Source organism: Myotis nattereri (assembly GCF_964212035.1).
Source record: "Myotis nattereri genome assembly, chromosome: 9".
Classification (NCBI taxonomy): domain Eukaryota; kingdom Metazoa; phylum Chordata; class Mammalia; order Chiroptera; family Vespertilionidae; genus Myotis; species Myotis nattereri.
In genome coordinates, this window is record NC_138084.1 from 39,991,122 (window position 1) to 40,063,210 (window position 72,089).

General features: G+C 37.8%; 6 protein-coding genes across 6 annotated transcripts; 2 read left to right on the plus strand and 4 right to left on the minus strand.

Moving 5' to 3' along the window:
• Positions 1-6,872: 6,872 nt before the first annotated feature.
• Positions 6,873-7,814, plus strand: LOC308524110 (olfactory receptor 52E8-like; the record flags this gene model as incomplete). The annotated part of the gene is made up of 1 exon (XM_081098261.1): positions 6,873-7,814. One exon carries the CDS (start codon positions 6,873-6,875, stop codon positions 7,812-7,814), a length of 942 nt encoding a protein of 313 aa, XP_080954387.1.
• Positions 7,815-16,628: 8,814 nt separating this feature from the next.
• On the minus strand, positions 16,629-17,675 carry LOC308524058 (olfactory receptor 52E4-like; the record flags this gene model as incomplete). Its single annotated transcript, XM_081098211.1, has 1 exon — positions 16,629-17,675. One exon carries the CDS (start codon positions 17,673-17,675, stop codon positions 16,707-16,709), a length of 969 nt encoding a protein of 322 aa, XP_080954337.1. The 3' UTR covers positions 16,629-16,706.
• Positions 17,676-25,000: 7,325 nt separating this feature from the next.
• OR52N2 (olfactory receptor family 52 subfamily N member 2) lies at positions 25,001-25,966 on the minus strand (the record flags this gene model as incomplete). Its single annotated transcript, XM_081098213.1, has 1 exon — positions 25,001-25,966. One exon carries the CDS (start codon positions 25,964-25,966, stop codon positions 25,001-25,003), a length of 966 nt encoding a protein of 321 aa, XP_080954339.1.
• Positions 25,967-34,596: 8,630 nt separating this feature from the next.
• On the minus strand, positions 34,597-35,559 carry LOC308524064 (olfactory receptor 52N2-like; the record flags this gene model as incomplete). The annotated part of the gene is made up of 1 exon (XM_081098217.1): positions 34,597-35,559. One exon carries the CDS (start codon positions 35,557-35,559, stop codon positions 34,597-34,599), a length of 963 nt encoding a protein of 320 aa, XP_080954343.1.
• A 14,461-nt stretch (positions 35,560-50,020) lies between these two features.
• On the plus strand, positions 50,021-50,986 carry LOC308525451 (olfactory receptor 52N5; the record flags this gene model as incomplete). Its single annotated transcript, XM_081100271.1, has 1 exon — positions 50,021-50,986. One exon carries the CDS (start codon positions 50,021-50,023, stop codon positions 50,984-50,986), a length of 966 nt encoding a protein of 321 aa, XP_080956397.1.
• Positions 50,987-57,022: 6,036 nt separating this feature from the next.
• On the minus strand, positions 57,023-58,326 carry LOC308524062 (olfactory receptor 56B2-like). Its single transcript, XM_081098215.1, has one exon. The coding sequence runs from the start codon at positions 58,249-58,251 to the stop codon at positions 57,286-57,288; it is 966 nt and encodes a 321-aa protein (XP_080954341.1). The 5' UTR covers positions 58,252-58,326; the 3' UTR covers positions 57,023-57,285.
• Between the last annotated feature and the right edge of the window lie 13,763 nt (positions 58,327-72,089).

A 72,089-nucleotide genomic window follows, 5' to 3' on the forward strand; every position in this document is an offset into this window, starting at 1 on the left:
AAATAAAGAATTTGTAGAAGTAACCTGACTAGTGTCAATTCTGAGAGGAAATATTTAAGAGTGATGATGTGCTTCTTCATTTTCTTTCCTCTGTTCTTTTGTAACCTGAGGTGGCTCATTTGGTTGGAGCATTGTCCCAAACACCAAAATGTGGTGGGTTTGAGTCCCAGTTGGGGCACATACCTAGTTTGCAGGTTTAATCACTGTTTTTGGAGAGTACAGTAGGCAACCCATCCATGTTTCTCACGTCAATGCTTCTCTCTTTCTCACTATTTCTCCCCCTTCTCCTCTCTCTAAAATCAATAAATATATCTTCATTTGATAATAAAAAATTATATAAGTTTCAAGTATACAATTCTATAATATATCATCTGTATATTGTATTGTGTGTTCATCATATTTAATCAAATATACCATTAACAGAGAGAATAGGCAAGCCAAATGACTTGTATTACAGAATATTTAGGGACTCTTATAATTCTATAAGAAAAAGGAACACCACACATAGAAAAATTAGCAAAGGATTTGTATGGAGATTTCACAAAGGAGGATATCCAAATTTCTAATGAACGTGAAAAGCTCCTCTATTTTCTTAGAAGAGAAATACATTTAAAATCACTGAGCAATTCTACTATGTACTGATCAGAATGAATAAAATGAAAAATGTTAAGTAGTAGCCAATACGTTGGAGCAACTAGAATCTTCATATATTTCTGGTGAAAGGTAAATTGCTAAAATTATTTTAGAAAATTGCTTAGCAATATCTCAGAAAATAATCATGTATATATATTCTATGATCAAAATTCTGCTCCTAGGAATATCCCAACAAAAGCATTGCATAAAGCCATCTGAAGATACATCAATGATCACAGAAGCACTAGATGCAATAATCAATAACTGATACAACTCAAATGTACATTTGTAGTAGAATTTGTAAAGCAAGTGTGATATATTTAAACAGAAAAATACTGTGCAGCAATTAGAATGTACAAATTATAAGTATAAACAACAAATAAGCCAGATAGAAAAAGATTACATCTACTCGGAGGTTAAAAAAAAGGAGTGGTAACACAAGAGCTGAATTGTCAAATCAGATTCACATAAATGAATACCAAGGATTTCTCCTTATTGTTTATCCTTAGAGTCATTGTTTTCTGTGGGCCATCCAGGGAAGAAAGAAAAAATGGTTTTAGGTCTGCTTTGCTTCCTAGTCTACTGGGTGTACCAGTTAATAATGCAGATTTTGTAATCAGAGAAAACAATACAACAAAACAGCATACATATCAAATTGCATATATATGTGTAACTCCATCTATTGAAAAAAATCCGCATTAGTAACTGGTACACCTGATACTGATCACTACCGACAACAAATAATCAATTTGAACCATGCTTTGATTGTAAAGCGACCAGAATGGGTCAGAAGACACGGCAAAGTAATTTTGCTTCATAATAACACACCATCACACACTTCAAAACCAGTTAAAGACACGTTAAAAGATCTTGCCTGGGAAGTATTAACCCACCTGCTGTATTCACCAGACCTTGCTCCTTCAGATTACCACTTGTTCCGATGGATGGCACACGCACTTTCTGAGCAGCACTTTAAAACATACAAATAAGTGGAAAATTGGGTCTCTGAATGGTTTGCCTCAAAACAAGAAAAGTTGTATTTGGACGGTATCCACAAATTACCTGAAAGATGGGGAAAATGTGTAGCTAGCGATGGACATTACTTTGAATAAAGCACTTTTGATGTTTCTCTTGAAATTACCATGTTTTATTTGATTACAAAATCTGCATTATTAACTGGTACACTTGGTATGGTGTTAAAAGTCAGGTAGTAGTAACTGGGTGCTGATATGAAGTGGCTTCTGAATTACTAGAAAGTCTGTTACACTTTAATAATAGTATATTAACATATATCTCAAAAGAAATGACAGAAATTTTAAAGGTAATACCTAAAACATTTAGAAGACCACATGAAAGAAAATCTTTGTTTAATGCTAAGTATTCTTAATTATAACTCCAAAAACACTGTTCTTTCCCCCCCCTACTAAATTAGAAATTAAACTAATACATTATTTAAATAATTATTTAAATAACAAAACCAAACCAAATCAAGGCACTGTTGTTAAAAGAAAAAAAAAGAAGGTGAGTTGGACTTTCTTAAAGTGCACTATTGAGGGAAGAAAAAGACAAAACACAGACTGGGCGAGAATATTTGCAAAACACATATGTGGTAAAAGACTTGTATCCAGAATATATAACAAATTCTCAGACTCAATAATAAGAAAATTTTAAAAATGGGCAGACTATTTGAACAGGCATGTCACCAAAGGAAATTATGCAGATGGCAAATAAACAGATAAGAAATTGCTCGGCATCAGTTGACTTCAGGGAAATGCAAACTACAAGCAATTAGAATGGTTTAGAAACAATGCCGAGAATGCCAATTTCTGGTGAGCATGTGGGCCCACTGAAACTCTATACATAAGAAATATCTGTGCCCTCTAGCCAACAACCACCAGGAATACTACATTTGTGGTAAAGGAAAAGCAGGGTTTGTTACTTGATACAATAGGTGACATCACATGCAGTGAGGAAATATTAGGGGACTCAGAGTGTTTGAGAAAGGATTTGAGGATGAATCTGGGCTTGTTTTGGGGATGTTTCTCAGAAGCAGGTGATTTTTTTTTAAAAAAGGCTAATTTATATATTGGGCATCTTCATAATATCTATAATAATAAAAGCATAATATGCTAATTAGACCAGATGTCCTTCTGGATGTCCTTCCAGACAACCTTCCAGATGAAGCCAGGGCTGCGAGGGAAGCCCGGGTCCCAGGTGCCAGAGGGAAGCAGGTGCTGGCAGCTGGGGGAAGGAAGACCTACTCTTGCATGGATTTCATGCATCGGGCCTCTAGTTTATATATAAAAAGTCAGAGGAATGGAGTGGAGACCTAAAAGTATGTTTGGTAAAAATAACCAGTCACTCATATTTCCTGGGAGGACAGTTCTTGGGGCGGGGGCAGTATATATATTTCCTCTTTGCTCAGGCATGATTATGGAAAGGTCTTGTTTTCATTTCACTACATCATCATGAGCACAGAGTCTTGTCTGATGTTCATATTTTGTGAAATTGTATTTTTTCAGTGGGCATCACCATGGTCAGGGTGTTGGTGCCACGCCAGCTTTCATCTGACAGCTGTTAGAGCTGCCTTTTTTCCTGTATCAAAAAAAAAGCCATTCATTTTCCTGTGATTCTATACTTATCCAGGCTACACACGACATCCAGTCTTTCTGTAATGTTCTCAGATAATATCCGTTTCTATCTTACTTTACAGTGTCTATTGTGCCACCTTTCAACTCCTTTCTAAAAGAAATTGAGCTAGAAAGTCTGGAAGATGGACTGGTTATCTCCATTTCTGTATCTCTATAGTTAGCACCATATAATTTAAAACTTAATTTTTGCATACTTATGTATCAGTGGTTAGTATTATCTATGCACCCAGAATGTAAGCTTTGGAGTGGGGGAAAGATCTATAGATGCAAAACACATCTGAGCAATACTTAATCTTAAATAAACAAGTGCACACTTGCTAACCTGACTTCTAGATCAAGTAAATAACATTTTCTGGAAAAAAGTGACACAATCATTAGAGACTATAACAACCCTGGTGACAAGATGGAAAAGTATAGGTTGGCTCAGACATTATCCTTATGGGACTGATGGCAAGAGAGCAACTGTGGATTGTTGGGAAATGAGAAATTCTTGCAAGTTGAGAACCTAAGGGGAGAGACTTGGAAGTCCCAAAGGATTCCTTTGCCCATGTGCTCTTTATATGCTCATAAACCTGTGGTGAGAACTTGTGAATTCATTGTCTTCCATGCTCTCATCCCATGCAGCCCAAGAAGAGCAGCTGCTCCTGCTCAGGGAGAGGACTTTCAATTCCAGTGTAAACTTTTCTCCTTGAACCACAGTGATGATGCTAAGACATGCTTGGAGCAGTGATTAGTCCGATTTGCAGAATTCTTTCAATATTGGTTATACCTGGTGAGTTTTCAATAGCTTAGCTCCTATAGGCATTTGAACGTATAGTTCGGGAAGGTTTGGACTATTGATTTAATACTCTCATTCACTTTTATATGATATAAATATTAATTTGAAGGTGATAAATCAAAATAATTGCATGTTCATTTCAAGTAATTCTACATATTTTAGTGTTTTATCATTTTTTTTCCCACAAGTATACCTACTTGTAATGATAAGGAAAAGAAAAAGGAAAAACTAAACGGTCAAACAAGTAAGTTGTTTTGTTGATTATTGTTGAATTTATCTCCTCTTTTCTTTTCTCTCCCTCTCTTCCTTCTGTCTTCCTACTTCTCTCCTCTCCTTTCCTCTCCCCCTTCCCTCTTTCCTTCCCCTTTCCCCATTCACTCCCCTAACCAATCCTTCCCTCCCATTTCTAATTTTCATTTTTAGCCTAATTCTACTGAACTTAATCATGCATGCTACTGGTTATTTCAGATTTTTTTTTTTGTATTTCATATAAAAATAGCATTCTCAACATTTTTCCAAATCAATAATTTTGTTTCTATTTCATTGCCACTAATGGTGAAGAGCTTGAATAGTTTAATACCTTCACATTCCAAGTAGTACATAGCTTTTCAAAACCATAATGGATTTTTCCATCCTGGCTTATCAGAACATGTTTATATACATATTCTTTTTTATTTTAGTTTTCCATATTGGGAAGCAATTTTAGCACTAAATATATAAGCTGTAGGTAAAAACACACAGCAACTGAAAAATGGTGAGTTTTTAAAATGATATCATTTTTTCTTTCCTGTAAAAATTGCTATTGGAGGAAATTGCTACTTACTGACTCTTTCAGTCTATCTGCCTTTTACTATTCTACTAATACTAGGGTCTATCTTGGAAAAAGTAAGACAATTTTCTATCTCTCTCCTAGATCATGTAATTTATTTATTTAGCTATCCATCTTCTATCTATTTGGTATGGATTAGAAGGATGGATCTTATTTTAGTTGCCATATATCTGGTCTATGGCAGCTGCTTCTGAACTAGGCCTGTTCAGTCATGAGGAACAATTCTAATCTGAGAGAAATACCCCTTTCCTCAGCACTGAAGGACACCTGAAGGAAGATATTTCTTGTTTTAGTCTGGTTCTGTAGTTCTTGAGCTTTTGTAGTGCATTCTAAGTAGGATGAAGGTCTAGATAGATTTTGCAGTAATTCTTTTCCTATTTTCTGTCTTAGTTTATGCTTCCCTACATGGAAGTCTCCTGAATTCATTACAAGTCTAAGGTTTTAGGTGTACAATTCTATTATACAACATCTGCATATTGCATATTGTGCCCACCATTCTTCTAACATGAGGACTTTTGATCAGGAGTTAAAATTAATAATTACCTACTTAGTCTTTTATTAGCAAACTAGAGGCCCAGTGCACGAAATATGTGCACGGGGGGAGGGGAGTCCCTCAACCTGGCCGGACATCCCTCTCTCGCAATCTAGGACCGCTGGTTCCTAACTGCCCACCTGCCTGCCTGCCTGATTGCCCCTAACTGCTCTCCTGCTTGCCTGATTGCCCCTAACCACCTCTACCTGCCTGCCTGATCACTCTTAACTGCTCCCCTGCTGGCCTGATCGCTCCTAACTGCCTCTTCCTCAGCCCCTGCACCCAGGACCCAGGCTTCCCTCCTCTGGCAGGTCGCAGGGACCTAGGACCCGGGCCTGCTTTGCCTGGGCTTGCTGCAGGCACCTGGGACCACATGTGGCTTCACCCAGGCCGGCCACAGCTGCAGGCACCCGGGACCCTGGGCAGCTTGGCCTGGGTCAGTCTCAGGCGCCCGGGACCCCAGGCGGCTTTGCCCGGGTCTGGGTTTGTTAGGAAGGACATCTGGAAGGTTGTCCGGAAGACATCTGGTCTAATTAGCATATTACTCTTTTATCAGTATAGATGTTTCAAGTGATAGCTGTTGTGCTAGAGAAATAATGACAAACAAAACCACTTCCTGCCCCCCTCTGTAATTGCACAAAGCTCTGGGAACTTGGGCATTGAGTATGTACCCATACAAAGAGTTCTGTGGTAGAATAAGAGGGTCCTGAGAGAGAATATTAGCAGTGATATATTGATTTCAGTGAATATCTCTCTGAGAATGGATGTCTAAGGTGCAGACCTTGAGGATTAACAACAGGATGATGTTGGTTCCTCTTGTCTTTTCCTCACATCTGTTTTGGGGATCCTTTGAACAGGTACATTTCCATTTTTAGAGATTTTATCTTTCTTACTTGTCTTTCACAGGGTCATGTCTCTTGCATTCTTAAAATCTACTTTGATTTCCTAAAACCTCAAATGCACAGTGTACTATGCAATGTCTCTACTTTCCTTGCTTCTAGGAAAAGGTCATGTCTTCCATTATTAATATTGTTTCAACTTCTTCAATGGGCTATTTTTTATGAATTATAATTAAGATAAATTTAATATCCAAATTTATAATTAAATATTTTAAAAAGTTAGAACCTAATATAGAATCTTATATCAACTGAGTTGATATACATTCACACTAAAATTAATTTAGATCATCTTGCGCAATGTCCAAATATCCATTTTTTTAAAGGAATCTTCTCCTTCACTTACATATATGAATGAAAGTAAATGAGAGAAAGAGAAGTCTAAGAGAAAACATGATCTCACTTCTGTGTTCCTAGATAAAATGTACCAATTACATCTTTTTTTGTTGTTCTTATTCAGTATTAGCAGTATCGATGAAGCACTGGGAACCTTTATACCGAACAAAAGATTCCTTCAAATGAGTGGCTGTGACCATCAGAAGCCCTTGCCAGTATGTCTCCAGCCAACACATCATGTGTTCACCCCTCATCCTTCCTGCTGCTGGGAATCCCAGGACTGGAAAACATGCAGCTCTGGCTTGGCTTCCCATTTGGTATAGTGTATCTCATAGCCCTCTTGGGGAATGTCATCATCCTCTTTGTGATCCACACTGAGCACAGCCTTCACCAGCCCATGTTCTACTTGTTGGCCATGCTGGCTCTCACTGACCTCGGCCTGTCCACTGCCACCATTCCCAAAATGCTGAGCATCTTCTGGTTTGGCCTCAGTGAGATTGCCTTTGGGGGATGCTTAGCTCAAATGTTCTTCATACACCTGTTTACAGGCTTTGAAACATTCATGCTTGTAGCCATGGCTTTTGATCGCTATGTTGCCATATGCCACCCACTTCATTACAACACAATTCTCACCGACAGAACTATTTGTATTATTGCTGTTGTAGGCATGTTGAAAAATTTTGTGTTTGTTTTTCCACTGGTATTTCTCCTTTTGAGGCTTTCATTCTGTGGGCATAATATTATACCCCATACCTACTGCGAGCACATGGGCATTGCCCGTCTGGCTTGTGTCAGCATAAAGGTCAATATCATATTTGGATTAATCCTTATCTCCATGATACTGCTGGATGTTATTTTGATTGCTATCTCATATGTGACGATTCTACTTGCTGTCTTCAGACTTTCATCCTGGGAGGCCAGGCTCAAAGCTCTCAATACCTGTGGTTCCCATGTCTGTGTCATCTTAGCTTTCTTCACTCCAGCCTTTTTCTCCTTTATGACTCACCGATTTGGCCACAATATTCCACATTACATCCACATCCTCCTGGCTAATTTTTATGTGATAATTCCTCCTGCTCTCAACCCTATTATTTATGGCGTGAGAACCAAGCAGATTCGAGATCGGGTGGTAACAATCTTCCTTTTTAATGATGTTTGACTCTGAGCACTTGATTTGGAAATACTCCTCAAATATTTATCCTTTCCATCCTTAAAAAGGGGAAGTGTCTTTAGGCTATTATGGAGTAAATGCTTTACAGAATATGATGTGAAATACAATGTTCCCTCAGTTACGGACAACATCAAACTGGAGATAAATTTACATAGCAAATATTTGTTCCTAGACTAAATATAAATTTTATTTTTAAATAAATAGATACCATTTATTTCTGTAATGAATATTAAAATCAGGGTTTGAAGGTAAAGACTTATTGAAACTCATGTACAATACTAGTAAACAGTCTCTTTACTTAGAATTCATCGATTATGATAGAGGAGTGCTATGTTGTCAAGGACTATCACAATTTTAATGGGACTGACTAGACAATGCTGGGTGTGTGTTCTAGGAGCACTAGTCAAAGAAGTTAAGCACAGATCTTACTTCTTCCATGGCAAAGTTGGGTCTTTTAATCATGTAACCAGATGGAAGAAATAACCAGTGAGCCATCATAGGCATTTTGTACTTCATTTTTATAAATTTTGAAATAGCAACTCCATCAATTACATAGAGTCAAATATCTGAAAGGACCCATGAGACTTCACAGGGTATACTTATTTTAGGCTTTAAGGTCAAGGTAAAGCACAGCAGGAGAAAGAAACAGATACAGCAGGTAAACACAACTTCCGAGACCCTTTCTCAGTTGCACAGGATGAGCTTTATCTTTAATGTGAACCACTCTAAATTGTGCAAGCCAAGGCACAGTTTACTCGGGGTCTTTTAAACCTTACTGGTGGTAATGTCAAAACTATGGGTGGGCCTCATTCAATCAGTTGAGTGCCTGAATAGGACAAAATACTGAACTTCCCCAAGCAAGAGACAATTCTGCCAGCTGTTGAGTATATGTCTTTCAATTATGCTGTCTGAAAATGGGTAAATAACCACAGGATGGTCTCTGGGGACACATTAGCTCCCTGTGAGATGGACCTGCCCTAAAACCCCATTGATCAACTGACCTTCAAAAGTCCCTATTCTTCATGTACAGACTTCATAAATAAATAAATAAATAAATAAATAAATAAATAAATAAATAAATAAATGTTTATATATATATATATACACATACACATACTAGAGGCCCGGTGCACAGATTTGTGCACCAGTGGGGTCCCTTGGCCTGGCCTGCAGGGATCAGGCTGAAACCAGCTCTCTGACATCCCCTGAGGGGTCCTGGATTGTGAGAGGGCATAGGCCAGGCCGAGGCACCCCACTGGTGCATGATTGGGTCCCGGGGGGCGGGCCATGGGAGGGCTCCAGGGTGTGTCCGGCCCATTTCACCCAGTCCTGATTGGCCAGACCCCAGCAGCAAGCTAACCTATTGGTTGGAGCATCTTCCCCCGCGGTGGTCAGTGCGCATCATAGCAAACAGTTGGACACAGCATATTAGGCTTTTATTATATAGGATTTCCCAGAACACACTATTGAGAAAATAAAAAATGACAGAAAATGAAAGCTCTGGACTGAGAGAAGTTACATGCAACACATAGGTCAGATAATGAATTTTTATGCAGAATATGAAAAACTTTTACAAGTCAATCTTAAAAAGACAAAACCCTATTAAAAATAAGGTTAAATTTTAATACATATTTCACAAACAGTATAAAATCGTCACTAAGCACAAACAGTCACATGACAAGATGCTTATCATTATTGGTCATTAGGAAATGTAAATTTAAACCACAGTAGATAGCAATACAATTAAAATGGCTAAAATTAAAAAGACTGGCACTATCAAATATAAGCAAGGATATGGAGCAATCAAAACTCTCATTCATTGCTAGTTAGATGCAAAATGAAAAAGATTTGGAGGACAGTTTTGTAGTTTTAAAAATATTGTTTAACATACATCTATCATATGATCCAACTAAAGTACTCCTTGGTATGTACCCAAAAGAAAACAATTGTTCACACAAATACTTGTACCTGGATGTTCATAGCAGCTTTATTTGTAATAGTTTCATCTTTCTCTGACTGCCTTATTTCACTGAGCATAATGCTCTCCAGCTCCATCCATGCCGTTGCAAATGGTAGGAGTTCCTTCCTTTTTACAGTAATGTAGTATTCCGTAGATGTATCACAGTTTTTAAATACAACCATATGCTAAATATGATTCTTAAAATATTCTATATATGCATGTTGAATATCCTATATAATAAAAGGGTAATATGCAAATAGACCAAATGGCAGAACAACCGAACAACTATTCAAATATGATATGCTAAGGCTGCTCAACTGCTCACTGACCACCAGGGGGCAGATGCTTCAACCGGTAGGTTAGCTTACTTCTGGGGTCCAGCCATAGGGACTGAGCGAGATGGGCTGGACATGCGTGGAGCCCTCCCTGGGTCCCTCCCTGGCCCGATCTTGCACTGGTGGAGTCCCTCAGCCTGGCCTGCATTCTCTCGCAATCTGGGACCCCTCAGGGGTTGTTGGAGAGCCGGTTTCAGCCCGATCCTGCAGGCCACTCCCCTTGAGAGGGTGCCAGATGCAGGTCTCATTGCTGGTGAGCGCTGCTGTGGCCACGCAAGCCTCTCCCGATTGGGACTAATTGAACGTGAGCATGCAGCAGGCACAGTGGGACCAGGATGAGCAGGAGCAGCAGGTAGTAACTGCAGGCAGCGTTGGACTGTGGATTTTGGCCCGATCCCTGCAGGCCACCCAGAATGGCCCAACCCATGCACAAATTTGTGCACTGGGCCTCTAGTTGTAATATAATAAAATATCTAACTATAAATTTAAGCAGTGAATGTTCCTAGAGTGTTTATATTTAATGGGTGAGTATGTACCTTTGTAGGTATTTGGAGAACTCTGCTATAATACTCTATTCCAGGTCATTAATATAATATTTTCATCCTTACTTGTTGTTTCTGGAGACTAGGCTTTGACCAAGCACATTTAGTTACTGTAGAATTATATAAAACAAAAGAAAAAAAATAAAACAACCCCCCAAAAATAAAAAATATATTTTTTTCCTACTCAAATGAAGGAAGCAGAAATAATTATTAATATTCTCAAATGCTTATTATATTTTAATTCATTTTTAATTATAGTTGTCATATGACACTATATTAGTTTCAGGTGTGCACCATAGTGATTCAACATTTATATCACTTACAAAGTGATCACCACACTAAGTCTAGTAACCATCTGTCACCGTACATAGTCATTACTATGTGATTGGCTATATTCCCTATGCTGTACATTATAACCACATGACTTGTTTCATTAATGGAAGTTTGTACCTCTTAATCCTCTTCCTCTTTTCCAGTCATCCCCCTACTCTATTTCCCTCTGGCAACTATCAGTTTGTTTTCTGTATTTATGAGTCTCTCTCTGTCTCTCTCTCTCTCTCTCTCTGTCTCTCTCTCTCTTTTACATTCCACAAATAAGTGAACTCATATATTTGTCTTTTTCTGTTTGACTTATGTTACTTAATGCAATACCATCAAGGTCCATTCATGTTATCACAAATGGCAAGATTTCATTCTTTTTAAAAAATATATATTTCAGAAAGAAAGGGAGATTTCAGCAAGGAAAGGAGAGGGAGAAAGAGACAGAAACATCAATGATAAGAGAAAATTATTGATCAGCTGCCCCTGCCCTCTGCACACCCCCTACTGGGGAGCGAGCCCACAACCCAGGCTTGTGCCCTGACCAGGTATTAGACCATGACTTCGTGGTTCATAGGTCGACATTCAACCACTGAGCACACCAAGTGGGCAAAATTTCATCCTTTTTTTATGACATAAAAAAGAATGCCACGTCTTTCTTATCTGGTTGCTTTAACATTTTGGTTATTGTAAACAATGCTGCAATGAACATACGGGTGCATATATCTTTTTGAATTGGTATTTTTGTTTTCTTTGTATAAATACCCAGAAGTGAAATTGCTAGGTAGCAGTGTTGCCATATGTTTATTTTTTGAGGAATCTTCAAACTACTTTTCTTAGTGGCTGCACTAGTTAACAATCATACCAACAGTGCATTATGGTTCCCTTTTCTCCACATCTTCATCAACATTTGTTATTTGTTGTCTTTTTTATAATAACCATTCTAACAGATGTGATGTGATATCTCATTGTGGTTTTGATTTGCATTTCATTGATGATTAGTGATGTTGAGCAGATAGTCTGTTGGCCATCTGTATATCTTCTTTAGAGAAATGGCTACTCAGGTCTACTGTCCTTTTTTGTTATCGTTGTTGTTAATGCTTACCAGAGGATATTTTTTCAATTGATTGTTTTTTGTAGAGAAAGTGGAAGGGAGGGGAAGAGGGTGAGACACACACACACACACACACACACACACACATTGATGTGAGAGAGACACATCAATCAGTTGTCTCCTGCACATACCCCGACTGTGCTCAGGATCAAACCTGCAATCTAGGTATGTGCCCTTGACCTGGAATCAATCCCAAGTTCCTTAGGTGTGCTGGCCAACACTCTAACTACTGAACCACAATAGCTAGGGCCCTCTGCCCATTTTTTAAATTGGATTTTTTTTTACTGCTGTATTTTTTAACTATATATTTTTATTTTAGTTTTTCCATCACCATTTATCTCCTCTATACCCTCCTCCATCTCCACCCATACCCCTCTCCCCTCTACCTCTGGGAATCACACACTGTTTTCCATGTCCATGGGTTCTTTCTCTTTTGTTTTTCTTTTTTGCTCAATATTTTCACACATATCTCTCCAGAGCTGTGAACCTGCTCTCTATCTATGAGTCTGTCTCTATTTTGTTTGTTAGTTCAATACATTCCACATATGAGTGAAATCATATGGTAGAGACCCTAGCAGCTATGGGACATCTTTTCCTGATTTGGTGACTATTGAGATTCATGGTTATGTTCAGCCCTTCAGACAGGTCTCATTCCACTTTTAATGAGCTTGACCATGGCCTTAGTCTACTATTGCCTCCAATTAATTATTCTTGACATAACTACTTAAAGTCTCACCCATTCAGATTTATGATGGGGTAACCTATATTTCTAGCTCAGGTCCTGAAAAATTAAGGTGGAGTTGAAGAGTCCAGCTTTAGGCTGACAATGGGCCCAACCATTGGCAATTGCTTCACAGGGCAGGCCTCACATGGTTAAGCTGCCCTCCCACAGCCGACGTGGTACATAGCCAGTTCATTGATGCCTCAGGCCATGCTCTTTTGCATAGTTATATTCTTAAGCCAGGCCCCTCCATTTGGAGGTCTCCTTATAGGAAAAGCTTGAAGACACTTTTCTGCACTCTGATTCAGTGCTCTGTATTTTTTTCACTCCTAGCCCTTCCCCTTTGAACTCCCTGTGGCCCACGTGTTCAAAACTGCAGGAGGCTTTTATTCAAGGCTCCCTTGGCAGTGAGTCAACCCCCATGTCTGTGCTGATCCACCTGACCCTCAGCTTGTGAACTGTGGGGGGAAATGGAGTGGAGAAGTTAGTTCTTCTTCCTGTTTAGCCTCTGCCTTATGCTATTGTAATAAATTATTCAAGGCTTCACTGTTCTTTTAATTTTGTCATGTTTTTAATTGGGTACTCTGACACCTGACTGATTAGCCATCTCCAGTTCAGCAGAGCTCTGACATTCTCACAATCCAGGTATCAGGTCTAGGGCTTTCCCCTCTGCATGACCTCTGGACTTCTGAATGGCAATTAGAGCTCCTTGTACTGCCGGGCCATTAATGAATGAGGTGGGTGAACCCTGTGGGAAGCTTGGGTGGGCTCAAGAGAATCTCAGGGCTTAAGAAGATTTCAACCTACAAGATCATCCAGGAAAGAGTGACTGAGAGAATAAATTAAGGTAACTAGAAGGAGAAGCACAAAAGGCAGTTCAAAAGAAAGAGAGCTGTCAGAGGGGATCCCACACTCAGATGATACTGCAAACCACCAGGATATGTGGAAGCAGGTGATGTATATGTATATATCAACATAGCCTCAATATATATAAAATATTAACTAAGAAGCAAGGAAACATTAACAAAACAAAATGAGACATTTAAATACACCTATTATCATTAACAAATCCAGAGATTAAAATGAATAAAGAATAGTGAGTTTAACACACATAATTTATAAATTGTAAAGCTTGCAGAATAATGGCACCCAAATGATCTCCTTATCCTAAAGCCTTGTGATTGCGTTAGGGTACATAGCAAGGGGGAATAGTTTCAGATGACTGTCAGATAATGCATAGACCTGAAAATATGGAATTATCTTGGATTACTCATTGGCTCCAATGTAACCACAGGGATTCTTAAAAGTAGAAAAGGAAGGCAGAAGAGGAGAGTCAGATGGAAATGTGAGTATGGGAGGAGGGCACAAGTAACACTGTTGGCTATGAAGATGGAGAAAATGGGCTTCTAGATGTTAGAAAACACAGGAAAAGATGTTCTCTTCCAGAGCTTCCATAACTGAAAGCAGCCTTCTCAACACCTTGCGCTGAGCCCAGTGAGACCTGTGCTGGACTTCTGAATTACAAAAACTATCTATATATATATAAAAGGCCAGTGACCAGAACGGTGGAATGACCAGAATGACCGGTGGCTATGACAGGCACTGCGGCAGCCAACCAGCCTGATCCGGGCCCTGATCGTTGTCCCCTGGCCAACCTGGCCCCCAATCAGCCCCCAACACCCCAATGCGGGGCGAGAGTGGCCGGCCAAGCAGCCGTGGTTCCTCCCCCCCCACCGGCCTGGCCTGATGGGCCCACAGATCCCACCCATGCAAGAATTCATGCACCGGGCCTCTAGTAAATTAATAAATTTGTGGTGTTTTAAGTTTTATGGAGTCTGTGGTAATTTGTTGTAATAGCTATAGAAAACAAATATCCTGCATTCAATAAAAAAGGGTATTTGTATTTTTTATTGAGCTATAATTGACATATAACATTATATTAAGTTCAGGGGTACAACATAATGATATGATATTTATAAATATTGTGAAAAGATGATTAATTAAGTCTAGTTAACATCCATCACCCACATAATTACAATGTTTTCTTGTGATGAGAACATTTAAGAACTACTTTTTAGCAGCTTTCAAATGTACACTACATTATATCTTTTACTATAGTTACTATACTGTACATTACATAGTTATGACTTATTTATTTTTATGTCTGGAAGTTTGCATCTTTTGACCACCTCTCCCCATTAGCACCCATCCACACCTTTACCAACCACCAATCTATTTCCTGTACCTATTTTGAGCTCAGTTTTTTTTAAGATTCTACATATAAATAAAATCATACAGTACTTGTATTTCTCTGTCTAACTTACTTCACTTAGCATAGTTCCCTTAAGGTCCATCAGTGTTGTGGCAAATGGCAGAATTTCCTTTTTTATGGCTGAGTAATATTCTATTGTATATATATATCATATTTTATGTACCCATTCATCCACCAGTGGACACTTAGGTTGCTTCATTATCTTGTTAATTGTAAATAATGCTGCAACAAACACGGGGGTGCATATATCTTTTCAAGTTAGTATTTTTATTTCCTTTGGAGAAATATCCAGAAGTGGAATTGCTGGATCATATGGTAACTTCAGTTTTAGCTTTTTGAAGAACATTAATACTGTTTTCCATAATGGCTGCACCAATTTGCATCCCTACCTGCAGTGCAGAAGTATCCTCTTTTCTCCACATCCTCTCTCACCCTTATTATTTTTGATAATAGCCATTCTAACAAAAACAAAGTGATTTCATATGGGGTTTTGATTTATATTTCCCTGATGATTAGTGGTGTTGAGCACCTTTTGATGTGCGTGTTGGCCAGCTGTTTATCTTCTTTGGAAGATAATATTTTTAAGTAAAAATTCAATTATTAAGCACTTACACTGTGAGTAGCATACCATTAGGTAGACATTAACCAAATGCATATCATTGGTCAAAAACTATAAAACATGGGTAAGATACTGAGGCTAATCTGATAAGCCACAAAGAAGTGCAAGTTGAAAGGGCTCAACATTACAAGGCACTTAATAATTAATGAATTCATGAATGAATAAACTGTATGAATCTAAAAATAATTACTATCTCTAGCATTAGATTTGACCTTTGAAAACATAATTGACATGTATAGGATTTCGCCCATTTAGGAATGTTCATTCTTGAGCAACCTATCTTCCCTGCCATATTGATGCTTCTATGAAGTTCTTTATCTCTCACTCTCTCCCCCTTTCTCTTTCTCTCAATAGAGATGGAGATAGATTGATTAAAATATAAATATATTTACATTTATATTTTTTTTGCAGTATTGCATATATACACATCTGCAGACAGACCAGTTCACTTTGAACAATAAATTACTTAATGGGAGATTTGCATCTACATGATAACTCTGGGAAAATTCCACACAATCTCTCCAAATGCTTCTTCTTATAAGACCCTTAATATGACATATACATTTCTATATTTATATGACATCAGATTCTGGTACATAATAAAGTATCAATAAGATTGTGGATAAAAATAATTAAGCAAATAAGAAAGGAATGAATGCATCTGTTACAAGTATTAAAAACCTGTAGTCCTTGATGCAGGCAAGTGCATAAATTTGGCAATGTGGCCAGCACAATTGACTTCCTGCAAATAAAAAGAAACATTTTATTCCACACAATCCTTTTATAAGACCTAATCCTAGTAAAATCTTGTAACTAAATTATCCAAAACTCGTAGGTATTCCATAAATTTTCACGATTGCTTCGACAGTAGTCATATTATATATTCTAGTTGGGATGTCTAGAGAAATATTAAGGTCAAAGTCTGTTTGGGTTTTTTTTTGTTTGTTTGTTTGTTTTTGCAAGAGTCTGTAATTGAGAAACACATTGCTTTTCCCTATTTTAAAATGAGTATCTATGAGAGAGTTTATGTTGGCCTTTTTTCAAAAAGAAGCTTGAAACCCGCTCCTGAATCTGCTTAGTTCTCACTCCATAGATGACAGGATTTAAGGCTGGGGGAACAACAACATATAAATTGGCCAGGAGGATGTGAATGTATGTGGGAACATTCCTGCCAAACCGATGGGTCATGTAGGAGAAGAAAGCTGGAGTGAAGAAGGCTAGGATAACACAGATATGGGAGCCACAAGTATTAAGAGCTTTGAGCCTGGCATCCCGAGAGGGAAGGCGAAAGACAGCTCGGAGTATTCTCACATAGGAGATGACAATCAGAACCACATCAACAAACACCATTGATATGAGAATTAATCCAAATATCATGTTTACCTTTATATTGGCACAGGCCAGCCGAGCGATCCCCATGTGCTCACAGTATGTGTGGGGGATTCTACGGTGTCCACAGAAGGGAAGCCTCAAGATGAGAAACACCAGAGGGATAACCAGAATGAAATCGACACCAAACATCACAACAAGGATGAGGCCAATAGTTCGGTTGGTGAGAATCAGGCTGTACCGCAGAGGGTTGCAGATGGCAACATAGCGATCAAAGGCCACGGCAACCAACACGACAGTCTCCCTAGCAGTGAACATGTGAATGAAGAACATCTGGGTGACACAACCCCCAAAGCTAATCTCGTTTAAAACAAACCAGAATATGCCCAACATCTTTGGGACAGTAGATGTGGACAGGCCCAGATCAACAGAGGCTAACGTAGCCAGGAAATAAAACATGGGCTGATGGAGACTGTGCTCATTCTTGATCACAAACAGGATAGTGATGTTGCCCAAAAGGGCAATCAGATATACAGAACAAAAAGGAAACCCGATCCCAAAGTGCATCTCTTCGAGGCCTGGAGCTCCCAGCAGGAAGAAAGAGGAGGGGTGGAAGTTGGTGTCATTGGAGGGGGGCATTCCCTCTCTGTTTTTCCTTTGGAATCAAATTGAAAAACAAACACATTATCAAAACATTTAAAGTCAAACCACATGAAATAAAACAATACAATTAATTTGAAGCAGCAATGAGCAGGACATTGTGAAGATTATATACCATCCTTGAAAGTATGGATGCATTTAGATATGAAAAAATACTAGCAATTCTGCTAAGTATAGCAAAGAAATCAGACAAAATCTCTCACTTTATAATATTAAATATTATTAAAAATATCTATGTAAATGTGTAATAGATAGATAGATAAATATAGATGTAGGAGATGTAAGTGCCTTAAAGGAAAACAACGATGACAATTGGGTAGTGATGAAACTGGTGTCATTTTAAATTTATCATGGGAAAGTCCTAACAAAGTGACACCTAAGCAGATATAAAAGTGCAGTATGGGGATGATTTAATGTAAAATTAATAATAAACATTAAGTATCTTTAAGACATGGGATGACATTTCAATTTGAATTCTAGAAGGAATATTCTTTTAGCCCTTTAATAAGCTGTGAAACAAGGGCTTTAGGAAAGTCAATAACTTTCTGGGGAAACAGGAAACAGGTTTGTGAGGAGGAATAAAGAAAAAAATCAAACTCTGCCTCTTCTTTTTCCTTATTTTTTTCTTCTGTGATACATGGATGGTGTGGTAAGTCAGAGTTAGGGGTACTTTTGCTTGAAAGGTTCCCTTAGCTAAGTGAGACTCAGGTAAGACAAAGGAAGAACTTACTTCCAAGGGCTTTCTTAAGTTTTCTATTGAAATTTCTATAGAAATTTACAAATTCTGGATTAAAAGAAAATGTACGTTAAAAAAGATGAACCAAAGAATTTATATGCATATATGCATAACCCATGGACACAGACTATAGTGTGATGAATGCCTGGGGAGGGGGCCAGAGTGGGATGGAGGGGGTTCAATGCAGGGGGGTCGGGGATGGGACAACTGTAATACTTTCAACAATAAAGATACATTATAAAAAACACACACATTCTGTTTGACCTACACTTTAAAAAAACTGAAATTAAGAAGAAATAAAGTAGGACACTGTACCCTACCAAGAATATTAAAACAACACCTTCCTTATAGGCCTATGTTCCACAGCTTCAGTTTCAGAGGCTTCTAGTTTGTCACTTATTTCTCAAACCTCATTTCTGGTGCCTCACTCCCTGAGCTCAGCCTTGAGTAGCATCACCTGTCTTAGCCATGACCAGGATCCTTTTAGGATCAGATTATAGCAGTATCTCTCCTGACTTTATTTGTCATACCTACAAAGGAACATCAATGTTTATGCTGCAATAGGCTTCCAACTCCCAGCCCATCTCCCACAGGACCATTAATCCTTAGGGTCTGGAAGCTTCCTCTTCCTGAAAGAAATAGTTTATTCTCCTGTGACTATATTTCTGAACCATGGGATCTATGGCTACCACCTTCCATTATTAGTCTCCACTTGGACCAACCCCACAGACTCCACCCCTGAGTTTCACCTTTGGCTTAGCAGCATTAAACTCTTAAAAGATGTTGGCTTTCATTTACAATAACAGAAGCACAATAATATAATTGGAAATGTATAATATATACTGGAGAAACAATAAGTATAAAAATAATGCTAATTCCATGGCATGTAAAAATGGTCTGGAATAGCAGTGAGCAGATAGGCTCTAAGGCAGTGGTTCTCAACCTGTGGGTCGCGACCCCTTTGGGGGTTGAACGACCCTTTCACAGGGGTTGCCTAAGACCATCAGAAAACACATATATAATTACATATTGTTTTTGTGATTAATCACTATGCTTTAATTATGTTCAATTTGTAACAATGAAATTGGGGGTCACCACAACATGAGGAACTGTATTAAAGGGTTGAGGCATTAGGAAGGTTGAGAACCACTGCTTTAAGGCCTCCTGAAATATTCCTACTCAGGGTTAAGTAAGGGGAAATGGCCAGACAATGCACAATGTCAAATCTTCTAGAATTGTGCTGATTAGTGGAATTTCATGGAGATTGGAGCAGTAGCAGGTTTTTAGGTCATTACAAATTACGGTTGGACCATACACAGAGATCCAGAATCCTTTTTCCTGGGACCCAACACCATTGTGATTGGAAGCATCAGCTCTATTTAGCCATGTCAGAATTCAGAGCTCAGACATTCCTTCTCATGCTCTCAAAGTTCAATGTCCTTTTTGTTCAGACCAACATATAATAGTCCCGAGGGTCGAGACTGCCCCATGGATGAACAGGTTTACCAAAGTAGGACAACAAAATAATTGGAGGCTAGAAATCCTCCAATATATAAGTGTATAAAAGTTAAATAAATTCCACATGAAAATCTGAGAAGCCAGTGAGAAATGGGAGAATAAGACAAGGGGAATAAATAGCAGAGAAATAAATAATTTACTGCCCTATGTGACATGGTCAACCATTAACATGATCCACTTTCTCAACATTCTTCCATCATTTAATTTATTACTCATTTGTATCCAGTTTTCATGGCATTCTTCTATAGGAGACCAGCTGCTTCTCTGAGTAACCAACCTGCAGGAAATCGGAAAGATTAACCCTTACTTATCAGTTGGACCACTTATTCCCAAGAAATGGTCTCTACTTGTCATACTCAGTTCCATCAGAAACCCAGGTTATTGAAATATAGAAGGCTGAGATGTGACAATTTTGAAGATGCTACTGGTCAATGGTGAAGAATGTACTCATAAACACTGCCAAAGAATGACTTTATTCAGGGTGTTTGTATCACTCGGCAAATGGTTCATTTAATTCTTCAGGGAAGCAGGCAGTTTTTGTGTCAGTCTTTGTGTCAATGTTCTCTTACCCCCAGACCCATGGGAGATATGAGGCATGAAATGAAAACTACAAAAAGTTTGGATATCCTAGTGGTAATTATTTGCCTTTACAGTGCTTGAATTGGTATGCAGCGTTGTTACTACAGTTGGAAGTCAGTAACTTTGATTCAAGTCATCAGATAACTCTCCCAGGGAGACCTTTGGCATGGGATTCACCCAGGGTTACGTCTGTGGAATAACTACTTAACAATTCTAACCTCAAAGGGATAGAGTATAATTTTGTAATATTCATTGTCCTCATCTTCCAGATGGTTCACAGTCTCCCTTAACATCCTCTGTATGCTATGAACTAAGTGATTGGTGCATGAGCAGAAAACCCTTTAACAATCATGGGGAGAGCCCCTGCATCCCAGTATTTACATCATAAAACAGAGTTGGGAATACAGTAAATCTCATTACATTTGTCCTCTTAACCAGGGAAGCTCAGCTGTAAGTTCAGTGAATTCACTTGGTTTCCTTTGCAATCATTAACTTCCTGATGGGGCGGGGAAGAAGATGGAAGATCACAATCAAGTGGTCACATGTACCAGACACTGTAAGCCTCTCTCCTGGTTCCCATTTAATGAGGTTGAATATCATTGCGGTGATAGTGTGCTAATATAACCGAACAATCAATGGGTCCATGCTGCCTGTCACTACTTGAGCCAATTAAGCAGAGACAGGGTTGAATCACATGAGCGTTTATTTGAATACTCCTGGCAATATGGGAGAGCAGAAGGTCATCCACAAAAATCTTCTCTGCAACAGCTGCTTATATAGGGTAGAAGGACAAAGATTACATGGGGAAGTAGGCAAAAAGTTATGCCAAACGGGCAGTTTATAGGTAATTCAGGTTGAAGATTTGCAAAGGCCTGTAGGTGTGCAAAGGCTGGGGGCTTCAAAGCACTGGCAGCTCTGGCTTCTGCAACAAGGCTGTTAATCTTTCCATGATAATAGGCAGCTCCTTGATGGGGACAATGGGCTGCAATTCCAGGTGAGCTCCTAGGTCCTGTACCACAACCAGCCAGGTTAGAATGTGCCTTCTTTAACCAGAACAAAACAATCACGGTTAACAGAGCATGATTAATATTTCTTACCATTATTGTTGGTCCCCAATATTCTATTTCTGCCACTATCAATAAGAGTGAGCCTCTCAGTTTGAGGATAAGAGTCAGGGAATTCACTTGTTTATCTTTGGTATGACATAGAGAAGGGATTTCAACCAGTGTGCTACAAGAATTTTTAAAACATACAATACCTGGCTATTTAGTCAGGTTCACTGACCTTTTTTTCCCTTAGATTGTCAAATAAAAAATTGACCACAGCCAACACAACAATAGCCACCCTATGTAAATGAATCAATATTATACTTATTTTTGTCAGATTGGCAAAAATAGAATATATTTTTGGTGTGCTGCAGAATTTTAGTAATTAGTTTATGTGTGCCATGAAATGAAAAAGGCTACATGAATGTTGACAATTTACTGAGCTTTGTGCACTGTTTTGCAAATGCGTTATATTTCATTTATTCAAAAAGTAAAGATTAAAATGAAAGAAACAATATAGAAGAAAATATGGTAGAATATTTTTATTCTAATCATCTCAGATGAGCAAAAACCATTATAAACCTGAGATGAGACTTAGTAGTCATTAAAGAAAATATTAATACATTTGACTCTTTTAAAAAATTCCTTATGACAAAAAATAGCCATAAACAACATCAAGAGAGATAAGAGGACATGGAAGGATGTGACTCATATCATGGGCAAAGGAATAAACAGCTAAATAAGTAAAGAGACCTACCAAATCATTGTTAGATGCCTAATAAAACACCAGTCAAGGTTATAAATATGTAGTGTGCATAAAACTAAATAAATTATAAGCATATAGAAGTCTGGTTAATTTAATTCAAAATTGGATAACATGTAAATAACAGTTATATTGTTCTACATCTCCAAATGGAAAAAATATTTGAAACTTATTAAAACATTATTTAATGGGTGTTGGGGGAAAGTTCATCTTCTACTTTACAAATTTGGGGTAAAAATTAGTAATACCGCCTCTCTAAATAAAGGAACAATGCGCTGTGATCTAGCAATTCCTTCTAGAAATAATTTTGAAGCTTCCAAATGGACAAAATGAGCTTAGTAAAGTTTATGCACCCCAATATTGCTCAGACACACTTCAAACATAAAAGAAAAAAAATGATTATACAAAGATAAAAAACATTCTATACAGAGATAAAAGATATCACAATATATTTATCTATATGGGATAAAGGACTATCACAATATATTGTTCAATAAAAAAGAGTATTGAGTATGCTATCATTTGGATTTAAAAGCCTATCATTGTGGAAGAATCTGGAAGAACATACAAGACTTGATGATGGTGGTTGCCACCAGAGAGGAATAGTGGGTTGTGGTAAATTTTATTTTATTTACTACACAGAATTTGATAATTTTAAATATTAAATTTTGTACATATGTGACCAACATATATTTATGAAGCTGAAGGAAACCAGGATATGTTACTATGAAATATGCTTCTTCGACTTAAAAATTATTTTGTGCTGAAGACAACAAAGAAGCAATAAGTACAAAATATTAAAGAAAGTGATGTGTGTGTGTGTGTGTGTGTGCATGTATGTATCTATGAAGCAGTAAGTACAAAAATAGAAAAAGCACTCCCTCTTTTTGCCTAGAGGCAGGAAATAACTTCTTTCACGGGAGACAAACTCTTGCTAGCCCAGAAAAGGCACCAAAGGAATCTGCTAACAAAACCTTGTTAAACTGTTAGCTTCCTAGTTACTTCTTCACCATTTACTTCCCCAGTCCAAAGGTTTGTCAAGTGTTTTCCTGATTGCTTTGTGTTTGTTTGCTTGTTTGTTTTACAAATGTATTGTTTCTTTGTCTAACAAGCGTAAAAGCTTTCTTCTCTAGTCACTTCTTCAGGTCTTCATTTTCTTGTAAAGACTCCTGCGTACATGTAAAAATTCAATACAATTTGTGTGTTTTTCTCCTGTTAACCTGTTTTTGTCAGTTTAACTCTCAGATCCAGCCAGGGACTCTAAAAGCACTGAGAAAAACGTTTTCTTCCTTTAAAAAACAAAACAGTTGACCACTATCTAAAGCTAAAATTATAAGTTGGAAGTATACTGATTGGCATGAAATATGTTGTTGGTATGTTAACCAATACAAATCTGAGGCTGTTCTAAAAGTTTATTTTGGGGTCAAATCCAAGAGATGCAGACGCAGGTAGCAACCCAAAGTGCGCTCTAGAGAGAACAAGGAAAGGGGGGGATGAAGACTACAAGGAAGGAAGTGAAGTTCAGATGCGTCCATGTTGCTCCAGCAGATTTACGGCCCCAGGATGTTTCAGGGTTGTCCTGGCGCTGAGTTTAACAACACGTTTAGCCATTAATAGCAGCTCTGAAACCTGAGGCATAAGGTGTGCACAGGCCTCACTTCCTCAGCAGCCTCCTGAGTCTATTTTAAGTGCCTCTCTTAGCAATGCTTCTCTCTCTCTTTCCCCTCCCTTTACACTGCATCCTTTTTTAAAAAAATTATCTCTCACTTTTCTTTCATTTATGCATCTTTTTGTGTATCCCTGGCCAAAGTCTAGATTCTGAGCTATCTGAGGCCAGGGATTGTATCCTATTTAACTCTCTCTCTCTCTCTCTCTCTCTCTCTCTCTCTCTCTCTCTCTCTCTCATTAAACCCTAGGTATGACCAATAATATCACCCACATAAATATATATATATCAGAAAATGAATGAAGAATTGGATACATTGTATTACATACTAATAATTTAATCAATGATTTTGGCTGCTTGACTAGTAAAATTACAATTATATTTTTTAGGTGTAAAAGCATGGAGGTCCCAACCTGATGAAATGGGGAAAACAGAACTCCTAGACATGTCTTAAATGGAATGTAGAGTATTTAAAAACAAACAAACATTTAGCCAATAATTAAAATTGGAAGATTTCACAAAACATCTAGGTCTAGCTTGTCTTAAAAATATTGAAAAATTTTGCAACAGTGGGCCTATGGTATCCCATGGCAACCATGTGCTTGAATGCTTGAATGGAATAGAATTTGTCCTTTGTGTAGAGGACATGCTTGTCCATATCACCACAACTTCCTCTTCTTATAGGCAATGCATACACTATCACCAGGCCTGCAACCCTCATTTTGTTTCCTGTCTGTTCTCACTAGACATATGAGTCTATACATCCCTATGTAAAACATAAAATTTACGAGGAATAGATATGTTATCTCTTTCTTCTGCATTCTCTTCTTTGGCAGATTTTTACACAAAAGAAACATTTCATAATATATATTCACAAATGCTTCAGAGACTCTATACATGAGGACTCATGCTTTTAATACCATTTTTTCTCACATCTTTTACAAATTTCTCCTCTATTTTATCCCCAATACCCCAGCAATATGTCTGCTTTATGATTTAGTTGTCTTGGGTAAAGACAACCTTGTCTCCAAGTAAAAATTTGATGACACCCTCCCGAATCTGTTTGGTTTTGACTCCATAAACAATTGGGTTCATTGTCGGGGGCAGTAGCAGATAAAGGTTGGCCACAATGATGTGTATGTGGTGGGGGATAGTGTGTCCCCCAAAACGGTGAGTGAAGAAAGTGAAAAAAGCTGGGACATAGGTGATCACAATGGCACAGATATGGGATGTACAGGTGCTGAAGGCCTTGTAACGAGCATCTGCAGATGACAGGCTCATGACAGCTCGCAGTATCATAGTGTAAGACAGGGAAATACAGCAGATGTCAAACACACCGATAAGGAGAGCAACCATCAGACCATAAATAGCATTGACCTTGAAATTGCCACAGGACACTTTGGCCACAGACATGTGGTCACAGTAGGTATGGGGAATGAAGTTGCCCCGGCAATAGGGCAGGCGCTTGGTGAGAAATGTGAATGGGATGACGAGCATCACCCCCCTCATAAAGGTGGCAAGACCGGCCTTGGCAATGACAGGGTTGGTGAGGATGGTGGAATAGCGTAAAGGGTAGCAGATGGCCACATAACGGTCCAGAGCCATGAGCATAAGCACCCCAGACTCCATCCCCGTCAACATGTGCACAAAAAACATCTGAGCCAAGCAGGCATTAAAGTCAATCTCCTTGAGGTTGAACCAGAATATGCACAGCATATTGGGGACAGTGGTGGTGCACAGAGTGACATCTGTGAAGGAGAGCAGGGCCAGGAAGTAGTACATGGGCCGGTGCAGGGCCTCCTCATGGCTGATGAGGTAGATGAGCCCACAGTTCCCCAAGACAGCAATGATGTACATGAAGCAGAATGGCAGGGAGATCCAGATGTGTGCAGCTTCCAGCCCAGGAACACCATTCAAGATAAAGAATTTGGGAGTCAGGCTGGAGCTGTTGGCTCCCCACATAATGGCTGACAGGAGGTGGGCATTTTACTTCCTTTAAAAGTGGAAGTTTGCTGGACAAAGAAGTGATTCAAAAGTGAGTAGAGGACTTGGAAACTAAATGCAAAACAAACGAACAACCACAGAAAATCCCACTAATAACATTTTGAATGTGAAGTGATCAAGTTGCCCTGGAGTCACATTGTCAATCTGTACATTCCATCTTGTTACCTAGTATGTAATACTGACATTTTTTTAGCCATTTTGTGGCTCAGTTTTCTCAATCTAAAATGGGGTTAATAATTGTGCCCAACTTAGAAAATTTTTAGATTATTCAATAAAGCCAGTTATGTAATGTGCTAAAATTGTGCAGAGTATATGATGAATACTCAATAAACATTAACTGTAATACTACTGCTATTACTACTACTATTATTATTTTCTACCACAGTATAAAGCACCCCATGTGATCAAACTTACCTTTATTAAGATATCAAGAAAATTCAAATGAAGTTGCTCAACCCTGCTGTAACTCCAGTGCCATTGTGTACTTTATGGTGGGAAAGGTAGTATGAGATTTTGAAAATTGCAGTTACATGGGGTGATTGAGAAGTGAACTTTAGAAAGCAAATGCTAGTTACTAGGGACTCCAAGAGACTAAAATATATTCTCACATTTTAGACGGCAAACATTGTAAAGGTCTCAACCCTGAAATGAAACCCGGGGACATCTTGTCCAGTTCAATCCCTGAAGGGCTCCTGCTGGTCTCAGTAACTAAGCACGTGGACACCGGAACTTCTGCAGAAAGTGAAAAAAGCTGAGATGCCCCCTCTGATGTCTACCTCCTTCTAAGACAGCCAGAGGGCACTGGAGCCACAAGACTGAAAAGAAAAGGCCAGGATACTCAGCTGTCAGAGGAGGAAGAAGTTTTGTCTTTGCAGGACTGGCTGGTAAACTCAAACTGATCATCCAGCATGGAAAACCCCAGGCTCTTTCAAGCTTCAACACCATTTAATTAAACCATTGATCCACACTCAAATCACAACCAAACAACGAGCAGATAAACTCCGGGCCAGTCCCCCCGACCCCCCGGCCCCCCTCTTCAGTAAATGATCTCTCTTTACCCCTTCCCGGCCAGTTCTTTCTCAAAGAGGCACATGAATTCTGCGATTAGAGCATATTCCAAAGAAGGAAAACAAAACAGATGAGTTCCTGCTCTCTGAGAATATGAGAGCAGAGCTTTATTGCATGCTTGTTTATACAGACATGGACATGCAGACTCCATGAGTTTCTAATACTAACTAGCTGGATGGACTTGAATAAGCTCGGTCGTCCTTTTTATAATTTTGTGACTTTTAAAGGGGAGGTGATAAAAATACATATTATAGAGGTGTTAGAATGATTCAGTGAGAGTTAATCCTCCAAATGGTACCTGGAATCTAGTAGGTAATCTATGTATATGATCTATTATAATAAATAACAATTGCCATGTTATGTGCTAAAACTTATTTAACAGATCTTTATTGATTGTCTTTCACATGCTAGGTATCCTTCTAGTTTCTAGGAATACATTACTGAGCCAAACAGACAAAACCCTCTCCATTTATGGGGCTAATATTTAATCATGTATTCAAACTTACAAAAATGCCATGAACATATGTTTTTATCCTCATTTTATACATGAGGAAATGTAAATCCAGGTGAATCAATAAAATACCTAAGTCCACAAATAGTAAAAGTTGGTACAGCCATGATTCAAATCCAGATGATTTTGACTTTGAAGCCATGGGTTTTATCAATGTATACCTGTTGTCCTAACTTACTGATTCTAATTTTGAGATATAACTGCATAAACCGAACATAACTAGCTTAAACAAATCTTGATGGCATAGGAGAAAGCTTATTTTTAATAATATATTAGGGAGGAGATAGAACAAATGTATAAAGTCACAGAAAGTTAGTCTTTAGTAAGGGAGCTCTTTACATCGAGAATGCCTGTCTGTGAGAGAGAACTTGTCCATGAGAGAGTACCTGTCTGTAAGCGATAACCTATCTGTGAGATAGTTGCCATCCTATTCCTGGACTTATCCACATACACAGAGTTCTATGGAAAGATTTTTATAGGGAAGCCCCTTCCAGAAATCTCTCTGGGATTCAAGCCTAATTTTCTATTACTTGTTCACAAAGAACATTTCCACCAGAAGCTATTCTGGTTAATATTGATATTCATCAATTCAGGAAAAACCCTCTTTTTTCCAAGTTGTTAGAGTCTACTATTGTCTAGACATTTTTATGCTCATTAAATTATGAGGTAATTTAAAATTTACTTTACAATGAGGGGAACTCTGCTTTTCTTCTTAGTCCCACAAATGGTCATCTATTCTGGCTGGAGTTAAGGAGAATTATTGAGCTTCCAATCAACCACATCTCACTTGTATTTCTTGTGCTACAAGCTTTATTTACATTTGGAGAAAGTACAAATTTTGGGAAATCATCTAAACTCACCTCAGTTTCAGCAAAGACCAGACTCATGGGCATAGCTGAGACTCCAGAGCATCAAAGAGTTCTACAACAACCAGGTTCCACTCTGCATAGCATTTCTATACCCTTTGAGGATTTTTCCAGATGTGAGTGTCTACACCTGATTGGATCTCCATAGTAGATGCCCTCAGGAGGCTCTTGTGAGAGTAAAGATCCCTTGGGACTTCTGAGATTATTTCTATATTTATCAGCTTTTTAAGTAGGAGTAAAAATCAAAACAATAAAAGTATTAATGTTAAATGTACTTAGGAAAATGCCCTACTTCGCACACAACTCTTCCTGCATAGCACCTCTCTACCTCCTGGCACCACCTTGCACCCTCAAACCCATACACATTTGCCTACAAACTCTTTATTCCCTACTGTTATGTGGGGTATAGGGTGTATTTGGGTGCATAAACATAGCATTAGTTGGAAAAACAAATCTGTGCTGTGACAGTCTAACATAAAATCATCCAAAATATAGATAGGTATGCATAGTTTCTACAGATATTAATCGCTTCAAAGGAATCAAGGGAGAATCTCAGACCAATATCAAACCACTTTTCTATTGACTAAAGCACTTTGATTTCTGATCTCTAATAAAAAATGTTAAATTCAAAATTCTCATCTCTGTTTCTCATCCTACAAAAGCCATTCTTGTGCAATCTTGTTAGTTTTTCTATAAAACTGGTTTGGAAATAGTTTTAGGTTTTGTTTTTGTTTTGAAAGATAAGCCATGTCTATGGTATTTTTAATTTCAAGGACAAGTAAATTTGCTATTCACTGATGAGACAGAACTCAGGGTGTGAGATGAGATTCCAATTATATATTTTGACTTAATATTGTCACTTAGTAAAGCATAAAACACAACTGTTATGGAGACCTTGGAGAGGGTTGTATAGAATGCTCACTGTAGTTTGTGTCCTTCCATTTGTATGGTTTTGTTTTGTTGTTTCGTTTGCCATATCTCTGTACATCTACACATATGACCAGTCTGAAATGGTTGTCCAAATGGTTCTAGAGATTCTGCGGGAACAAGATAATGTCACTAGCCTTGGTATTTATTACCTTGTAATTTCCTTCCACTTCCTTTGCTTTGGAAATATTAATATATCATAGTTTGAAAGAAAATATGCTTTAACTAAATTGAACTATTGGCATGAGTTCTTTGTACTTGATACCTTGATTGGTTCTAGAGATAATCAAATGGTGAGAGGTGGGTGTGGGAGATTTGGGCATTTCCGCCAGGCCCACTGAGCTCTGCCTTGTTTCCTCTCCTAGGGCAGGAGAGGAAATTTGAAATGAAGTGTCTTACACCATTTTCCCAGTCCTTACCTCTCCCATTCTTTCCTTTTCTCTCCCCTTCATTCTCTCTCTTCCTGTGAATAGTGAATAGAATTTTCTTTCCTCATCCTATACCTTATAATTATTTTTAAATTTCTCAATGATTCTGGCTTGCTTGCTCTAATTCAGTTGTGAGTCTTCATTTTTAAAGTTGTGTGTTCCCCCCCAGCCACCAATCAAATCCATTTTTCAGTTTGCAATGAAGAAGATGACAAAATTAATTGGAGATTGTTACTCAAATAAATTTTAGTTTTTACATTTTATTTCTCCATATTTTTAAGTTTATGTTCCAGTTGTACCTTGTTGCTTATGCTGTTATTGTTGCCCCCAACACCCCTTCCACACAGCATAAGCCTATTAACATATGATATTTAAATTATAATCTTAATGTTCTGATACCAATCCAATCTTCCTATTTTTGTAGCTCATATTCTTCATCTATGAAATAAAGATCATTACAGTAACCCCATAGTTTGGAATAAAAGTTTAATGACATCATATATGAAGCAGTTTAGGAAAAATAATTTCTTAATTTGTTTGCTACTGCCTTCGTGTGGTTTAAGTGAGAATACCTGATGAACAAAATCTACCAAATCCAAAACACAATTCCAAGAGATAGCAAATGTACTGATTATACATTTATAATCTATCCTGTAGGGAGGCATTTTATAATCTAAATAATTTTATTTTACTTTTTAATTGTTAATCAATTTGTTAGGGTGACATCTAATCTAATAATAGACAAACATGGTAATTAACCATACCTCTGCTACACTTCCCATTGGCTAATCAGCAGGATATGCAAATTAACCCAACAAAGATGGCAGCTGGCAGCCCCTCAGCTGAAGCGAGCAGGAGGCTTGCTTGCTCCAGTGATGGAGAAAGCCAAGCTTCCTCCATGCTGCAGCTGGGCTCTGAGCTCCAGTCTAAGCAACAAGTTGCAATTATAGAAGCTAAACAAACCCCAGATATCTGCTTTCAGCAGGCTGTGGCCTCAGAGCTGGAGCGGCAACAAAGTTTCAATTACAGAAGGTAAATAAATCCCAGAATAAAAAAAGAAAAAAGAAAAAAAGGAGTGGCTGGGAGCTTCAGTCACCAGCTTGGCCAGCCTGAAAACAGCCATCAGCCCCTCATCCAGACTGGCCAGGCACCCCAGTGGTGACCCCCACCCTAAAGGGGGTGCGGGCAGCCTGAAAACAGCCATCAGCCCCTCACCCAGGCTGGCCAGGCACTCAAGCAGGACCCCCACCCTCATCTGGGACACTCTTCAGGGCAAACCAGCTGGCTCCCACCCGTGTACCAGGCCTCTATCCTATATAGTAAAAGGGTAATATGCACATACCTAACAGCAGAAAGACTGGGAATGACTGGTCACTATGACACACACCGACCACCAGGGGACAGACGCTCAATGCAGGAGCTGCCCTCTGGTGGTCAGGGCGCTCTCACATGGGAGGAGCTCTGCTCAGCCACAAGCCAGGCTGATGGCTACCAGTACAGCAGTGGTGGTGGGAGCCACTCCTGCCTCCTCAGCAGCGCTCAGGATGTCCGACTGCAGCTTAGGCCTGCTCCCTGCTGGCAAGTGGACATCCCCTGAGGGCTGCCGGACTGCCAGAGGGATGTCTGATTACCAGCTTAGGCCCAATCCCCTGGGGAGCAGGCCTAAGCCAGCAGGTGGTCATCCTCCGAGGGGTCCCAGACTGTGAGAAGGCACAGGCCGGGCTGAGGAACCCCCCCCCCCCCACCCGAGTGCACAAATTTTTGTGCACCGGGCCTCTAGTTGAATAATAAAATTATATAGGCTCCAGGTGTACAGTTATATAATACATCATCTGCATATTGTATTGTGTGTTGAGAACCATAAGTCAAGGCTTCTTTTATAACTATTTACCACCTCACCCTCCTTCTACCTCCCCTCAACCTCCTTTCCTTCTTGTGATCACCATAGTGCTATCTGTGTCTATGAGGATTTTTTTTTCTTAATCCCTTTACCTTTTTCAGCCATCCCCTCGACACCCCTCCCCTCTGACAGCTATCAGTCTGTTTTCTGTATCTATGAGTCTGATTCTATTTTATTTATTTGTTTATTTTGTTCATTAGATTTTACATGTAAGTGAAATCATATGGTATTTGTATTTCTGTGACTGACTTATTTCACTTAGCATAATACACTCCAGGTTCATCCCTACTGTCATAAAAGGCAAGATTTCCTTCTTTTTTATGGCTGAGTAGTATTCCATTGTGTAAATGTACCACAGCTTTTTAAAACTTTTTTATTGATTAAGATATTACAAATGAGTCTTTATCCTCCCATTGTCCCCTCATCACCCGAGTCTTGCCCTCACCCTCACCCCCTGTTGCCTGTGTCCATCGCTTATGCTTATATGCATGCATACAAGTCCTTTGGTTGATCTCTCCCTCTTACCCCTACCCTCTCTTACCTTCCCTCTGAGGTTTGAGCATTTGATCGATGCTTCTCTGTCTCTAGATCTGTTTTTGTTCATCGGTTTATGTTGTTCATTATAGTCCACAAATGAGTGTGATCATGTGATATTTATCTTTCTCTGACTAACTTATTTCACTTAGCATAATCCTCTCCAGCTCCATCCATGCTGTTGAAAATGGTAGGAGTTCCTTCCTTTTTACTGCAGCATAGTATTCCATTGCATAGATGTGCCAAAGTTTTTTAACCCATTCATATGCTGATGGGCACTTAGGCTGATTCCAAATCTTAGCTATTATAAATTGTTCTGCTATGAACATAGGGATGCATGTATCCTTTCTGATTGGTGTTTCTGATTTCTTGGGATATATTCCTAGAAGTGGGATGACTGGGTCAAATGGAAGTTCCATTTTTTGGTTTTTGAGGAAACTCCATAGCCAGTGATGGCGAACCTTTTGAGCTCGGTGTGTCAGCATTTTGAAAAACCCTAACTTACCTCTGGTGCCGTGTCACATAGAGAAATTTTTTGATATTTGCAACCATAGTAAAACAAAGATGTACATTTTTGATATTTATTTTATATATTTAAATACCATTTAACAAAGAAAAATCAACCAAAAAAATGAGTTTGCGTGTCACCTCTGACACGTGTGTCATAGGTTCGCCATCACTGCTCCATACTATTCTCCACAGTGGCTGCACCAGTCTGCATTCCCACCAGCAGTGCATAAGTTTTCCTTTTTCTCCACATCCTCTCCAGCACTTGTCGTTTGTTGATTTGTTGATGATAGCCATTCTGACAGGTGTGAGATGGTACCTCATTGTCGTTTTGATTTGCATCTCTCAGATGATTAGTGACTTTGAGCATGTTTTCATATGTCTCTTGGCCTTCCTATGTCTTCTTTTGAAAAGTATCTATGTACCACAGCTTTTTATCCACTCATCTAAATATTTTTAAAATATGTATATTTTTATTGATTTCAGAGAGGAAGGGTGAGAGAAAAAGAAAGATAGAAACATCAATGATGAGAGACAATCATTGATTGGCTACCTCCTGCATGGCCATCTGTGGGGATTGAGCCCGCAACCCAAGCATGTGCCCTGACTGGCAATTAAACATTGACCTTTTGGTTTATAGGTCGATGCTCAACCACTGAGTCATGCCAGTTGGGCTAAATATTTTTTTAAACACAGGTTTTGCTTTAAAATATATGAAAATTATAAAAATACATGGTATGATTAATAAATTTTATAATCATTTAACTATGTAATATGATATTAAAATATATTTTCATAATAGCAGATAAGAATATACTCAATCAATATAACATAATATTTCTACCTACATATGCATTTGTATCCACACCTGATCACATTGTGTTACTCCAATTTCCTGTCAGATATGCTCTTATTTTTTCTCACTTTTCATTCTATCTTACTATTTTTGCATACCACATTTATCATTCCATTGTTTTCTTTGTTATATCCAGAAATGTAAATAAAGTATTCCTTTTCCCATTGTTCCTGAGCACTCAACTGTTTCTCCTTCTGTATTAAAGTTAAGTAAAGCACTGAAACTCAGGCATCCTTGATTGATGAATTACATTAGATTTTCTTCAAGTCTCCTTTCTACTATTTATAGATCCTTCCCACAAACAGCTGCCAAATAGTATCCACAATGTCTTTCGAAATGTCTTTCTGCTTCATATTCACTTCAGGGAATGCCTACCAGATTATGATAAACTCCAGTGTTCTTTTTTCCTCCAGCTTAATTTGTATGTTCAGTAGTATATTCATAGGAATACAAATAATTACCTAGGTAACAGTTGCCAGAGATAAAATGAGCAGACAAGGAGTTGTTTCTAAAGTTATACAAATTTCACATAAATATGACATTAAAAGGACCTCTGGAATCCAGCACAGACATTCTGGGGAAGTGTTTCTTGCTTTCCTGTAACACATAGAAACAGTTTGCTTATGTGCCTTTCCCAATCTCCTGGTGATTCCCTAAGCTATCTGACCTTCTTTATCCCCCACACTGCCTAGACAACAGTGCATGAATCATTAGGAGTTTGCTTGAAGCTGAATATCCTAACTATTCCACTCTGTGTCCATTTCACAGGTTTTAACTAAAGTCAAACTGTGCAAAAAATATAATTATTTCCTGTCTATTTAATGTTTTTCTATCTAATTAGAGGTCTTAGGTTAAAAATTGCATGATTTTATAACAGAATATTAATGTATTTTATCCTGATCTTGTGATGGTCTAATTTTGCATATACTCTTCTTCTACTATAACTTTTTCTTTATCTTTATGCTAAATTCAGAATTCTGCCCTCATAGGTTTATCTCATACTCAATATATCTTTCTCTCTAAAGAACAATTTGATAACTCCTTCACGGATCTGCTTGGTCTTCACTCCATAGACAATTGGATTCAAGGTGGGAGGCAACAACAGGTAGAGATTGGCTATGAGAATGTGGACATGGTGTGGTATGGTGCGTCCTCCAAAGCGGTGAGTGAAGAAGTTGAAGAAGGCTGGGACATAGGTGATGACAATAGCACATATGTGTGATGTACACGTGCTGAAGGCTTTGTGTCGAGCATCTGCAGATGACAGATTGACTACAGCACGAATAATCATAGTGTAAGACATGGAGATCCAGAACATATCAAACCCCCCAATCAATATGGCAGCTATGAGACCATAAATAGCATTAATCTTGATGTTACCACAGGATAATTTGGCCACAGACATATGGTCACAGTAGGTGTGGTGGATGAGGTTGCCCCTGCAGAAAGGAAGACGCTTGATCAAGAATGTAAATGGGATCATGACTAACACACTTCGAGAGAAGGTGGCAAGCCCAACCTTGGTAATGGTGGTGTTGGTGAGGATGGTGGAATAGTGTAGAGGGTAGCAAATGGCCACATAGCGATCCAGGGCCATAAGCATGAGAACCCCAGACTCCATGCCTGTCAGCATGTGGATGAAAAACATCTGTACAAGGCAGGCATCAAAATCAATCTCTTTGATACTAAACCAAAAGATACCTAACATATTGGGGACAAATGAAGTACACCCACTAACATCTGTAAGTGACAGCAAGGCTAGGAAATAATACATGGGTCGGTGTAGGGCCTCCTCATGGATGATGAGGTAGATGAGACCACAGTTCCCCACGAGAGCAATGATGTACATGAAGCAGAACGGCAGGGAGATCCAGATGTGTGAGGCTTCCAGCCCAGGAATCCCATTGAGGATGAAATATCTTGGTGTCAGGCTGGTACTGTTGGCTCCATGCATAATGGTCAATTGCAAAGCATGGTACCTTTCCGACTAAGAAAGATGTCCTATACAAGAAGATAGTAGTGGTTTTATTTTTAACTGAAGATAAAAGATGAATAAAGTATTTTTGCATACTATCTATAATAATAAAAGAGTAATATGCTAATTATATTGAACATCCTTCCGGACGTCCTTCCACATGATCTTCTGGACAAAGCTGGGGCTGCGAGGGAACCCCAATCCCAGGTGCCAGATGGAAGCTGGTGCTGGCAGTCAGGGGAAGGAAGGCCTACTCTTGCATGGATTTTGTGCATCGGGCCTCTAGTAAATAATAATTTCAGGAGAGAAATTATCTTTTTACACCCAGACTGTGTTCTTTGATTCTACTTAGAGGTCTTGAGTGTATAACTGAATTAAAAGAATGTAAACATAGTGCAAACATAGTAACAAAACCATGGTCTGTCTTACTTTTATATTGTATTATAAACTCTTTCTTATGTACCTGCTTAAATTCCCAGTCCAGTCATTAATACTTGCTTTTGCCCTCTTGACCAATTTCCAAATTATGGACCTTGTTTAAATAACACTGGTTACATTCATTCCTCATATAATTTTCCTTCTTCTAATAAGTCCTTTCAGATGTGTACACTGGATTATAGCCAATCAAATTTTGTGACCACCCACTGATTGCACACAGATATTATGTGGCTGAGGAAGATCTATTTACAAGTCTTAACCTGGCAAGTCTGGATTTTCCAAGTCAGAATAATCAAGGACAGAAGATTTGGTAGATCAAAAATGAATATACTGCCCAGCCAGAGTGGCTTAGTTGGTTGAGCATCGTTCAGTTGGTTGAGCATCATCCTGTGCACTGAAAAGTTGCTGGTTTGGTTCCCTATCAGGGTAACTACCTGGGTTCTGGGTTTGATCTCCAGTCGGGGCACATACATAAGTAACCGAACAATGTTCTGTCTCACATAGATGTTTCTCTTTCTCTCCTTTCCTCTCTCTAAGCATATCTATGAGTGAGGATTTTTTTTAAAAAAATTTTATACTGAGTACAACTTAAAAATATCACATGGCTATGCTGGGACAGGGGGTGGGTGCAGGCTAGAAGGGGTCAATGGGGAAAAAAGGGAACATCTGTAAGACTTTCAACAATAAACATAAATTAAAAAAAAACACATGGCCATGTGCACTTTGCATTATATCTTTTTTGTTTCTTGCTAGTAAACAGGAAAGATTTTAGTATTTACATTTTACCAATGACATTATTGAGCTATAATTAATTCTCATAGTTTCTATTAATTTTCTCAAATCACTATGTAGACAAGCATGGCCTATATCTCTAAATATTTATAAATTTTGTGTCTTCTTTTGGTGTATTATTTTTAGCCCCCAAATAACTATGAAAATTTATATTGGATAAGATGGAATCTTCATTAATTAATTATTTTGATAACACTTAACTTTCCATATTTCTATTATATTCTGGGACAAGAATTTAGCCTGAAAGCTTTTTTTTATGAAAATAATAAGACTCCAGGAACTTTTATTTTTGAGAAAAATCTTCTTTATCCTATGTTTCTACAAGTTTTTCCTTGGATATTGTTTGTTCGAGATCATGAACTTGGATCATTCATGATCAATCATCTTACCACAGCATAATATTGTATATTTTATAGCATTTTCAACAACTATTCTATAGAATAAACTTTTCCAATGTTTTAATTCTCATTGCTTCTCTTTTCTCTCTCTATTTTATTTGGGATGGGTTGGGGGGGGGCGGGGGCTGATTTAGTCTAGGTTTTCTATATAAGTGGGGTTTTTTAAACCATTAGTTTTAAACAGTAGAAAACGTTTAAAATAATGCTATATAAATAATATCAACATATAAAAGAGACATAAGCAGGAAAATATTAGCACTGACTTTATAAAGCAATTTATTCAACTGTCATATGCTATAAACTCTAAGTGGAGTAAACCATGGAGATTTTCACCGCAGCTTTGAACATAACAAACAAAATATATAGTACAGTCACAGTACTGTTAATATTGTTACCCTTATTGTGCTTTGTAAAGTAAATGTAAGTAAAACCATGTCTATGCACTCCTTAAACCTCCAGTAGCCTTACATCTCTCTCAGAGCAAAAGCCACAACATCCTACACTATTAAGACCATTTTAAATCTCTGAATGAGTCTCCCCCTATTCAAACTCTGACCTTCTCAGTCTAGTCATACATACTGGAGGTTTCTCAATCTCAGTAAACATGTGTGCAATTCAGGGCATTTCCACTTGCAATTTCCAATGCATGATTGTGCTATCCCAGATAATACCATGACACATACCTTAAACAGTTCCCAGTCTCGACTCAGTGTCAACCCAAAAGCAAAGCTTACCTCCCAGTTTAAAATTGTAACCCCAGACCTCTGCCAATCTTGGTAAAAAATCTCCCTTTCCATATTTTCCTTCATTGCAATTAGTATTGCCTCTGGTCCCTCCAGGAATTTCTGTTATTTTGTTCACTGCTATATATTTTGCACTTTAAATAGTGACTGCTATAAGAAAGATGTTGTGTAATGAGTAAATGATTTTCAAAACCTTCTTTTTGGTTATTCTTCTCAGTTATATAGAAATACCTTTAGAAATTAGTGTGCATATTGAAAAATAAGAGTGCATCAGAGGAAGGAAAGCATAGTTACAAGATATCTGAAATCTTAAACTTTAAAGATTAAAAGAATGAAGTTGGAGATATTTATAATTGGGATGAGTACACACATTAGATGCAAATAACTGCCTCTTCTATTATTTTGCACATGCTAAGGGAGTACGTCTGGTGAATAGGAGAAGTTATAGAAATGTAGATTTGGGTTCAAGGAATGTTGTTGATTCATGCAGATAGAAATGCCCAGTAATATAAAAAATACCATCAGTTGTATGCAGCAAAGGAAGATAACATGTGTCATGCATGATATAAGAAGTTGGACTACATGGTCACTGGGATTCCTCCAAACTCTTATACTAATTCATTGTCATAGTCTTTTCCAAAGAAAGAGTTTTCTATCTATCAAGAGCAAAGAAGTAATTCTATTATGGTATGGAAATGCACTTGCCTGTAACGTTATCCCCTTCTCCTGGTCACATTAGCATCATGGAGTCTCCTTCCTCCACTACCTAAACTGCATTTAACATTTCTCCCTTCTTCTCCCTTTTGAAGGCAGTTTGCCATGCTCTTTGTTTTCAGAAGTCTAAAGAGTGACATAATACAAGTTTTCCTTGACCAACTACCCTCTGACTCAAATTCCTCCTATTTAGTTGCACATTTTCTGTGCATCTTATATATTTTTCTTTTGTTACCCAAATTCACCCTGATGCCAGATGTTTTAAAGTTTCCACTCATGATGATATTGCTCAGAAAAAGTGCACAGTACTGGTTGGGAACCTTATTTAACAACACTTACTGGTTTCTCTGGGGATTTTCCAAGCAAAAGTGAGGCAGGGGGTCCCGCGGGGGTGAGGCTGATGGAGTCCTATCGAAGCATGCCCGACTCCGGAGACAGGTTCAAGACGCAGTCTGAACTTTATTGTTTAAGTACAGGGACATATATAACTTTCTGGACCAATCAGAAGTTTACAACATCCTTAGGGCAACCAGTGGTAGGAAAGTTAGGGTACTATGTAGGGGCTCTAGGGGGCTTACTCAGGCGGGCACTGCCACTTCCCCGTGTGCCGAGGAAGCTTGTATAGGCGGAGTGCGCTCACACCATTGCATCCGCCACTGCACTGAGATACATCTCCTGAGCTCTTCCCACACAAAAGGGGAATGAATATTTCTTTCCCCTATGAAATGTCCCATAGGTCCCTGATAGGAGAGGAGGTGAACTTAGCTTTGTTGAAACTACATCTGTATTTTAAAATATATTTGAGCAGGGAGAAAGTAACCTTAATAATTATCCTCAAATTTTAACAATTTTTTTTGAATATATGAACTGTGTCTGATATCTATTGAAGTATAAGCCTGGAATTGTATCTAACTTCCCAGAACACTTCAATTTCAGGTTTTTTTTTTTTTTTTTACTTTTGCTGTAACTTTACCTATGTAGCATGTATAGCTCTCAAAGCTTTCTTAAAAGTGTTTAATAAATAATTTCAGAATCATCTGTACTAGAAACTTACTAAAATATAGTTTATTTAATACATTTTTATATGTTCATTTGAAACATTACACTGTTAAATGCAATGTTTCCCCCCTACCTCAAAAGAAATAGTTTTCCTTAAAGTTGTAAAATTTTTTTTAGTGGATCTTGATCAAGCCTAAGGACACATAGAAGACTGGATTGAATGTTTTCAATAGTGAAGGGATTTGGGGGAAGGAAGCAGAGAACATGACAATTTAATATCCCCTGGGTTTGTCAAAGTGAGTGAAAGATATATTGGAAAGTGAAAACAGTGAGAAGGAATCTGATGAAATGGTACATCTTTCTTCTAGAACAGGCAGCTAGAATGGGCAGAAACCCAGCAGATCCAGATTTTTCTTTTGCAGCAAATGGAATCATTCACTAAAGCACATAAGATAAAACAAAACTAGCTCTATACCACAGAGCTTCTACCCATAGTAAATTGTTGATTATTGAAAGTACAGGAAGTACAGCTTCATTCCTAAGCAGAGAGTTACAATAAGTGAAAAGCCTAGAGGCAAGCCTTCCTCTTGAAGTATGCTTTGTTTCAAGATTACTAGCATTAGGTAATATATTATTTAAATGGCATAAACAATAAACTAGCAGATGGCAGACATACTCCAAGTTTCTTAAGGTAGAAAATCTTTGAAATATGCTTGCTTAAAATATTTTTTGTCTGTTTTTCTAATTAAAAACTATATTAACCAAGTATACATGTTTATAAATATTATGATTTAAGAACTTATAGGTGTGAAAGGTGAAATGAAATCTGTTTATCTATATATAGTTCTTAATATCAGCTAGGGGGGTACAAAAACATGCCATGATGTCTATTAAAGACTATTTCTCCATATTTATGAGTGGACTTAGAAGGGAAGAAATGAAATGGATAAGAGGTCCAATTGATAAGAGGAATTAGAAAGTTGTTGTCTGGTCAGCCTGGCTCAGTGGTTGAGCATAGACCAGGAGGTCATGGTTCCATTCCTGGTTGGGCCACACGCCCAGGTTGCGGGTTCATCCTTAATGTGGGGTGTGCAGGAGGCAGCTGATCAATGATTCTCTCTCATCATTAAGGTTTCTGTCTCTCCCTCTTTCTCCCTCTCTGAAGTCAATAAAAAAAATATTTTTAAAAAACGAAAGTTGTTTTTCCTATCATATAACTGAAAATAGGTTTAGTATTATTATATGCATAATAATATGAATATTGAGTGTGAATGTATATTACTTTACAACAAAGTCAAGACTATATTTCCCTCTGTATTGGTCAAATGTCACCATCCTTACTATTTTTTGCAGGAAAATATTTTCAGCATCAATATCTTTCAGAAATATCTGATAATATAGTTCACCCATAAAACAATGAAAGAATTTCTATAAAAAAAGAAGCAAGTAGACAATTAGAAACTGACTTTTATAACAGAAAAGAATGAATTATGGCAAAATATTTAAGGAAAGAAAAATAAAGTTGCAAAGATATCACAGAAAAGAAAGAAAAAGACAAGGCAATTAAAAAAATTAAAAAGGAGAGATGTAGAAATTCTTTCCAGGAAACAAAAGTTTAACTTTTAGGATTTACATTAAAAGAGAAAGCTACTAAGGCAAAGGAAGAATTTATCCAAAAATAAATTCTTAATAACAGGATTTCTCAGTATAAGAAGTTTGCTATGTAAAAATGTTTTTATTATTAAATTTTTTATTTTGAAATTAATGAGTGTAATAGTTGAGAATTCAGAATAACAAATTACTAAACACCTGTAAAATAGCACACATATATTCATTTTGCTTTATTTTAATTATCATGAATTCATTGCCAAATTATGAAAGTTAAAGTGCAATAATGTTTAAAGACCATAAGTGATGATGTGTCTTGTTTATCATAAGATAAAAGCTTTTGTCTTTGCTTTATCATATTAGGGCGCTTATATGTCAATGTTTAAAATCCTGTTTGGTATAATAGGTGTAAAATAAACTCTGTGAAAGACGAAAAAGATTGGATGAGAGGTTTCAACTTCTAATCCTAATGGTGCCATATCTGTACCACGTGAATTACTTTCTGAACTTCCCTCAATTAGAGACCAGCTATGGTTGGGGGTTTTATTTTCCCCTAAATAAATATTTGAAGTTTTATACCATGCTTTTCCCCAGGGCTGTGTGGTCCCTGGAGGCTTTTAAAACCCTGTTTCATGTTGAGATTTGGGAGTCTCCACGACATGAGATTATTGTGAGATTATGTGTGTTTCCTTTGGGAAATCAGCTAGGCTAAGCACTTCTGGCTTATGGTTTATAAGGTGAAAATAGGGTGTCACCATTTTATGCATTCCTGGGCCCTCTCTTGGCATGAGCACCTTTCACATTCTTTCTTGTCTGGAGCTGTATTGGGGGTAAGGTAAAGCCTTTCAGACATGCTGATCCTAGGCTTATTGTGTGCCAAAGCCTGGTCTTGTTCCATTCTGCCTGTGTGTAGTCACAGGAACGAAGGGCATTGTTGTACAGAGGATGTTTGGTGATTTCCTCGTCTGGGAAAAAAGAGGAGGAACATGTTCACTCCACATTCAAAGCCCAGACAATGTCAGCAAGGGATGTGTGTTCCCTTGTGGACAAGGGAAAAGCTAGATGCTCTCAACATTTCCTTTAGAGTATAGGTAATTCTTCTCTTTATATTCATTCATTTTTACAAATATGTTTATAATGACGTGACAGAGAATTAGACAATAATAACCTTACCATGTCTCAGATCAGGAAAAGATAAATAGGCACTTCCTTTTTCCTCCAAGTCACTAGTCCACCCTTCCCCACCCCATTTCTTTTCTTCAGTTCAGTGACATAACTTAAAAATAACCAATCACACTTCAATTTACTTTTTTAAAAAAAAATCCAGGTTCTATCCTCATTCGTGAAGTAAAATAGGTGGCAAACTTGGCCTCTGTAGTAAAGGGGTATGATAATTATATAAATAGTTCTAGTACAAGTCCCCAGGTCATGACCATTATGAAAAATGGGGGAAACTATCAGAGTAACAAAGAGGAGCTTTCGAGTATACAAACTGCTTTGGCTTAAGAGTGAAAGGGATGTATTTCACCAGTTTTCAGTGTAGAGAGCACAGAATTCAGTATTTTTTGGCAAGCTGCTAAACATACTGAATCTTGGTTAGATAAACTGGCAGTAATAATATTGAACTGGTTGATTCCTTATAAGAATGTAATTAAATTAACACATAAATTTAAATAATGAATAGGTGAATATATTTAAATAGGTAAATACAGACAACCAAATAGTACTGCTGATTTTTTTTTTTTTTGGTATAAAAATATGGGTAAATGTTTGAGTTGGTATGCCAGTTGGCTATTTATGTACAAGCTAACCCTAAAAGACCTAGAGTAGAGGCATAGAAAGTCCTATCCTAAGTGCCAAAGGGTTCATTGCCTGGCACATGATGAAGGATTAATGGAATTTTAGAAAATTTAACAAATGATTCTTGTCACTTTCTGTCTGATTTATTTCCATTAGCATGATATTCTCAAGGACCATTCATGTTGTTGCAAATGGCAGTATTTCATTCTTTACTTAGGATTGAGGACTATTCCATTGTAGATATGTTCCACATCTTCTTTATCTAACCATCCATCAAAGGACACAAAACAGAAAGCAACAACTGAATAAACAGACAAACTCACAGACACAGGCAATAGTATGGTTACCGGAGGGAAAGGAGGGGGGAGGGTGAAGAGGGTAAAGGGAGTCGAATATATAGTCCCAGAAGGAGACTAGACTTTGGGTGGTGAATATGCAATGCAATGTACAGATGATGTGTTTTAGAATTGTACACTTGAAACTTATATAATCTTATTAACCAATATTGAGAAGGCTAACGCCTATTTTATAAAACTACTGTTTGGAATTCTCTGCTATTTGTTAGATGGCCTCTTATACTAAAAAAATAACTTTGCTTTCTAGCCTGCTCTAGCCTGCTTGAATAATGAGGAAGATAAACTTAGCTGTCTGACCTTGTAGGCCAGAGACCAGATATGTCCATACTCTCAATGCCATGCCAGCTGTATTTTTTAATTGGATAGAACTATGTAGTTTTCAAGGCCACCAGTGAGATAACCACTAAGCACAGATAGGGCTGGATCTTTAATAAAAAAGGAAGTTCTGCTTGTAGCTCTGCTTAGAATTTAAATTCATTTTCTCTAAGGCCACCACAGTGAATAAAGTGTGACTCCAAACTCTCTGAGCATTGCTTGATTTATTCTGGTGCTCTGTAACAATATCACCCCAATAAACTTAATAAAAATTAACAAATAGAATTGTTTAACTATAGTTAGAGTCTGTACACTTGAAATATTCAGGTTTAGAGATAACACTGGGCCACTCTCCCCTCCCCCCCCCAAAAAAATTTAAATTGGACATTTCAGGAAAAACATTTCAGAACAACAAAATGATGAAACAGTCTCAGAAAATCAGAACTCTTTCTAAATACAGCTTTTTCCTGACATCCCTCTTCAGGACATCAGGGAGAGGATTATCCAAATAATTAATAATATTTTATTCTGTGTCTCAGCCCCTACCTTCATCTAAAAATATGCGATCCTAGGCCATCTCTAGAGAAGCAAGCATGGAAGTGAGAAGGAATGGAAAAGCAGACCTTGTTGGCCTTCCTAGATGGTTCATCCTAATTATTTTGGGCACTGGGTTCAAGTTATAATCTAAAGGGGCCTGTTTTCTGTTTTAAACAGCCAGAGGCAACAATGGGTGCTGTACGTACTTTGTGCCAAATGGCCGCCCAGAGTGGGATGAGGAAATAGCAGAAACAGCAGTGAGAGCATCAATCATCAGATCCCGGAAACTAAGGCATGTGGATCAGGTAATGGAAACTACTGTCATCAACAAGGAAAGAGAAACTGTGATTGATAAGAGGTGGTATCGGGTGGCGTATCTTGGTGTGGTATGCTCTTTGTAGTATAAGGCTGCTTTGTTTCTTTCATTGAAAACGGCTCACTGGAAGACTGAAAGAAAACCTTGAGATGGACTTCTCTTCCTGTGCTTTAATCATTATTGTACTTCTAATAATTTCCTATATTCTGTCTCCTTTTTGCTTCCCCAGAACCACAGGCAAAAATAATGAAGTGGAGGAGGTTTGGGGTAAGTCTGAATGGTACTTGTAACCAAACCACCTTCTCCTTTGAAAGAGACGGTATAAATCATTCCACACAACTCTCATTCTTTACCTGGGAGATGGCTGAAATACTGGGCTAGCAGAAATTATAAGAAACAGGAGCTGTAGAGGCCTCAAGTCAGAAATAGATGGGAAGGGGGTGAAGCAAACAAACACAAAAACAAATAAATGAGAAAATAAGTCACTGATTCACTGTTCGTTAGCCTTTATAAAGGATTTTTTTTTTAGCTAAACAGATATGAGTCTGAGCTAGAAAAACCTGGATTTCACTTTCAGTTCATTACTAATAGCTTTGGGCAAGCAAATTAAACATCCTGTGCCTGGGTCAGGGAATTTAATGACAACACTTACCCTGAACTCTGGAATACACAGTACTCTTTAAAGGAAATGACATTCTACCTTAGAGTTTAAAAAAGACTTATCAAGATGAGTATATGACAGAGTGACTTTCAAATAAGAAAAATAAATTGAGCAAAGCCAAGATAGTATTGAAGTACACGTAGTATTTTGGGATTAGCAGGTAATCTAGCAAAATTTAAGCATGGAATGTTAGGATATAGTTTATCATTCAAACCAGAACACTTTGGATGCTTAGGAAATGGAAAGAAATAAAATGGAAATGAATTTAGATAAGGTCTAAATTTAACTTTATTGAATGCTATGCCAAGAAATTTGAGCCTTATCCTCAAATTTGTGGGGAGACATTGAAGATTTTTAAGCAGTGGATTAAAATGTCTTCAGAATTTTGCTATAAGACAAAATTTATTTTAAAAGAGACAAAGCAGAAAAATAGGTGGATGTATCTAGTTGATCTTTAAAAGACAGTAGAGTGGTAATAGAAAGGAAGAGCTGACTTAGAATATTTTTGGATTAAAAATAGAAGTTTTTCTTCTCTGAAGATAGAGTACAGATAACAGGCATGCTGATGTGACCTGCTTAGATTAAGAACCAAGACACTTTGAGTTATAAAGAAATTTTAACTAAGATGAGGTAGAGAGATACTTGATGAGATCACAGATATTCTGGTAGGTCATGTAGTAGATGATGGCACTATTATCCAAAAAACAAAACCCAGAAATAGAGCCTGGGGTAGAGGTTTAAGTGACGAGTTTAGTCTTGTACAGGATCAATTTAATCTGTCCATGGAACTATCCAGTATGCACTTAGAAGGAGTATACAATTGTGACATAACTTTATTAATAAATTCATTATCTGAAAATTATTTTCTTTTTTTTAAATATATTTTTTTCCAAAATATATTCTTATTGATTTTTTACAGAGAGGAAAGGAGAGGGATAGAGGGTTAGAAACATTGATGAGAGAGAAACATTGGTCAGCTGCCTCCTGCACATCCCCTACTGGGGATGTGCACGCAACCAAGGTACATGCCCTTGACCGGAATCAAACCTGGGACCCCTCAGTCTGCAGGCTGACACTCCCTCCACTGAGCCAAACTGGTTAGGGCAAATTATTTAATAATTAATATTTATTTAATAATATTTAATTATTTATATTTATATAATAATATTTATTTAATAATATTTAATAAATAAATTCTATTTATTGGAGGTTAATTTTTTATTTTAATTAATCTTTATTGTTGAGATTATTAAAGATGTCCCTCTTTTTCCCCCCATAGCTCCCCTCCACCTTGTTCCCACCCCACCCCAGGCCCTCATCACCCTGTCTGTGTCTATAGGTAATGCATAAATGCATAGATCTTTATCTAATCTCTTCCTGCACCCCCGCACATCCACTCCTCTCTGAGAATCGTCAGATTGCTCCATTTCCATGCCCCTGATTCTATTCCATTCACCAGTTTATTCTGTTCATCAGATTTTTTTATTCATTTGATTTTTAGATTCAATTGTTGATACAATGTATTTGTTGTCACTTTGTTGTTCATATTTTTTATCTTTACCTTTTTCTTCTTCCTCTTCTTAAAGAATACCCTTCAGCATTTCATATAATGCTGGTTTGGTGGTGATGAACTCCTTTAGCTATTTCTTATCTGTGAAGCTCTTTATCTGACCTTCAATTCTAAATGATGGATTTGCTGGGTAGAGTAATCTTGGTCGTAGGTTCTTGGTATTCATCACTTTGAATATTTCTTGCCACTCTCTTCTGGCCTGCATAGTTTCTGTTGAGAAATCAGCTGACAGTCGTATGGGTACTCCCTTGTAGGTAACTGTTTTTCTCTTGCTGCTTTTAAGATTTTTTTTCTTTGTCTTTAGCCCTTGGCATTTTAATTATGATGTGTCTTGGTGTGGTCCTCTTTGGATTTCTTTTGTTTGGGGTTCTCTGCGCTTCCTGGACTTGTAAGTCTATTTCCTTCACCAGGTAGGGGAAGTTTTCTGTGATTATTTCTTCAAATAGATTTACAATATCTTGCTTTCTCTCTTCTTCTTGCACCACCATAATTCAGATGTTGGTATGCTTAAAGTTATCCCAGAGGCTCCTTACACTATCTTCATATTTTTGGATTCTTTTTTCTTTTTTCTTTTCTGGTTGGGTGTTTTTTGCTTCCTCATATTCCAAATCATTTATTTGATTTTCTGGATCCTCTAGTCTACTGTTGAGTCCCTGTATATTATTCTTTATTTCAGTCAGTGTATGCTTAATTTCTGACTGGTCCTTTTCCATTTTTTTTTAATTTTATTTTATTTTTTGGCATTCTCACTAAGATCCTTGAAAGTCTCACTAAGTTCCTTGGAGGTTACTAGAAGATTCTTGAGTAACCTTATAACTGTGGTTTTGAACTTTATATCCAGTAGTTTGCTTTCTCCATTTCTTTCATTTGTGACATATTTCTTTGTCTCCACATTTTGGCTGCTTCCCTGTGTTTGTTTCTATGTATTGGGTAGCTGCTAAGTCTCTTTGAGTTGATAGAGTGGCTTTGTGTAGTACATGTCCTATAGGGCCCAGTGGCTCAGCCTCCACAATCACTTGAGGTGAACACTCTTGCTGCACCCTTTTGTGGGCTGTGTGCACAGTTTTGTTGTAGTTGAGCCTTGATTGCTGTTGGTGTCACTGGGAGGAATTGATATACAGGCCGGTTGGTTGTGGAGATCAGCTGTGACTAGAGTGGGAGAGATGCTTTGCAGCAGACACACGTATGGAGCAGGACTTGGGGCTTTGGTGCTCACTGAGTCTGCCCCTTGAGAATGTTCCTTATGGATGTGAAGAGTTGTAATCTGGTATGGTCTCACACTGACCACTGGGTACACTGGCTCTTGGGTGTCCAGATAGGTGCAAAGTCAGCCACTGCCTGGGACCACCCAGCAGGAGCTACAGAGAGATCTAAAGATTCCTCCTCTTTGTATTGGAAGTGCCCAGACAAGGCCCAGCTGTGAAGCAAGGCAAGCTGATGCTGGTGCCAGGCCTTGGACTTTTATTGATAGGTTTGGGGCTCCTTGACACAGCTGCAGCTTACTTGACAGAGTTTTCGCCTGACAAAGGGCAGACCATTCATATCCAAAATCCACTGCACACAGCTTGGGTGGGGTTGTAAATTGGGTGGGGCGGGGTCTCAGGGAGTCACCAGGGTAGAACAAACAGAAATAGCTGCCAGTCAGCCCTGCACTGGGGAGGTCCCAGCACAAGAACAATGACTCCTGTGAGCACCTCTGTCTGGAAGAAAGCAGCCCCCGACAGTCCAGTTCCTTCCCGTATGTGTCTGGGTCCCCCAGAACCTTGCCCCACTGCTGAAGCTCAGAGGAAGTGGGAGCTTGTAAATTCAGTTTGTGTTGGCAGCCTTTTAAGAGGAGCAGCTGGGTCTCCAGCAACCTGTGTGTCACTCAGCCCCAATCTGCATTGGTTTTTATAATCCATAGTTCTTACTGCCTGTAGGGACTTCTTTCCCTAGCTCTGGATCCCTGGATTGAGGTTCTGGTGTGGGGCTGGGACCCCTTGCTACTCTGGATGGCAATCTCCCTCCCAATTAAAAAAGCGTCACACCCAGGTGCTGGTCCAGCCCATTCTATGCCTCTGCATCTCCTAACAGTCTCAATGTGCTTTCTTCTTTACCTCTCTACTTGTAGTACTTCCACTCAGCCAGCTTTCTGGCAGTTCTGGATGATAGTTTTTCTGTATTTTAGTTGTAATTTTGATGTAGTTGTGGGAGGCAGCAAGTACAGGCATTTACCTATGCTGCCATCTTGGTTCTCTGAAAATTATTTTCTTATTGTCTATACTTGAAGTCATGAGAGTGGACATTATTCTAAGAAAGAGAATAAAGAGGGAGTCCAGAGAATATGCTTTTTCTAAATTGTGTTAAAAAAAAAAGACATGAAAAGAAAATAGATGACCTCAATGACGTTGAGGGATTACAGGTTTTTTAAGAAAGAGAGATTTCTTATTTTTTCTCTTTCATGGGACAATATAGCTAGATTGAACTTCTTGACCACTGTTTGTGCATCTCATATCCATGTAGCATCTACATTTGCATTTTGAGTTAGTATATCCAATTCCAGAGGATACTAACCTAGGTGTAAAAATCAACTTTTGATTATTTTTTATAACTCTCAGGTAGCTATCATTAACCTCATCATATATGAGCAACTGATGTTTCAAATATGAAGTCATACAATTGGTATGAAAGAGCTGAAATTTGAATAAGATCATATTTGGTTTAAATAATCAAAATCTTCACAAAATGCAAAAAACAAATTTCAGGCAATACTTCTGCAATTATATCTTGCTATTTATAAGCCATATACTCTGTCAAATCAGGATGTAAAGACATTGCATGCATGTTAGTGTCATATACGAATATCACTTCTGCCCCTGAATCTAATTTTGTATGTTCAACATTATTGGATTTCTCCGTGCCTCAGTTTCTTCTTCTATTTTGATGATAAAAAAATTACAACTTTGTAACTATGACTTTAGAAAATACATTTAGGCTGCTTATAAAATTTTTAAAATATTACCTGTAATATAACATTATTCAATAAATGGTGTATTTTCAGTCACTATTATTAAAATTATTAATGCTATTATAAATGCAATTTTATTCCAAACTTAAGTTTGCCTCCTCAAGGATGATCTTAATTAAATTTCTTCTTAATTTCTACTCAGAATAAATACTTCTGGAAAACTGGCATTCATCTATTGAATTAGTTATGCTGGCTGCCAACAATTCATATGTGGCTCCAAAATCTTTTATTCTTGATGGAATTCCTGGTCTGGAAAGAGTACATGTATGGATCTCTCTCCCATTCTGCACAATGTATATCATCTCTCTTGTGGGAAACCTTGGCCTTGTGTACCTCATTCATCATGAAGAGTCCTTACATCGTCCAATGTATTTCTTTCTGGCCATGCTCTCCCTCATTGATCTCTTTACCTGCACCACCACTCTACCCAATGCACTCTGCATCTTCTGGTTTAATCTCAAGGAAATTAACTTCAATGCCTGCTTAGTTCAGATGTTCTTTGTCCATGGGTTCACGGGTGTGGAGTCTGGTGTGCTCATGCTCATGGCTCTGGACCGCTATGTGGCTATTTGCTACCCACTGCGTTATGCTACCATACTCACTAACTCTATCATTGCCAAAGCTGGGCTTGCCACCTTCTTGAGGGGTGTGTTGCTAATGATTCCCTTTCCATTCTTGGTCAAGCGTTTGCCCTTCTGCCAAAGCAATATTATCTCTCATACATATTGTGACCACATGTCAGTGGTGAAGTTATCCTGTGCTAGCATCAAGATCAATGTCATTTATGGTCTGATGGTTGCCCTTCTCATTGGAGTGTTTGACATTTGCTGTATATCTGCATCTTACACTATGATCCTCCGTGCAGTGGTCAACCTTTCATCAGCAGATGCTCAGCAGAAGGCCTTCAGCACCTGCACTGCCCATTTATCTGCCATTATCATCACCTATGTTCCAGCATTCTTCACTTTCTTTACCCACCGTTTTGGAGGACACACTATTCCCCCTTCTCTTCACATTATTGTGGCTAATCTTTATCTTCTTCTTCCTCCAACTCTGAACCCTATTGTTTATGGGGTAAAGACAAAGCAGATCCGTGACAGTGTCATAAAGCTCTTCCGGGGTGAGAAAGGTGCAAGTATTCAGGACAACTGAAATTGGATAGAAGAAAAATGAATGAAAAACAACAAAAAGAAACCCATGAATGACATCATGCATTTACTCATATATGGTATCATTTATTTCCCATAACCTATCTCAGATGTATGTTTTCTGCAACAATAGTGGAGAAATTTATAGCTATTTCTGGATTTATATCCTGGTGCCTTTCTCTTATTTTTTTTCCTCCATCACCAGTTTAATCAGGTCATTGATATGGAGCCACTACAACTTTCTACTAATGTATTCATATAAGATATTTTATTAACCTTTTGAGAGAATCCTTAAGTGTCTCATCTATGTTTGTAATTCTCCTTATAGATATAAAGTGAAGTGGTTTCTCATGCAGTACATTCCAGCCCAGACAGTCCCTCATGCCAAAATTCAGCTTATAAAGCTGGCAATATATAAGTGAAAATGGCAGTCATGGGTTTTAAGAGGATGACACTTAGTAGAAATCATGTTGTAAAAAGCTGTGCAGATCAATTTTCTCAATAAATAAAGAACATGTATAATATATAGGTTAGTCCTCAAAAATAATTTATTTTTCTGGAGTTATTAACTGATATCAGAGTTGTTTTTATCTATTATATAAAATTACTTATTAAGAATACCCATGGACACTTACATAAATAGTGCTCACAATCATCTGTTGTGTGAAAACATCTTGGACATAGCCTCTCCATATAAACTCTCAGTTCAATAATGTCTCTTGCTCACTGATCTTCAGTGATTTGTGTCCAGTTCCCTCCACTTTCACCTCTGGAACATCTAATATAACACTTGAGGTATTGTTATTGGACACCTGAGGGCCTCAAGACCATTTGGGGTATCTATAAAGTCACAAAAATATGTTTTATGATAACATGATAGATTTGTTATAGCTACTTTTAAATCAATTAATAAATACTTTAGAGTCTGATAAAGAATTTGAATAGGGTCTGGCTAGTGTGGCTCAGTGGTTGAGTGTTGACCTATAAACAAGAGGTCATGGTTCAATTTCTGGTTGGGGCACATGCCTAGGTTGTGGGCATACTCCTCAGTGTGGGGCATGCAGGAGAAGGCAGCTGATCAATGATTCTCTCTCATCATTGATGTCTCTCTCTCTCTCTCTCTCTCTCTCTCTCTCTCTCTCTCTCTCTCACACACTCCCTTCCTATCTGAAATAAAATAAAAAATTAATAACAATGTCACACCCCAGGCAATATTTTTTAAAAAAGAATTTGAACAGGAAGGCTTCTGGTCAAAATGGCAGAGTAGGTAAATGCTATGCTTACCTCCTGCCACAACCACATCAAAATTACAACTAAACTATAGAACAACCATCATTGAGAACCACCTAAAGTCTAGCTGAACAGAAGCCCTATTACCAAGAATAAACAGAAGAAGCCATGACAAGACTGGTAGGAATGGAGATGAGAAAAGTTATGGTCTCACACCTATGTGTGGCAATTAAAAATCAGGAGGGATATCTCAGCTGAAGCAGTGAAACCCTGAGGAATGAGGGATTTCAGTCCCACATCAGGCCTCCAGCCCAGGGTTCCAGTGCCAGGAAGCAGAGACCCTATAACTTCTGGCTGTGAAAACCAGTGGAGATTGTGGATGGGTGAGACCGAGTTCTGCTGAGACCCATGCATTTTTCTTAAAGAACCGATGTTCAACCTTATTCAGACTCACTTTCTCTGAGCTCTAGTGCTGGGGCAGCAGCTTAAAAGGTGCCAGGGACATACGAGGAGAAACTTAATTGTCTGGGTGCAGAGTGAGGGCTGGAGGTTCAAAAATCCTAAACAAGCAGTATCTGGCCTTAGCATTACATTTACCTCTTGCTAAGCAGACCCAAGCTGGACACAAGTGGTAGCAGGCCTCAGTTAACTGCTTAGCCTCTCCCAGGCACCTCCAACTCCAGAACAAATAGAAACCTTCTTCTTTGTAACTCATACCAAGCGGCCTTGATCAGGGCACAGGCAGTAGCTGATCTTGGCCTGCACCAGAGTTCCTCTCAAGAGGTACCAGAACCAACACACATGGGGTCCACTTTAGATCACACCAGAGCATCATCAAACAACCTCCACAAACAACACCATCCAAAGTGGGGACTGGACAGGTACCTGAGCCCCACTAAAACAAATCCTCCTCAACACTCCTCCATTGTATGTATGGCCAGGCCTCATAACCAACTAACACGGGAGTCAGTCCCTTCCACTGATGTACCAACAATAATCAAAGCTCAACTACAACAGGAAGGCAGACATAGCCCACACCTGGAGCACCTGGCTCAAGGAACCACAGAGACTACACCACTAGCCCATATGACATCTACTACATAAGGATATTATACCAAAACTAAGAGATATAGCAGCTCTACCTAAAATGTAGAAACAAAAAAGGGAGGTAGCCAAAATGAGGAGACAAAGAAACATACCTCAAATGAAAGAACCGAACAAAACTCCAGAAAAAGAACTACAAAAAAGGAAGACAAGCGATCTAACTCTAACCACATGTAGAGTTATAAGAATGCTCAATGATCTCAGTGAGAACTTCAATGAAGAGATAGGAAATATAAAAATGGAGAAAGAAAACATAAAACACAACCAATCACAAATGAAGAATACAATAACTGAAATGAAGAATAAATTAAAGGGAATCAGCAGTTGATTAGATGAAGCAGAGGACCAAAACAGTGATTTGGAAGTAGAATAACAGAAAGCACCCAATCAGAACAGCTAAAAGACAAAAGATTCCTAATAAAAAATGAGGATAGTTTACAGGGCCCCTGGGACAATATCAACCATATCTACATTCACATTATAGGCACACCAGAAGGAGAAGAGAGAGAGCACAAGGAGTTAAAGACCTGTTTGAAGAAATAATGATGTCAAACTTTCCTAACCTGGTGAAGGAAATAGACATACAGGCTCAGGAAATGCAGAGAGTTCCAAACAAAATGAACCCAAAAAGGCCCACACTAAGACACAACATAATTAAAATGCCAAAGGTTAAAGCTAAACAGAGAATCTTAAAAGCAGCAAGAGAAAAGCAGTAAGTTACCTACAAGGGAGCTCCCAGAAAACTGTCAGCTTATTTCTCAATAGAAACTTTACGGGTCTTCTGGGATCGGCACAGAATATTCAAAGTGATGAAAAGCAAGATTACTCTACCCAGAAACACTGTCATTTAAAATTGAAGGACAAATAAATTTTTTCCCACCAAGCCAATATTACAAGAAATGTTAAAGGAATAATAAAATGGCAAAAACCACATATCTATTAATAATTTACTTTAAACATAAATGGTTTAAATTGTCCAAAAAAACACATAGAGTGGCTAAATCAGTGGTTCTCAACCTTCCTAATGCTGCGACCTTTTAATACAGTTCCTCATGTTGTGGTGACCCCAATTTCATTGTTACAAATTGAACATAATTAAAGCATAGTGATTAATCACAAAAACAATATGTAAGTATATATGTGTTTTCCGATGGTCTTAGGCGACCCCTGTGAAAGGGTCGTTCAACCCCCAAAAGGAGTCGCGACCCACAGGTTGAGAACCACTGGGCTAAATGGATAAAATAAGACCCTTATATATGTTGCCTATAAGAGACTCACTTCAGATCAAAACACATAGACAGACAAAATAAAGGGGTGGAAAAAGATTTCATGAAATTGGAACAACAACAAAAAAGCTGAGTAGCAATACTTATACTAGACAAAATAGACACTAAAACAATGACTAAAACAAGAGATGAAGAAGGATCCAGCAATTCCACTTCTGGGCATTTATTCAAAGAAACCTAAAACGCTAATTTGAAAAGACATATGCACCCATATGCACATTGTAGCATTATTTGCAAGAGCCAAGATCTGGAAGTAACCAAAGCGTCCATCAATAATGAATGGATAAAGAAGTGGTACAAATGCACAACGGAGTATTACTCAGCCATAAAAGAGTAAACATTGGGACAACATGGATGGACCTTGAGAGTATTATACTAAGTGAAATAAGTCAGATGGAGAAAGACTAACACATACTATGTGGAATCTAAAAAACAAAATAAATGAACAAGTGAGACGGAAACAAACTCATAGATACAGAGCACATTTTGATGGTTGCCGGATGGGAGGGGATTTCAGGAATGGGTGAAAATGGGGAAGGGATTAAGGAGTACAGATTGTTAATTAGAAAATAATCAGAGATTTACATCATAGGGACTTTAGTCAATAATATTATAATAGCTACATATGGTGTCAGATGTGTTTGAGATTTATTGAGATGACCACTTCATAAGTTATATAAATGTCTAATCACTATATTGTACTCCTGAAACTAATGTCAGTATTTAATTACAGTAATACTGGTAATAAAAATTAAAAATGTTTTTAAAAATAAACACTTCAAATTTTTCTGTTTTAATTTTGAACACAGTTCATATTTACAGATATAAACCACAAAAACAAATGCTCTTTGAGGTGTCAGGAAAGTTTAATATGGTAAATTGTAGCAATTTTTAAGGAAAAAAAAGGTATTAATTTCTTTGTGAGGTTTTTTAAAAATTTAAGTTCTTTACTGTTTAATGTATTATACAAGTCTCCTATTTTCCACATTGACCTCTCCTGGCCACCCCCAACCGACAGCACATTCCCTCACCCCCACCCCCCTGTCTATGTCCATTGGTTATGCTCATATGCATTCATATAAGTCCTTTGGTTGATCTCTTACCCCCTCACCCCCTGCCTTCCCTCAGCATCTTTGTGAGTTTTTATAACATATTTCATTGCTCATATTTCATTTAGACCCTATTTATGCCAATGTCTATCTTTTTCAATTTATCAGCAGCATGTTTACAATCTATGTCACTTCAACTGTTAAAATTGTGTCAGGGTAAATTAACAAAAGACAGTAAATTAAAAACAGATTTGAGTTGGCTCTAAAATGACTTAGAGAAGCCCCCATACAATATTGGATTGAATAGGGAGGATGGCTTCAAGTAGATGAAGCCTCCATGAAAAAGTGAGAACTCTGGGATAGAAGAATAAAAAAAAGCCTTTAGAAATGACATGAAATTTATTCCTGAACATGACTAAGGTATTTTGGTTATAATCACTAAGAATTTCTAAAGAATAGCGTTATCATGGCATTGGCAGTACAGAAGAAGAGTCCTGATAATTCTTTATTCATAATGTTTCCTATACTAGTATATGTTAGAAACAGTAAAATTATAAGAGTGCATCCCCACTAAATATAAATTACATTAAATGCTTCATTCATTTTGCTTTCTTATTGCCCACATTCCTCAGTAACATTCCTGATCTTTCTGGGAAATGCCCTTTCAATGCTTCCCTGTTTATCAACATGGTACCAGAGACAGTCACCTTACAATTACACAATCCCTAAGTACTGAAGAATTCTAAATATAAGCCCAAAATATGAAAATATAAACTCTTTTAAAGTTTTATTAAATTGTAAAGATATCTATTTATGTTGATGTTCATAAAGATTATTTTCTAGACATTTACATTGCAATATTTAATTATAAAATGAAAGTGTACTATTCTCATGATTTTAAATTCTCTTTTACTGGAATCCAAATGCACACTTATTCCCCTTATGGAGTAACATATAAAGGATATGGCTCTTGGACAATGGTTAATTATTTCAGAAAGCATTTCCCAAACAAATCTTAATAATAAAAATGCTTCACAGGCATTTGTAATAAGAAAGATAATTATTCCAATTGATTATAAAATGTCTTGAGCTAATGAATAATCAATTATGGCAATAAGTATTTTCATTCTTGTGAACTAAGAAATGGAGAAAGACATTACAAAATAAAAAAAGGGGGGCAGAAGAGGCATAGAAAGACAAGTTATATAAAACAAAAAGGAAATTCAAATAGTATTTCATTGCATTTCCTTTATAGTCCTTGAGAGAACAGGAAACATAATGTTACTGATTTTGATTAAGATTTTGTTGAAAACCCAACATTTCAAATGTGTCATCATTTTTTCTTTCTTTGTTTTTAGATTTATTGGGGTGACATTGGTTAATACAATTTTACAGATTTCAAGGGTACAATTCTATGATACATCAGCTGTGTATTGCATTGTGTGCCCACCACTTAAAGTCCAATATTCTTCTGTCAATATATACTAGTATTTGACCAACTTTATGTTTTAGTTGCTGCCACTGATATGTTATAATAACTGAAAGCTGAAACAATGCCTCTTTTCTTTAGTTATCCTGCCATTAAGCACTTACATTCAGTATATATCTGGAGAGATGGGAAAAAGAAGCATCCTCTATGCATTAGTTGCTCTTGATGTGTACTTTAAGAACCTATATAAACCCTGCCTCAGCTCCTTGTTCTTGAGAGCATATACCATGGGATTGAGGGCAGGAGGAATGACATTGTGCAGTACATTGAGTAGCACTGGAATGATGGGAACTGACATGGCGGCGCTATGGGTAATGGAAATGACAATGACAACTGTATAGAAGAATAGGATCAGAATGAGGTGGGATGTGCAGGTACTTAGGGCCTTGGACGCAGCTTCTGCTGAGTTTAGCTTCAGCACAGAGTGAAGTATCAAACAATATGATAAAATAATCAAACCCAAGTCACTTCCCATTAATGTCCATGCCAGAAGAAGCTGGTAAATGCTGTTGATGGTTCTGTCATCACAGGATAGACTAGTGACACCGAGATTTGAACACAGACAGTGTTCTATTTGGTTCTGGGAGCAGTAGTGTCTCTGAGCAGCCAATACAGGCACTGGGATGGTACATATGGTGTTTCTGAGTGCCATGAACACAGTTGCTTTGACCACGAAAGATTCAGTAATTATTGATGGATAGCGTAGTGGTCGACAAATGGCTACATATCTATCTATAGCCATGCATAAAAACATGCCTGACTCCATGCCCACAAAACAATGTATGACATACATCTGCAGAAAGCACTCCGGGAGACTGATGGTTTTAGCATTGAACCATAAGATGGCCAATATCTTGGGCATGATTGTGGTGGCAAGGCCCATGTCTACCACAGCCAGGATGCCCAGGAAATAGTACATAGGCTGGTGCAGTGTTGGCTCTTGATAGACGATGATCAGGATAAGAATGTTGGCACTGAGGGCTAAGAGGTAGAGCAGAGCCAATGGCAGGGAGAGCCAGTGTTGCCAGCTGTGAATGCCTGGGAATCCCATCAGAATAAATTCAGAGACCTGGATATTAGAGATGTTGGAGGCTTTGAGGTTCTGGAACATTCTTTAGTAAGAGAAAAAATATTAAAGATTACAATTTTAAAGAATATCTATGATAATATTTGAAGAGAAGTAAAAGATAATTAGAACTTTTAATTTTTTATTTTATTTCTTTATTTCTATTTTTTCATGGTAATTATTTTATTTTTTAATTAAATTTATTAAGATTTTGTAGGTTTCCAGTTCGTACTGCTGTGATATATTATTTATATAATGCATGTGTTCCCACCATTAAAAGTCAAATCTCCTTCCATCATCATGTATTTTACCCTTTTTAACTTTTACCACTTCCAAATCTCCTTTCCCTCTGGTAAACACTTCATTGAGATGAGGATTCTTCATTATTAATCTTCATCATTCTCATTCTGCACTAACTTTATTGGATATTTCTAATGAGGCAGGAGCTGCAATAGTGCATTTTTATTAACACAATTAATCATCACCAAAACTACAGAAGGCAGGTCACATTATCTTCACCCTCTTATAATTATGGATTAGAATATTAGAGCTATCAGGGCCTTGTTCATTCCCTTCCATATTATAAGTCATGGAAACTGGACAACATGAAAGTGATCTGATGTGTGGCCTTGCCTCTTATCTTTAGTTTTGCTAAAGAATTACTTTATTTAGGACCTTAATGTATAGAATTGAGAGTAGAGAAATTTATGCATGGGAACACTTAGATAACATTGAAAAGAGACTATTGAAAAGAACTTATTTTAAGATCATCAACAGTTTTGGAGAATACATCAATAATATTAATGTTACAACAGTGGTTGAATCAGAGATATGAAGTGTTTACTGACTCAGCTGTTATCCCTGTTTTATCTCTGTTCACAATGAAGGATGAAAGGTTATATATTTCAACAAGCAACTATTTTGGAAACAGCAAAGTTACCCAAGGAAGACATAATTACAATGCTCCTCAAAGACTGATGTAGTATCATCACAAACTGAGTCATGCAGGAATGGACAGAATAGTAATGAAACAAAAATGTGTAGGAGCTCAGGAAGTTTTTCAAAGAGGAAAAGGCAAAGGCTCTTAGACCTGAAGCATGGTTAGCATTTTGCCAGATTAGAGTTCTTTACTGTTGCTATTTGCTCTTCATTCTCACATTATACTGCATTTCTTAGCTTAGTGATTTAGCAACCCTTTATTTTCTTTTGTGTATTCCCACCAATGAATCTAGCTGCAATCATTATCTTTGTAAGGAAGTCTCAGTTCTCCTTCAGGGAGGATAGAAAGTTACCCTTTAAATCTTGTTAACATGATTTGGAACAGTGGCAGGTTTCATAGGAAAGGAATATATTTATTGATGGATCAATCCCCTTTTTTAAAGTGTACTACTTATATAAAAACTCTGGGTGTAACATCACAGCCAGAACCGCAACCAACCTGAAGGAAGTCAGTCCTGCAGGGGTAGTCTTGGAAATGGCTGAGCCCTACCCCAGCCCTACCCCTGCCCCTGGAGGGTAAGATTTCAGGCAGGAACCCACCCTCGGAGCCGAGCGTGGAAGTGGAATGATTTGTAATGGATCTATTATTGAAGCTACCTTTGGAAATACTACATCTATAGATCAGTGGCTCTCAACCTTGGCTGCACATTAGAATCACCTGGTAATATTTTTAAAATCCTGATTTCTGGGCCTCATCCTCCAGAAATTCTGTTTCTTTGTTACTAATGTTGTGGCCCCACCCCATAACAAAGAAACAATTTCCGGAGGATGAGGCCCAGGAATCAGGATTTTAAAAAGATCGCCAGGTGATTCTAATGTGCAGCCAAGGTTGAGAACCACTGCTATAGATAATATTAAAAATATATCTAAACATGTAATTCTTTGTCCAAAAAATGAGCATGTTCAAAAATTAAGTGAAGAAAATTTGGATATACTCGATGGAGATTTTCACACATATTTGAGTGATGATTCCATTGACTCCACAAATGATGCTGAAAGGGAAAATTTTCCCATCGAATTTCTTAATAGTATTACTCCTTCGGGAATGCTGTGTCATAAATTAAAATTGAAAGTGGGTGCAATCATCATGCTATTGAGAAATCTCAATAGTAAAGGGGGTCTTTGTAATGGTACCAGATTTATTATCAAAAGATTACGACCTAATATTATCGAAACTGAAGTATTAACAGGATCTGCAGAGAGAGAGGCTGTTCTGATTCCAAGAATTAATTTGTCCCCATCTGACACTGGCCTCCCATTTAAATTGATTTGACGACAGTGTCCCGTGATACCAGCATTTGTGATGACTATTAATAAATCACAAGGACAAACTCTAGACACAGTAGGCATGTTCCTACCTGAACCCGTTTTTGCACATGGTCAGTTATATGCTGCTTTCTCTCGAGTTTGAAGAGCATGTGACATTAAAGTTAAACTTCTAAATACTTCATCACAAGGGAAATTAGTCAAACACTTTGAAAGTGTTTTCACTCTTAATGGAGATATTAGAATAAGTTTAATCACTTTGTCAGTCATTGTTTGCATCACTGTTGTTTTTATATCATGTTTTTGTTGTTTTCATATCATGTTTTTGTTTTCTTCATATCATGTTTTTGTCATTTTTATATCATGCCTCTGTTGTTATATCCTTTTGTTACTGTTTATTTATTAATAAATTTATATATTATTTTCATATACATTTTTCTAATTTCCTTTCATCTCTCACAATTTTATTATAGAGAAAGGGCAAGTAACAATATTAAAATATCTCCGCTAATTCATTCCCTTTTTTAAAAAAATATATTTTATTTATTTTTTACAGAGAGAAAGGGAGAGGGATAGTTAGAAACATTGATGAGAGAGAAACATCAATCAGCTGCCTCCTGCACACTCCCCACTGGGGATGTGTCCACAACCAAGGTACATGCCCTTGACCAGAATTGAACCCGGGACCCTTGAGTCCATAGGCTGATGCTCTATCCAATGAGCCAAACCAGTTAGGGAAATTAATTCCCTTTTTAATGTGCATGAATTTCATGCACTGGGCTCCTAGTAGGTATTATAAGATCTATTTATATTCTTAAATCAACCACAGTTTATCCAAACCTCTAATATTTTAACATATTGTATTTACATTTCTATTTGAAGTTTTTACCAAGACATTTTGCACATATTAGATCTAAATAGATGTTTTTGAATCAATGTACAAATTAATGTGAAATAATTCGATTTTCATAATAAACTTTTAAGAGTTATTATATTGTAGTCTAAGCAATATGTGTTTTGGAAAGCATAAGGGGAACCGCCTGAAGGAATAAAATGATGCTGTCTATTTCACGAATCAACATAAAACCTAAATTTCTAAAGAAAATAATTTTCTCTCATAAAATAGATAAATCAAAAGGAATTTTCAAAGAGAGGAAATTGAATAAGTCAGCTCACAATGAATATGTTTTGGTTTGGACAATAAGGATAAATTAATTAAAATATCCTGCAATTGGTCATATTTCACAGAGATTTTAAATACAAATTTATGCTATCAGTACATACATGTAAAAATTAAAAATATATTTTAAATAATTAAAAAGTGCAAAGCAAACCATACACAAAGTATGCATAAAAATTTTTTGGTGAAAGAAAATTATACTAAGAATAAAAACAATTGTCCCCCCAATCAGTTGGGAATTATTAATGTCAGACAAAATGGAAATTAAATAAATAAAGATTAGATCAAGATCACTTTGAGAAACAGTAAATGATATGGTTGAATTAACAGTGGAGTTTATGCTGATTGCATTAAATTGTTTCATCTCCAGGGTTGCTAAGGTTTTCTATAAGCAAAATGGTAGAAATACTGAAATTATTCTTTTCACTCCACTAGTTCATGGTGGAAATTTTTAAAACTGTTCACGTAAATCAATGGCAATTTATTAGCTAACCTTCTATTTCCTGTGTACAGTTTAATATTGTCTGCTCTCTATTCTCATTTCCAAGCCTCATGGCTTCTCACTAGATGGTCTTCAATATTACCATCCAAAGTCTTTTGTCAATAGGATAGTGGGTTCCTCCAGCTGGGTTTTGCCCTATAAAGTGGATGAAACAGGCACAAAAAACTCTGTCTGGAATAAAAGCAAGTAAATTAGATTCTCATTCGGAGATCAATGGGAGGGCAGCTAGAAAGCATGCTTGTCTGACCACAATTGAGAATCATTCTCTAGCTGTTCCATTTCTTGTGAATCATGGTGGTGGATCATACCTGACTTCCACCTCAACAGAGCCAATAATCCCTGCTGGGTTGGCAAAATAACAACAATGTTTATATTCATAATGGAAAGAGGCACTGAATTACAATCTGAAAACTGGTGAATTAACATTCTCCAACCCCCCTCACCTATCTTTTACAAAACTTAAACCTTCAAATGTGTGTATGTAATTAAATCTGTGGATTTCTGAGACTATAATCAATTCATAAAGACTCTACAATTAATCTCAGTACTAACTACAACAAAAATCTTAAGTAGTCCCACTTTTGTGTGCCCTTTAATACCTGAGATTCCTGGTAGAGAAACAGCAGGCTGAATGCAATTAGGTCAGGTGCTCGGGGTATTGTTTAAAAGACATCACAACTCTGCCATATATATACTTGCACAGCCATTCACCTCTAACTCCCTTGACACCTTATTATTGAGCTGAGTTTTTAAAGAAAAATGTGTTGTAGATATCCAGGGAATATTACAGAATATTGGAGACATGGGTCCCGGTTTAGAAATCAAAGTAAACACTATTGGAGGAGGAAAAGAGTGGAAGTTTTAAATTCTTACTGTCTACCCAATGACTCACAATTAAGAAAATAATTTCATGCATGCATCTATATCAATGTGTTTGTGTGTGAAGAATTATATCTGGGGGTGGGGAAAAAGAATGAACAAGAAATTAAAATGAAAGTTGGTGATTTTAATCTTTATGGAAGAGTTTGTTTCTTTCTGAAAGAATCTTTAGGACACAAGTGGAAAGAACTTATAATGTTTCAGAAAGTTTCCATCACTGTCATACACATGGGTTCTCCTATTTATTTTTCTTTCAAAAGTTCAAATTATTATGCATACATATATGTCAGGATTCTCTTGATGCTCCAATTTTGAGATTATAATGGATAGTGAGTTTTGCAATAATGGTAAGATACTATTTTATAAGACTTAATTGAATACTAAGAGTCATCCTATCTAATAAAAGAGAAACATGGTAATTAGCGTACGTCTGCTACCCTTCCCATTGGCTAATCAGCGAGATATGCAAATTAACTGCCAGCCAAGATGGCGGCCGGCAGCCAGGCAGCTTGAAGCTAACATGAGCCTTGCTTGCTTCAGTGATGGAAGACTCCAACATTCCCCGCCTGCCTTGCTGGCCTCTGAGCCTGCAGTTTGAAACATTGTTACAAATATAGAAGCTAAACAAAACCCCAAAACCCAGCTTTCAGCCCACCGGGATCTCAGAGCTGGAGTTGAAATAGTGTTTCGATTATAGAACCCAAACAAACCAGATACCTGCTTTCAGCAGCAGAGGCTTCAGAGCTGGAGCCAGAGCTAAAGCTGGCTCAGAATAAAAAAAAAAAGAAAAAAAGGAGCAGTTGGGAGCTTCAGTCATCCGCCAGCCTAAAAACAGCCATCATCCCCTCACCGAGGCTGCCCAGGCATCCCAGTGGGAACCCCCACCTTGATCCAGGACACTCTTCAGGGCAAACCAGCCAGCCCCCACCCGGGCACCAGGCCTCTATCCTATATAGTAAAAGGGTAATATGCCTCCCAGCACCGAGATCAGTGGAGCCGTGAGGCCTCCCAGCACCAGGATCAGCGGAGCTGAGAGGCCTCCCGGCACCGGGATCAGTGTGACAGGGGGCAGCAACCAAACCCCCTGATTGCCCTGCGGCTCTGTGTGTGACAGGGGGCGGGGCCACAACCTCCTTATCCACCCTGCTCTGTGTGTGACAGGGTGCGACATCCCCTCCCCCCCCACCCCCCACGGGCCCTGCTCTGTGTGTGATGGGGTAGAACCATAACCTCCCCATCGGCCCTGCCCTGAGTGTGACAGTGGCGGTGCCCCAACTCCCTGATCAGCCCTGCTCTGTGGGTGATAGAGGGCAGCGCCCCAACCCCCTGATCGGCCCTGCTCTATGCGTGACAGGGGGGAGCTCCCCAACCCCCTGGTGGGCCATGCTCTGTGCATGACAGGGTACGGAGCCCCAACCCCCCTGATGGGCCCTGCTCTGTGCGTGATGGGGGCAGGGCACCAACCCCCTGATTGGCCCTGCTCTGTGCATGACAGCGGGTGGCGCCACAACCTCCCCATCGACCCTGCCTTGAGTGTGACAGGGGGTGGTGCCCCAACCCCCCAATTGGACCTACCCTGAGCATGCCTGAGGGTGGCACCGCAACCTCCCGATCTGCCCTGCTCTGTGCATGGCAGGGTGCGGCGCCCCAACTCCCCAATCAGCCCTGCTCTGAGCCCGACCAGGGGCTGCACCTAGGGATTGGGCCTGCCCTCTGCCACCTGGGAGCAGGCCTAAGCCAGCAGGCCGTTATCTCCCGAGGGGTCCCAGACTGTGAGAGGGCACAGGCCAGGCTGAGGGACCCCCTCTCCCCCCCCCGAGTGCACAAATTTTTGTGCACCGGGTGTCTAGTCGTATATAATAAAAGGCCAGCGACCATAATGGCCAGAATGACCAATTGACCAGTTGCTATGAGGTGCATTGACCACCTCTTGGTCCCTCCCCCACCCTGTCCCGCAGGCTCTGATCACTGGATGGCAAATGGGGTACCATGAGGAACTGGGGGAGTGGTGGCAAGGCAGTACTGGGGACTGGCGAGCGGGCAGAAGATGGCCCTGATCGCAGGCTAGGCCTAGGGACCCTATTCATGCATGATTTCGTGCACTGGGCCTCTAGTTCCTGTATAATTTTATTATTTAGAAAAATTTAAATGAGTAAGAAAGAGATAAATAGAACTCATGATCTATATGAAGAGGTATCTTCTGGTACGCTTCTTTATATGCCTTTGCTATACAGAATGTTTTTTAGAAAGATTGGATAATACCATACTAGAACAAAAGTTCTGCCATTTTCAATTAATGTTATACAATAATCACATTCAAAACAAGATGGTCCAGTAATACTATGATTAAAAGTACATCATGGGTGTCTACACAATTTCTTTAAACATTTTTAAATTTTTAGGCCTATGTATTCTTTTATTTTACAGAAAATTATACAACAAATATATATGTAGAAAATGCTTTAGCAGTGTTTTTTCTACTTTATCTTTTTTTGGGGGGGTTGAAATGCACATGTCAAAAAAATGCCCATTTAAACCATTCGAAAATGTACAATTGTCTTTCAGTATTTTTGCAATGCTGTACAACAATCATTCCTATGTAGCTGTAGCACAATTCCATTACCTCCAAAGGAAACCCCATAGCCATTCATCAGTCACTCCTTAATGCCCTTCCCCTCCAGCTCCTGGCAAAACCTATTTGTTTTTCAGTGATGAACACTTCTTTAAAAAAATTGAAGTTCTAGTTGAATTGACATTTTAAAACAGTTTGGTATTCATCCAACTTTATTCATTTTATCTTTTAAAAAAGTAATAAACATTTATTTGCTTTAAATGAAATTATTTTGTTTTATTTATATTGAGTGTATTAGTATATTAGGGTGACATCAGTTAATAAAATTATATAGGTTTCAAGTGTACAATTCTATAATACATCATCTGTATATTGTATTTTGTGTTTACTATCCCAAGTCAAGTCTCCTTCCATCTCCTATTCTTTTCTATCCCTCCCCGCGCCCCCCCTCCCCCCCAACACACAACTCCTTTTCATTCTGGTAATCATCATATTGCTATCTGTGTTATGAGTTGTTGTTCTTATGCTTAATCCCTTCACCTTTTCCACCAGCTCAGCCCCTTTCCTCCTCTGACAGCTATCAATCTGTTCTCTATGTCTGAGTCTGTTTTTATTTTATTTGTTAGTTTATTTTGTTCATTAGGTTTCACATATGAATGAAATCATATGGTACTTGTCTTTCTCTGACCGGCTTATTTCACTTAGCATAATGCTGTCCAGGTCCATCCATGCTGTCACAAAATTTAAGTTTTCCTTCTTTTTTTACAACCAAGTAGTATTCCACTATGTAAATGTACCACAACTTGTTGATTCACTCATCTACTGATGGACATTTGGCTGCTTCCCAATCTTGACTATTGCAAATAACATTGCAATGAACATAAGGGTGCATATATTCTTTCAAATTAGTGTTTCAGGTTACTTCAGATATATTCCCAGAAGTGGAGTCACTGGGTCATGAGGCAGTTCCATTTTTAATATTTGAGGTAACTACATACTGCTTTTCACAGTGGCTGCTCCAATCTGTGTTCCCACCAACAGTGCACTAGGGTTCCCTTTTCTTCACATCCTTGTCAACGTTTTCTGTTTGTTGATTTATTTATGATAACCATTCTGATATGTGTGAGTTGATACTTCATTGTGGTTTCAATTTGCATTTCTCTGATGAATAGTGATGTTGAGCATTTTTTCATGTGTCTATTGACCATCTGAATGTCTTCTGTAGAGAAGTATCTACTCAGGTCTTTTGCCCATTTTTTAATTGGATTGTGTGGTGTGTGTTTTTTGTGTTGACTTTTATAAGTTCTCTATAAGTTTTGAATATTAATCCCTTATCAGATATATAATTAGTGAATATGTTCTCTCATTCAGTGGGATCTCTTTTCTTTTTGGCTGTGCAAAAGCTTTTTAGTTTGATGTAGTATTGATTATATATATATTTTTTGTTTCCCTTGCTTGAGGAGATAGATCAGAAAAAATATTGCTATGAGAAATGTTTGAGATTTTATTGCCTATGTTTTCTACCATAATTTGTATGGTATTGAGTCTAATATTTATGACTTTAAACCATTTTGAGTTTATTTTTGTGTATGGTGAAAGAGGTGGTCTAGGTTTTTTTTTGTTTGGTTTTTTTTTTTTGCATGCATTTGTCCAATTTTACAGCACCATTTATTGACTAGACTATCTTTGCTCCATTATGTGTTCTTTTTATTTGTTAATTTGTTGCTTTACCGGACTCTATGTCTGTCAGCATATGGATGAAAAACATCTGCACAAGGCGGGCATCAAAGTCAATCTCTTTGAGACTAAGCCAAAAGACCCCTAGCATTCTGGGGACAAATGAAATACACCCACTAACATCTGTAAGCGACAAAGGCTAGGAAGTATTACATGGGTCGGTGTAGGGCCTCCTCATGGCTGAAAAGTTATAGAAATGTAGATTTGAGCCCACAGTTTCCCACAAGAGCAATGATGAAGCAGAATGGCAGGGAGATCCAGACGTGTGAGGCTTCCAACACAGGAATCCCATTGAGGATGAAGTATCTTGGTGTCAGGCTGGTACTGTTGGCTCCATGCATAATGGCCAATTGCAAAGCATGTTACCTTTCTGACTAAGAAAGATGCCCTATACAAGAAGATGGTAGGGGTTTTATTTTCAGCCAGAGACAAAAGATGAACAAGTATTTTTTGCATACTATAAACAATAATTTTTAGGAGAAAACTCATCTTTTTGTACCCAGACTATGTTGTTTGGCTCTACTTAGAGGTCTTGAGCCTGTGACTGAATTGAAAGGATGTAAGCATAGTGCAAACATAGTAACAAAACCCTGGTCTTTTATGCTGTACTCTACACTCTGTCAATATTACCGGCTTCAATTCCCAGGCCAGCCATTAATACCTGACCAATGTCCAAATGATAGACCTTGTTCAAATCACACATATTCTCTTCAATCCTCAAGTAACTCTCCTTCTTCCAAGAAGTCCTTTCAGATGTGTCCACTGGGTCATAGCCAATCAAGTTATATGAGCATCTACTGGTCACACACTGGTATTGTGGGGCCGAGATGATCTATCTACAGGTCTAAACCTGGCAGGTCTGAATTTTCTCTTCAGAATAATCAAGAACAGAAGATTTGATAGGCTAAAATTTTATATATTAACTGCAACTTAACAAAACATGTCCATGTGCATTTTGCATCATATCTCTAATTGCTTCTTCTGGAAAATATTAAAAATTTTATTATTCACACTATACCAAATCACATTGTTGAGCTCTAACTAATTCCCATAATTTCTATTAATTTTCTCAAGTAGAAAAACGTGACCTATGTCTCGAAATGTTTATAATTTTTATGTCTTCTTTTGGTGTATTATTTTTAGACCCCCAAATGACTACGAAAGTTTATACTGGATAAGATGGGATCTTCATTAATAATTTTTTGAGAGGACCTAGCTTTCCACATTTATTCTATATTCTGAGATAAGGATCTAGTCTGAAAGCTTTTGATGAAAATAATAAGACTTCAGGACGTTCTAATTTTTTTTTGAGAAAATTCTTCTTTATCCTGTGTTTCTTACAGACCTTCCTTAGTTATTATTTGTTTTGAGATCATGAACTTGAATCATTCATTTTACCACAACATTATATTATATATTTTAAGACTTTTCAAAAATTATTTTATAAAGCCTCCTGTTTTAGTTTAATCTTTCCTATATAATAGCCTTTTCCAAAGTTTTAATTCTGATTCTTCTCTTTTCTCTCATTTTTTTTTTTAGGGGGTTGGGGTGGGACATGATTTAGCCTAGGATTTCTATATAAGTGCTTTTTAAACCACTAGTTTTAAGAAGTAGAAAACTTTTCAAATCATGCCATGTAAATAATTTTAACATATAAAAGAGGTAAAAGCGATCTTTTTCAGAAAACAGGAAAAGATTAGCACTGATTTTATAAACCAATTTGCTCAACTGTAAAATGCTGTTAACACTAAGTGGAGTAAAACCATGGAGATTTTCCCCACGGCCTGGACAGTATTGTCAGTGTTATTACCATTATTTTTCTTTGTAAAGTAAATATAAGTAAAACGTATCCAGGCACCCCTTAAACCTCCAGTATTATTACATCTGACTTTTCTTTATTGCTCGTTACAACATCCTACACAATTAGGGCCCTTTTAAATTTCTGAATGTGTCACCCAGTACTCAAACTCTGACCTTCTCAGTCCATTCATACCTACTGAAGGTTTCTCAGTCTCAGCAAACATGTGTGCAATTCAGGGCATTTCTATTTACTATTTCCTCTGTGTGTATTGTCCTTTCCCAGGTAATACCATCGCACATACCTTCAATAGTTCTCAGTCTCAACTCAGTGTCAACCCCAAAGTAAGGCTTCTTCTTGCCTTCCCATTAAAATTTTCCCACACACCCCTGCCAATCTTGGTATAACATCTCCATTTCCTTACTCCACTGGAATTTTCTATTTATTTGGTTCACTGCTGTATCGCTGCACTTAAAATAGTGACTGCTGCAAGAAAAAAAGTTGTATCATGAATGACAGTCCAAACCTTCTTTTTGGTTGGTCATCTTACTTATACATAGTTACTTTAGCAAATTAGTGTGCATACTAAAAACTCAGAATGCATTAGAGAAAGGTACACATGATTATAAGTTGGCTGAAATCTTAAAGATTAAAAAAATGGAGATATTTAGAATTGGGATGAGTGCAAAAATTAGATGCAAATAATTGCCTTTGCTTTTATTTTCTACATGCTAAGGCATATATGTGATGAATAGAAAGTTATAGAAATGTGGATTTGGGTTCAAGAAATGTTGTTGATTCATGCAGATAAAAATCTGTACTAATTTAGCAAGGTTACTATCATCAGATGGATTCCAGCAAAGGGAGAATGACGTGTGTCATGAATGTTGTCAGGATGCTGAGATACTTGGTCACTGGGATTCCTCCCAACTCTTACACCAATTCATTGTCATTGTCTCTTCCGAAGGAAGACTCCTCTATCTATGGAGAGCAGAGAAGGTTTTTATTGTTGTACGGGAATGTGCTTGCTTGTAACATTATCCCTTTGACCTTGCCACATCAGCACCATGGAGTCTCCTGCCTCCACTATCTAAACGACATTTAATACTTCCCCCTTCTTCTTCTCCCTTTTTAAGGCAGTTTGTCATGTTCTTTGGTTTCAGGAGTCTAAGAGTGACATAATCCAAGTTTTCCTTAATTGACCACCCTCTGACTCAAATTCCTCCATAGTTGCACATTTTCTGTATTTTTTTCTTCTGTCACCCAAACTCATCCTGATGCCAGATGTTTTAAAATGTCCATTCATGATGATATTGCTCAGAAAAATTGCACAACACTGGTTGAGAACCTTATTTAACAATACTTAGTGACATCGCTGGGGATTTTCCAAGCAAAAAGAAATGAATATTTGCTTGAGGTTTCACAGATATGTGTCCCATAGATCTCTAATGGAAGAGGAAGTAAATTTAGCTTTGTATTTTAAATATATTTGAGTGGGGGAAAAGAAACCTTAATAATTATCCTCAAATTTTCACAACATTTTTAGAATAAATATATGAACTGTGTCTGATATATATTGAAGTATAAACCTGGAATTATATCTGACTTCCCAGAATGCTTCATTTCCAGTTTTATAACTTTTGCCATATCTTTACGTACATATATAGGTCTCAAGATTTCTCAAAAATTCAATAAACGATTTCAGAATCTTCTGTATTAGAAATTTATTAAAATATAGTTTATGTAATAAGTTTGAATGGTATGTTCGTTGGAAACATTGTATTGTTAAATGCATTTCCCCATTTCTGTCCCCCTCTACCTCAGTAGAAATACAGTTTTCTACTGTACATTTTTTTTTTTAGTGAATCTTGATCAAGTCTCAGGAAACATAGAAGACTGGGTTAAAATTCTTTCAATAGTGAAGGTATTTGGGAGAAGGGAACAGAGGACATATGACAACAATTTAATATCATCCCTTGGGTTTGTAGAAATGCGCACAGGCTATACTGGAAGGTGAAAACAATGAGAAGGAATCTGGTGAAATGGTACATCTTTCTTCTAGAATGGGCAGCTAGAATGGGCAGAAACCCTGCAAATCTAAATTTTTCTTTTACAGTGAATGAAACCATTCACTAAAGCACATAGATAAAACAAAACTAGCTCTATACAAAAAAGCTTCTACCATAGTGAAAATTTAGGAAGTATAGCTTCATTCCAAGTCAGAGCGTTACAATAAGTGAAAACCATAGAGGCAAGCCTTTCTCTTGAAGTGTGATTCATTTCAATATTACTAGCATTAGGTAAAATATTAATTAAATGAAATAAATAGCAAACTAGCAGATGGCAAACATGCTCCAAGTTTCTCAATGTAGAAAATATTTAAATGACATATATTTCCTAAATATCTTTTTTCCTTTTGGTCTGTTTTTCTAATTAAAACCCTATGGAGGTTCCTAAAAAAAAGTAGAATAGAGTTACCATATGACCCAGCAATTTCTCTTCCGCATATCTACTGGAAAATTTAAAAACATTTATATGTATCCCTGTATTCAAAATTCAAGGTGACCAAGACATGGAAACAACCAAATTAGATGATTTGATAAAGAAGATGTTGTACATATATACAATGGAATACTACTCATCCATAAGAAAAGATGAAATACTGCCATTGTGACAACGTGGATGAATCTTGAGAATATTATGCTAAGCAAAACAAATCAGATAGAAAAACACAAGAACCATATGATTTTACTCATATGTGGGATATAAAACTGAAAGCAACAAACAAGACAAACAAATAAAAAAATCAATGACACAGACAACAGTATGGTAGTTACCAGAGGAAAAGAGGCATGAAGGGGAGGTCAAAGAGGGTAAGGGGGTTCAAATACATGGTAATGGAAGGAGATTTAACTCTCAGTGGTGAACACACAATGCAATGTATAGATGA

Bases quoted from the DNA above. Each gene is read 5' to 3' on its own strand.
- LOC308524062 (XM_081098215.1), bottom strand. From the start codon at position 58,251: ATGTTCCAGAACCTCAAAGCCTCCAACATCTCTAATATCCAGGTCTCT.